Source organism: Ranitomeya variabilis, chromosome 4 (assembly GCF_051348905.1).
Source record: "Ranitomeya variabilis isolate aRanVar5 chromosome 4, aRanVar5.hap1, whole genome shotgun sequence".
Classification (NCBI taxonomy): Eukaryota; Metazoa; Chordata; class Amphibia; order Anura; family Dendrobatidae; genus Ranitomeya; species Ranitomeya variabilis.
This window is the reverse complement of record NC_135235.1, coordinates 130,597,798-130,669,886: the sequence shown is the minus strand read 5'-3', so window position 1 is coordinate 130,669,886 and position 72,089 is coordinate 130,597,798. Positions and strand designations below refer to the sequence as shown.

Here is a 72,089-nt window from a genome sequence, read left to right as displayed (position 1 = left end):
CATGTGATCCCATTTTGGAAACTAGACCTCCCGTGGAACTAATCTAGATGTGCGGTGACCACTTTAAACCCCCAAGTGCTTCACAGAAGTTTATAACGTAGAGCAGTGAAAATAAAAAAATATTTTTCTTTCCTCAAAAATGATGTTTTAGCCCTCAATTTTTTTTCACAAGAGTAACAGGAGAAATTTGACCTCATTAGTTGTTGCCCAGTTTGTCCTGAGCATGCTGGTACCCCATATGTGGGGGGGGGAACCACTGTTTGGGCGCACATCGGGGCTCGGAAGGGAGGCAGCACCACTTGACTTTTTGAATGCAAGACTGGCTGGAATCAATGGTGGCACCATGTTGCGTTTGGAGATCCCTGATGTGCCTAAACAGTGGAAACCCCTCAATTCTAACTCCAACACTAACCCCAACACAACCCTAACCCTAATCCCAACTCAAGCCATAACCCTAATCACAACCCTAACCCCAACACACCACTAACCACAACCCTAACCCCAACACACCCCTAACCCTAACCACAAGCCTAATCTTAACCCTATTTCCAACCCTAGCCCTAATTCCAACCCTAACCCTAAGGCTATGTGCCCACATTGCGGATTCATGTGAGATATTTCAGCATTTTTGAAAAATCCGCAGGTAAAAGGCACTGCGTTTTACCTGCGGATTTACCGCGGATTTCCAGTGTTTTTTGTGCGGATTTCACCTGCGGATTCCTATTGAGGAACAGGTGTAAAACGCTGCGGAATCCGCACAAATAATTGACATGCTGCGGAAAATACAACGCAGCGTTTCCACACGGTATTTTCCGCACCTCGGGCACAGCAAATTTGGTTTTCCATAGGTTTACATGGTACTGTAAACCTGAAGGAAAACTGCTACGAATCCGCAGAGGCCAATCCGCTGCGGTTCCAAATCCAAATAGCCTAATTCTAAGGGTATGTGCACACGCTGCGGAAAATGCTGCGGATCAGCAGCGTTTCCGCAGCTGGTCATCCGCAGCAGTTTCCCATGAGTTTATAGTTCAGTGTAAACCTATGGGAAACAAAAAACGCTGTGTACATGCTGCGGAAAAAACTGCGCGGAAACGCAGCAGTTTACATTCCGCAGCATGTCACTTTTCTGCGGATTCCGCAGCGGTTTTACAGCTGCTCCTATAAAAATCCGCAGAAAAAAAACGCAGAAAAACCGCGGTAAATCCGAGATAAATCCGCAGCGGTTTTGCACTGTGGATTTATCAAATCTGCTGCGGAAAAATCCGCAGAGGACCAGAATACGTGTGCACATAGCCTTACCCTAACCCAAATTCTAACCCTAGCCCTAACCCTAGTTCTAACCCTAACCCTAGTGGAAAAATAAAAGTAAATATATTTTCTTCATTTTATTATTGTCCCTACCTGTGGAGGTGATAAAGGGGGGGGTTCATTTACTATTTTTTTTATTTTGATCACTGTGATAAAACCTATCACAATGATCAAAATGTACATGGAAGGAATCTGCCGGCCGGCAGATTCGGCGGGCGCACTGTGCATGCGCCCGCCATTTTGGAAGATGGCGGCGCCTAGGAACAGACGGACGGACACCAGGAGGCTCGGTAAGTATGAGGGGCGGATCGGAGCACGGGGGTGGGATCGGAGCACGAGGGGAGTGGACAGGAGGACGGGGGAGCGGACAGGTGGACGGAGGGGAGCAGAGCACAGGACAGAGGACTGGGGAGGAGATCGGTGGCAGGGGGGGGGCAGATCAGGGTTTCCAGCCATGGCCGATGATATTGCAGCATCGGCCATGGCTGGATTGTAATATTTCACCACTTTTCATAGGTGAAATATTAGAAATTGCTCTGATTGGCTGTTGCACTTTCAACAAGCAGAGCAATCGTAGCCACGTGGGGGCAAAGCCACCCCCCTGGGCTAAAGTACCACTCCCCCTGTCCCTGCAGATCAGGTGAAATTGGAGTTAACCCTTTCACCCGATCTGCAGGGATGAGGTCCCTCCATGACACCACATAGGCGTCACAGGTCGGATTGGCACCGACTTTCATGTCGCCAACGTGGAGTCACAGGTCGGGAAGGGGTTAACCTGCGATTTCTGAAGATGGTGACTTGGATAAACTTATCCTCAGAAGCAGAGGTGACTCTTGGTCTTCCGTTCCTGGGGCGGTCCTCATGTGAGCCAGTTTCTTTGTAGCGCTTGATGGTTTTTGCAACTGCACTTGGGGACACTTTCAAAGTTTTCCCAATTTTTTGGACTGATTGACCTTCTTTTCTTAAAGTAATGATGACCACTCGTTTTCCTGTACTTGGCTGCTTTTTTCTTGCCATTATACAAATTCTAACAATCTATTCAGTAGGACTATCAGCTGTGTATCCACCAGACTTCTGCTCAACACAACTGATGGTCCCAACCCCATTTATAAGGCAAGAAATCCCACTTATTAAACCTGACAGGGCACACCTGTGAAGTGAAAACCATTTCCAGTGACTACCTCTTGAAGCTCATCAAGACAATGCCAAGAGTGTGCAAAGCAGTCATCAAAGCAAAAGGTGGCTACTTTGAAGAACCTAAAAATATAAGACATATTTTCAGCTGTTTCACACTTTTTTGTTATGTATATAATTCCACGAGTTAATTAATAGTTTTGATGCCTTCAGTGTGAATTTACAATTTTCATAGTCATGAAAATACAGAAAAATCTTGAAATGAGGTGTGTCCAAACTTTTGGTCTGTACTGTAAATCCCATTGAACACCTGTGGAGAGATCTTAAAATTGCTTTTGGGAGAAGGGACCCATCAAATATGATAAACCTGTAGTAGTTTTTTTAAATTTTTTTTAGAAATTCAAAGAGTGGTCCAAAATTGCAGTTGAAAGTTGTAATCTTGTTGATGGCTATAGGAAGCGACTGATTGCAGTTATTTATTCCAGAGTATGAAATCAAACATTAAGTTGAGGGTGCCAACAATTTTGTCTTGCCCATTTCTCGGGTTTTGTGTTGAAATTATGTCCATTTTGTCTTTTTTTCCACTGTGTTTTCTGTGTTGCTCTAATATACACAAAGGAAATAAACATGTGTTTTACAAAACATGTATAATTGTAATAATTTTCTGGGAGAAATACTTCATTTTCCGGAACAATTTCGGCTACGATTGAGGGATAAATAAATGTGAAACACTAAAAGCAATACCACCTGGAAGTCATCTTTAACTCCTTTCTTGCCAGGCTATTTTCCATCTTTACACTTTCATCTTTTCCTCCCCTTCTTACAGGAACCATAACTTTTTTAATTTTCTGTCCACATAGCCGTATGAGGGCTTTCTTTTTTGCAAGACAAGTTGTAGTTTTGAATGACACCATTCATTTTACCAATGTATTGGAAAATGAGAAAAAAAAGTATTAAATGTGCTGTAAAAATGATCTGGTATTCTGAATTTTAGGTCATTATGGCAATACCAAACTTGTATAAATTTTAAGTGGTAAAAATTTTTACAAAAAATAAAATGGCATTTGTCACTATCTTTCAAGACCTGTTATGTTTTCAATTTGATAGAGCTGTGTAAGGGTTTTTTTTTTGCATCACAGGCTGATCTTTTTATTGATATCATTTTCGGTAAATACTATATTTTTATCACCTACTGCAATTTTTGTTGTGTAAAATAGACTAAGAAAACCGCAATTCTGGCATTTTGATTTCTTTTCGCTTATCGATTGGCTTACTTAATTTTACATTTTGATAGATTGCACTTTTACAAAAGCAGCGCTACCAAATATTTCTGTTTTTCTAATTCTTTATATTTAAATAGGAGAAAAAGTGATATGAACTTTAATATTTTTACAAAACTATTTTTTATCTTTATTTTAGTCTTTTTAGAGGAATTTAATTTGTGATCATCCGAACCCTTAATACTATAAACTGTAACACCAAAGTATTGCAGTATATAGTGAAAATCAAGATCTCCTATTAATAACAGCCACAGGCTGGTCTCCACGGAATCACCATTGTAGCAGACACAGGGATGTTCAGCATATCCCTGAATGACATGGCAACCCATAATCCAGTCAGGGGAAGAGTGAGACAGGCACATGGAATGGTGCACCCCTCAGGCACACATGGAGTATATGCTGCTGTCATTTAAGCGGTTAATAGCAGTGGGTGGAGATGGTAAATGTAAAAAAAGAAAAGAAGAATTGGGATACTCAGGGGCTGAGCTGGAGTAAAATAAAAGCAAAAAGTGGTGACAGTTCCTTTTTAAACAAACTTACATCACCATAGTATTAATGCCATAGTCAGCCAAAAAGGGTCTACGGTAGTACGATCTATAAAAATACCATTTCCACAGCCTCTGAGTTAAAGCTACCAGAACATTGGTAAATCTTAATGCCTAAGGAGTTGTCCTGCTCTACTATGGATACGATTCCAGCCTGTATTAGATTAGATTAGCAATAAAAAGTAGAAACAATAACTCCTAACACTTTCTTCTGATGTCATGTTGTAATGAATCTAAGACAGCATTTGACTTTGTGATTTATAAAAACCTGTATTTATAGAAACATTTCCCTGTCAGAGGAAGGCTCTAACAAATCTCACCATGAGAGCATCCAGGCTGCAAATGTATTCTGACACCAGTACCTTACTACCAGATAAGATTAGGCCCTGAGATTAGGAGATCCGTGGATAATGCTTCAAAATCCCTAAGCTTTTCAGCATGGCTGTTCAGCTTTTGCTCAGGGCTGGCTCACTCAGAAACATACAGAATACTAACTGCTCAAAGGATTAATGCATCGCAATAAATAATGGGGACCTACACCACAGGCTCATGTCTCAAGCCATCATAGTAAACATGACCCTCCTTGTTAACAGTGGTAGTCATATACAAATTAGTAATGAAAGGAGAGTTTTAAAAATATGGCCAACAATACAACACAAAGGAGAAAGCCTGGTATTCTCTATTCTCAGTACACTTCTAAATTATACTTCTCCATAAAATTAAACTAAACAAACTCATTAATTGCTCTCTACAACTACAGTATTATTATACATTTTTATAGCGCCATTTATTCCATGGTGCTTTACATGTGAATACGGGGCAAATATAGACAAATACATTAAACGTGAGCAAAAAAAACAAGGCACACAGGTACATAAGGAGGGAGGACCCTGCCTGAGAGGGCTCAGTCTGCAGGGGATGGGTGAGGATACACTAGGAGAGGGTAGAGCTGGTTGTGCGGCAGTTCAGGTTCAGTAGGTTGAGGATCACTGCAGGCTTGTCGGAAGACGCGAGTCTTCAGGTTCTTTTTGAAGGTTTCTATGGTAGGCGAGTCTGATGTTGAGGCTGGGGAATAGCAGGGAGACAGATAGATTAGTCGGGCAGCAGAGTGTAGGATGGATTGGAGTGGTGTCAAGAGTGCTAGAAGGAAGTCCAGAGAGTAGGAGGTTGCAGTAGTCCAGGCGGGAGATGATAAGGGCATGCACTAGTGTTTTTGTGGTGTCGCGGTCAAGGAATGCACGGATTCGGGAAATATTTTTGAGTTTGAGACAGCAGGAGGCAAGGGCTTGGATATGTGGCTTGAAAGAGAGGGCAGAGTCGAGGATCACCCTGAGGCGCCGGGCGCGTGGGACTGGGGAAAGTGAGTAGCCATTGACATTGATGGATAGGTCTGGTGGAGGGGTAGTGTGAGATGGGAGAAAGATGATGAATTCTGGTTTTGTCCATGCGGTTTTAGAAAATGAGCAGAAAAGAAGGCTGAAATAGCAGACACAGTGCAGGATTTTGGTAAGTAAGGAGGCGAGGTCAGGTCTGGATAGGTAGATCCACGTGTCGTCGGCGTAGAGATGGTACTGCATACTGTGGGATCCTATGAGCTTTCCAAGACCGAAGGTGTAGATGGAGAAGAGTAGGGGTCCTAGAACAGAGCCTTGAGGAACACCGACAAGGGGCGAATTGAGGAGGTGGTGTGGGGGAGGGAGACACTGAATGTTCGGTCTGTAAAATATGACGAGATCCAGGATAGGGCCAAATCTGTGATGATGAGAGGATCTGTAGCAGAAGGGAGTGGTCCACAGAGTCGAAAGCAGAAGACAGGTCCAGGAGGAGGACAGAGTAGTGTCGCTTGCTCCTAGTTAGAAGGTAGTTAGTGACTTTAGTTAGGGCAGTTTCAGTTGAGTGATGGGGTCGGAAGCCAGATTGTAACCGATCAAAGAGGGAGCCGGAGAGGTGGGAGGATTAAGGGAGCTTAGTCTCCAAAAACGCGTTGAGATTCTTACCCATATTATTCGTGATGAAGTCTGTATCCTACATGTTTAAAGTTTGTGAAAAAGAAAACTCTTTTTTACGGACTCGGTGAAGCTGGACATTCTTTTCTTTTTTGGACATTATTGTGAAACCTCAGCTCTTTGCACTGACTCAGCTCTGCCGCATTGTAGACTAAGTGGTTAACTTCTTGCAGACCACCCATATACTTTAAATGTCCAGGGGGTCTGCATTCTACTTAGGAATAAAGGTACCTTCACACTTTACAACGAGAACGACAACGATCCATGACGTTGCAGCGTCCTGGATAGCGATCTCGAGTTTGACACACAGCAGCGATCTGGATCCCGCTCTGATATCGTTGGTCGGAGCTAGAAGTCCAGAACTTTATTTGGTCGTCAGGTCAGCGTGTATCGTCATGTTTGACAGCAAAAGCAACGATGTCAGCAATGTTTTACATGGAGCTAACGACCTGTGAGAACGATAAGTGAGTCACCGTTACGTCACAGGATCGCTCCTGCAGCGTTGTGGAGCTGCTGTGTTTGACGTCTCTACAGCGACCTAAACAACGACGCTGCAGCGATCGGCTCGTTGTCTATATCGCTGCAGCGTCGCTGAGTGTGACGGTACCTTTACATTCTCAAAGGACTGCACATGATCGGTAGCTGTGGGAGCATGGAGCCAGCTGTCAAATACAGCGGAGCTCCCTATAGAGAAGGCTGTCATGGCTTGTTACAGTCTCTGCCTTCCCTATCGCTATACACACAGTGCTAAACAAGCACTATGTACACAGCATATAGGTCTTTGTGAAGGAATGATTAAAGGCACTCGGTAAAATCCATCTTTATTGTGGTTGGCCATTTTGAGTATTATTACACTTCTATGGGCCAGAATGATACAGTATATAGGAAGCGCTTCCTCCTCCTGACCCAATGGTTATGTGATCACCAGATCGAGGGGTGAAGCTGGATTTACTGGATTCTAGGAGACCCAGTCTGCCTTCACAGTAAGGGTATGTGCACACATCAGGATTTCTTGCAGAAATTTCCTGAAGAAAACCGGAAATTTTCTGCAAGAAATCCGCTTTTTTTTTTTACTTTTTTTCCCGTTTTTTTTTAGCATTTTGCAAGCGAAATTAGCTTGCAGAATGCTAAAGTTTTCCAAGCGATCTGTAGCATCGCTTGGAAAACTGACTGACAGGTTGGTCACACTTGTCAAACATAGTATTTGACAAGTGTGACCAACTTTTTACTATAGATGCTGCCTATGCAGCATCAATAGTAAAAGATTTTTATTATTTTTAAACTATTTTTAAAAATGGTTATACTCACCTGCAGCCAGCCGATCTCCTCAGCGGCGTCCGTTCCTATAGATGGTGTGTGTGTGCAGGACGTTCGATGACGTCGCGGTCACGCGACCAATCACAAGACCGCGACGTCATCGCAGGTCCTTCACACACACCATCTATAGGAACGGAAGCGGCAGCATGCACCGATACGAGGCGGGAAGACTCCGGGGCCATCAAGGGTGAGTATATCACTATTTTTTATTTTAATTCTTTTTTTTTTACCAATTATATGGTGCCCAGTCCGTGGAGGAGTCTCCTCTCCTCCACCCTGGGTACCAACCGCACATGATCTGCTTACTTCCCGCATGGTGTGCACAGCCCCGTGCGGGAAGTAAGCAGATCAATGCATTCCTAGGTGTGCAGAATCCCCGCAATTCCGCAAATTTAATGAACATGTTGCTTTTTTTTCCGCGATGCGATTTTTTCGCAGAAAAAAATGCAACATTTGCACAAGAAATGCGGAATACACTGTAAATAATAGGAGGCATATGTAAGCAAAAAATACTGAACGTGTGCACATGGCCTCAAAGGGGCTATTTACCAGCCCCAGTTACAGGGAAAATCAGATGTAAATGAAAACTAAAAAGTGGATAGATAGATATAGATAGATAGATAGATAGATCTACCTATCTATCTAAGTTATTTTTACAGAAAGTGGAACAAATTTTAAAATGTATTTTAGTGAACCTCTGTGGTCATAAAAGGTACGGTAAATTTAAAAGAGTGAAAATCTACGTTTTTTTTTTTCTTACATGTATGGCGCTTGCTATAGGCAAAAAAAATACATACATAAAAAGAATATGAAAATAACACAAAAATTAGACTCCATGTAGTAAGAAAAAAAAATGATGCAAAAATTACCGGTACTTGAATATCTGAACAAGATCACATTTCACAAATCTTTTTAACATATGTAGTTAAAAACACAAAATGTACCTGGCTTGTTATATGGCCAAGTTAGGCTACTTTCACACTAGCGTCGTGCACTGCACGTCGCTATGCGTCATTTTGTAGAAAAAACGCATCCTGCAAAAGTGCTTGCAGGATGCGTTTTTTCTCCATAGACTTGCATTAGCGACGCAGTGCGACGCATTGCCACACATCGCAACCGTCGCCACCAAAAACCGTTGCATGTAATGTTTTTTGGTGCGTCGTTCCCGTCTTTTCCGACCGCGCATGCGCGGCCGGAACTCCGCCCCCGCCTCCCCGCACCTCACAATGGGGCAGCGGATGCGTTGAAAAACAGCATCCGCTGCCCACGTTGTGCGGCGCATTCACTGCTAGCGTCGGTACGTTGCAACGACGCAATTCGTCGTGCGACGCTAGTGTGAAAGTAGCCTTAGTGGCAACACTAATTGAGCACAAAGAGCGAGATCTTGCAGTTTCACAAAGGGAGGTGCCTTGGGGTGTTGCAAGTTCCTGCTCTGCAGAGTTCCCACAACCCAGAAGTTTGAAGTGAACTTTTCCTCCTTCTGCATACTTTTCACAATAACATATTCCCAATCTGGGGATTACAACTCTTATTAAACAAAAAAAGTGCAGCCCTAACTCTGGCATTTCAGAGGAGACAGTTTGAATATCAGGTCAGAGACCATACCAATGAACAAGACTAGTCCGATGCGTTCCCCGGCCAGACTCTTCCCACCCTACTCCAGATGAATGACAAGTCTCTCCCTATGTAAACACATGGGAGCATAGTGAAGAGTATCTGGCTAAGGACAGCAAAGTGCGTTTTTTTTATGCCAATTTTCAGCTGCTTTTTACAGTTCCAGCAAAGCCTATGAGAATTCAGAAATCTCATGTACACACATCGTTTTTTTGAGTGATTAGTATTTTGTGCTTTGCTGGGATTTTTGGACATAGAGCATGTCACTTCTTTTAGCGTTTTACACCCATTGACTTGAATGGATGGTGAAAAAACGCTGTAAATACACAACTTGACTTTTCTTGCACCATATTTGCTCAAGAAAAGTCAAGGACAAGCCGAATGTGACATCACACTCGGCTCTGCTACATCTAGATGGTAGGCTGCATGCGTCCATGCAGCCTGTTATCCAGCAGAGTGGACCCAAACCCCATTCACTTGAATGGGGGGTCTGACCTTAGTGTTTGACCCGCTGTCATATGCATGACAGTGCGGCAAACACCGCTTCTGATCGGCGGGGAAATCACCCTCGCAGGTCAGAGAGCCGCAGTTTCCACGCGGTCAGAAGATAGCGGGAGCACTCAGCTGTGATTGGAGGTATAAACTTTACCTCCGATCACTGGTGTCAGCTGATGGGACAACTGATCCCATCATATGACACCTACAGCTGCTAATTACAGTAACAGCCAAAGCGGCGGATGAGTTTTCACGTGCCGCTCCTGCGCTATAAATTAAAAAAAAACGGCGTGGGTTCTCCCCTATTTTTGATAACCAGCCAGACAAAACTCACAGCTGGGGGCTGCAACCCCCAGCTGTCTGCTTCAGCAAGGCTAGTTATCAAGAATAGAGGGGTCCTCATGCTTTTTTTAAAAAAAAACTAAAATTTAAAAAAAACTGCGTGGGGTCCCCTCCATTTTTGACAACCAGCCTTGCTAAAGCTCCCAGCTGGGGGCTGGTATTCTCAGGCTGGTAAGGGGCCATTAATATAGCCCCCCCCCCCCCCAGCCTAAAAATAGGGCAGCTTGCAGCTGCTCAGAAAAGGCGCTTTGCCCGGCTCTCCCCACTTGCCCTGTAGCGGTGGCAAGGGGGGTAAGGAGGGGTTAATGTCACCTTCCTATTGTAAGGTGACATTAAGCCGGCTTAGTAATAGAGAGGTGTCAATAAAGGTACCGTCACACTAAGCAACGTCGCCAGCGATCTGTGACGTTGCAGCGTCCTAGGGAGCGATATCGCTGTATTTGACACGCAGCAGCGATCAGAATCCCGCTGTGAAATTGCTGGTCGCTGCTAGAAGGTCTGCACATTATTTGGTTGCTAGGTCGCCGTGTATCGCCGTGTTTGACAGCAAAAGCAACCATACCAGCGATATTTTACACTGGTAACCAGGGTAAACATCGGGTTACTAAGCGCAGGGCCGCGCTTAGTAACCCGATGTTTACCCTGGTTACCAGCGTAAAAGTTAAAAAAACAAACAGCACATACTCACCAGCGCGTCCCCCAGCCTCTGCTTCCTGACACTGACTGAGCGCCGGCCCTAAACTGAAAGTGAAAGCAGAGCGGTGACGTCACCGCTGTGCTGTTAGGGCCGGCGCTCAGTCAGTGTCAGGAAGCAGAGGCTGGGGGACGCGCTGGTGAGTATGTGCTGTTTGTTTTTTTAACTTTTACGCTGGTAACCAGGGTAAACATCGGGTTACTAAGCGCGGCCCTGCGCTTAGCAACCCGATGCTTACCCTGGTTACCCGGGGACCTCGGCATCGTTGGTCGCTGGAGAGCGGTCTGTGTGACAGCTCTCCAGCGATCAAACAGCGACGCTGCAGCGATCGGCATCGCTGTCGCTATCGCTGCAGCGTCGCTTAATGTGACGGTACCTTAAGACACCTATCCATTACTAATCCTAGAGCAATTAAAGGGTTAACCCCTTAACCCTTAACCCCCCCAAGGGTGGTTTGCACGTTAATGACAGGGCCAATTTTTACAATTCTGACCACTGTCCCTTTATAAGGTTATAACTCTGGAACGCTTCAACGGATCCTGATGATTCTGATAATGCTTGCTCGGGACATATTGTACTTCACGATAGTGGTAAAGTTTCTTTGATATTACCTGCGCTTATTTTTGAAAAAACAAAACGGAAATTTGGCAAAACGCTTGAAAATTTCGCAATTTTCCAACTTTGAATTTTTATGCCCTTAAATCAGATATGTCACTCAAAATACTTAATAAGTAACACTTCCCACCACATGTCTACTTTACATCAACACAATTTTGGAACCAAAATTTTTTCCCGTTAGGGAGTTATAAGGGTTAAAAGCGGACCAGCAATTTCTCATTTTTACAACACCATTTTTTTTAGGGACCACATTTGAAGTCACTTTGAGGGGTCTATATGATAGAAAATAGCCAATTGTGACACCATTCTAAAAACTGCACCCCTCAAGGTGCTCAAAACCACATTCAAGAAGTTTATTAACCCTTTAGGTGTTTCACAGGAATTTTTGGAATGTTTAAAACGAACATTTAACTTTTTTTTCACACAAAATTTACTTCAGCTCCAATTTGTTTTATTTTACCAAGGGTAACAGGAGAAATTGGAACCCAAAAGTTGTTGTACAATTTGTCCTGAGTACGCTGATACCCCATATGTGGAGGCAAACCACTGTTTGGGTGCATGGCAGAGCTCGGAAGGGAAGGAGCGCCATTTGACTTTTCAATGCAAAATTGACTGGAATTGAGATTGGACACCATTTCGCGTTTGGAGAGCCCCTGATGTGCCTAAACATTGAAATCCCCCACAAGTGACACTATTTTGGAAAGTAGACCCCCTAAGGAACTTATCTAGATGTGTGGTGAGCACTTTGACCCACCAAGTGCTTCACAGAAGTTTATAATGTAGAGCCGTAAAAATAAAATATCGTTTTTTTCACAAAAATTATCTTTTCGCCCCCACATTTTTATTTTCCCAAGGGTAAAGAGAAATTGGACTCCAAAAGTTTTTGTCCAATTTGTCCTGAGCACGCTGATACTCCATATGTTGGAGTAAACCCATTTGGGCGCACGGGACAGCTCGGAAGGGAAGGAGCACTGTTTTACTTTTTGAACTCAGAATTGGCTGGAATTGAGATCGGACGCCATGTCGCGTTTGGAGAGCCCCTGATGTGCCTAGAATTGGGGGGTTTCCACTGTTTAACTGAAGCCCTAACCCAAACACATCCCTAATCCCAACCCTAACCGTTCCCCTAACCCTAATTCCAACCACACCCCTAACCCCAACACATTCCTAACCCTAATCCCAACCCTAACCACACCTCTAACCCCAACCCTAATCCCAACCGTAAATGTAATCCAAACCCTAATGGCGGTATGATAAAGCATTATTTCTTTGCCTCTTTTTTTACGGTGTTCACTGAAGGGGTTAACTAGTGGGACAGTTTTATAGGTCGGGTCGTTACGGACACAGCAATACTAAATTTGTGTACTTTTATTGTTTTTTTATTTACATAAAGAAATGTATTTATTGGAACAATTTATTTATTTTTTTTAAACTTTTTTACTTCATCCCAGGGTGGGACATGGTTGTATAGTGTCAAATCGCTGATCTGACACTTTGCAAAGCACTGTGTCAGATCAGCGATCTGACAGGCAGTGCTGCAGGCTTGCTGGCGCCTGCTCTCAGCAGGAACTTGCAAGCTGCCTCCCTGCAGGATCCGGAAGGAGCCCTGCGGCTATATTGGATCTGGGGCTTGCAGGGAGGAGACGCTCGGAACAACGCGATCACATCGCGCTGTTCCGAGGGTCTCAGGGAAGCACGCAGGGAGCTGACACCCAGCGGCGATCAGCCATGCTCCCCCTGTCAGCGCGGCTGATCGCCCATGATGTACTATCCCGTCCCTGAGAATTAAGTCCCAGGTCACCTCGAGGGGATAGGACGTCAGATGGCAGAAAGGGGTTATATAAACACACACACATGCAGAAAAAAAGTATTTTAATAAAATAAAACACCACACAGTTTTGTCATCTTTTTATTGTTCTGCCATTCCAAGCAAAGCCATCGATCTTCTGAAATAAAAATAAAATAATAAACCAACACAAAAAGTCCCTGATCCGTCGCAGTCCAATATAACGAGTTTCCCATGCAGTATCTGGGGGAGATAAAGCTTACAACCGGGAGTGCTGCTAATATGTCCCGCTCCCGGCTGTAAGCTACTAGGGAATGAATGAGACGGAGCGGGTGCAGGCTCAGTAACGGGCAGTGACGTCACTGAGCTTGCGCTCGCTCATAGCCTGACCTGAGGTAACCTCTGCACCGAGGGGAAAATGCCAGTGAAGAGGTTACCGCATGTAATGTATCTATTCTATCAATCTATTCATTCTATCTTCAGGAAGTTTTTTTTTTTTTCCTGTGTGCACTAAACTTTATTAACATGCATAAAGAGAAAAAAAACGCGCAACAAAAAATGCACTTAAACCTGCGTTTTTGGCGCAGCTTCTTTCCTGCCAAGATGATCAGGCTTTGCTGCAAAAAAAAAAAAAACGGAGCAAAAACGCCCTGTGTGAACTTACTCTTAATCTCCTACTTGAAGTAAATGTGATAATATGAGTGAGACCAATGCTCAATGCACTTTGGACTCAAGATTATGGCAGTTTTGGTTCTTAGCTAAATCCTTGCAAATTAGTCTGTAAATATAAGTTATTTTAGCAAATGAAATGCAGGGACAATTTTAGACTAATGCCACAGGAGCCATAAACACTGTGTGAATCAATGTTCTAAGTCCTGGTGTAGTAAGGGTGAGGTGGCTGACTTCTCAATTATCCTGGGTTTTTTTGCTGTGTTTTTAATAAAAGGCAAAATAAATAAGCAGAAATGGTGATATATGTGCAGCCAGCAGGAAACTGCATAAACATAAGGGTATTATACCAAAAAAGATCATACTAATTTAGAGAACATGGAGGCTAAACAAAAACATTAGCAGAAGCTAAAGAGTAGGGACATTTCCTGACTGTAATTTGCACATACAGTGATTGTGAATTTAGACTGATGATTGTTGCTTATGTCACTGAGAAAACCATTATTTAAATATAATGCTTTAATTAGTGTTTTTACTACAAATAACTTTTATATGCATATAAAGTAAATTTCCACATACATCAATGTATTCCATGTCTTATAGGAATATGTAAAGAAATCGAAGATTAAAGCAGCAGAATATAAAATCCATAAAATTGCAAAATAAAATGTACCATTTCATTGAAAGAAGACAGAATGAGATGACATGCAGTTGTTGCAGGGGAAGGGTCGCACTAAGGTGAGTACAGAGAACCAGGTTATGTGGTCACCGGGGCATCCATGGAATCTACAAATGGTATAATGTCTGCTTTCCAGCGGAATGCATCAGCCAGAGAGAGTATTATGGAAAAATCCCTACCTGTCACTAGTTTTTGGCAAATCGGTACCGCTCTAAGCATTCTTAGCTGTGCGGATAGTGATGAAAGCAGCAGCCCAAATGTATGGCCCAAGAAGTCTCTTAAAAAGTAGTTAAACTTTTATTTACTTTTCCATATAACTTTGTCCAGCATATAACTATGCAAGTCATTTTATTAAGCAATTTGCCTCCATTGCTGTGAAAAAAAAAATATGCCTGCAAGTGTATTCCAAACCACTGCTTTTCCCCAGCCTATTTGCTGCCTTGATATCACAATGTACTCCTTTGGAGTACAGATGCTGGCAGTGACGGGTCAGCTCAGCACCTGTGTCTCACTAACTCTGGGGACAAGCTGCTGCAGGCAATCAGTCTGATTAGGGGAAAATATGTGTAAGTGGGTTGAGAGCTGGCTCAGGGATAGGAAACAAAGGGTGGTTATTAATGGAGCACACTCGGACTGGGTTGCGGTTAGCAGTGGGGTACCACAGGGGTCAGTATTGGGCCCTCTTCTTTTTAACATATTTATTAATGACCTTTTAGGGGGCATTCAGAGTAGAATTTCAATATTTGCAGATGACACTAAACTCTGCAGGGTAATCAATACAGGGGAGGACAATTTTATATTACAGGATGATTTATGTAAACTAGAAGCTTGGGCTGATAAATGGCAAATGAGCTTTAATGGGGATAAATGTAAGGTCATGCACTTGGGTAGAAGTAATAAGATGTATAACTATGTGCTTAATTCTAAAACTCTGGGCAAAACCGTCAATGAAAAAGACCTGGGTATATGGGTGGATGACAAACTCATATTCAGTGGCCAGTGTCAGGCAGCTGCTACAAAGGCAAATAAAATAATGGGATGCATTAAAAGAGGCATAGATGCTCATGAGGAGAACATAATTTTACCTCTATACAAGTCACTAGTTCGACCACACTTAGAATACTGTGCACAGTTCTGGTCTCCGGTGTATAGGAAAGACATAGCTGAACTGGAGCGGGTGCAGAGAAGAGCGACCAAGGTTATTAGAGGACTGGGGGGTCTGCAATACCAAGATAGGTTATTACACTTGGGGCTATTTAGTTTGGAAAAATGAAGACTAAGGGGTGATCTTATTTTAATGTATAAATATATGAGGGGACAGTACAAAGACCTTTCTGATGATCTTTTTAATCATAGACCTGAGACAGGGACAAGGGGGCATCCTCTACGTCTGGAGGAAAGAAGGTTTAAGCATAATAACAGACGCGGATTCTTTACTGTAAGAGCAGTGAGACTATGGAACTCCCTGCCGTATGATGTTGTAATGAGTGACTCATTAATTAAATTTAAGAGGGGACTGGATACCTTTCTGGAAAAGTATAATGTTACAGGGTATATACACTAGATTCCTTGATAAGGCGTTGATCCAGGGAACTAGTCTGATTGCCGTATGTGGAGTCGGGAAGGAATTTTTTTCCCCATGGTGGAGTTACTCTTTGCCACATGGGTTTTTTTGCCTTCCTCTGGATCAACATGTTAGGGCATGTTAGGTTAGGCTATGGGTTGATCTAGATGGACTTACAGTCTTCCTTCAACCTTAATAACTATGTAACTATGTAACTATGATCAGCACAATCCTCAGAGGAGGAGACAGGTGCTGACCCTATCACTGCCATCATCTGTACTTCAAAATAGCTGCAGTGATATCAGAACGTAGTAACCTTAGGCGAACAGACTGGAAAATAGCAGGGATTTTGAAGCTCCTAACATGCTATTTTTTTTTCTACATGAATGAAGCAAATCCCTTAATATAGTGTACAGCAAAAGGTGTAAGGGCACCAATTTTAAGCCTTTTTTTTGTGTCAATAAACTTGGTCAAGAGACATAAACGCCTACGGAATGGACAAGCAGAAGAGCAAGCTAGGCGCAAAAAGGCCGAAGTCCGTTATGTCTCTTCTCTCCCCTCGCTGAAACTTCCCCTACACCTGCACAACCGCACTTTGTTTCCTTTGAATAGACATAATCATAAAAGACTTTTAACCACTAAGGATTGGGCGAGTGCTGCCATTTCATTTCCCTTAATATAGTGATTTGCAAAGTTTAAAAATTCTCCCATGCTGGACAAAATTATTAAAAAAAGTTTAAGTTCTCCTAAAAGAACACTGAAAAAGTACAACACACATCATAATAAATAAATTGGATGGCGGTCATATTCAATTACGACAGTCATGACATCCCCTCTTAAAAGATACTCCAAAGCAACTATTCTATCAAAAATAGACAGCAGTTTGTAATCTGCATGGAATGCATTTCATAGTCATTATGCTGTAATTTTTTTATTGCTCCAATTAGCAGTTAGTTTTTAAATAGTAATCGCTTATTATGTTCCGTAAAACTTCTGAACATCAGATGTACTATTTAAGTAAATTTTTTCATACATTAATTCTTTAACTGATTCATGAAATATGTACGAATTGGGGTTATTTATAACTTTTCATAGATTCGCCTACATAATTAAAAAAAGTTAACGTTTCTGTGGAATGAAGAGAATATAAATCTCATTTCATATCAAGTAGTTGTTACAGATATTCAATTAGATCAACATACAAGTAGGAATGTGATTAGGAATCAAACTCAAGGGCTGGAAAATGCCAAAAATCCCACCATGGAACCAACTTTTCCTTCCACTAGGTTTTGAGAGCAATCCAACTGTTAGTCATGAATGACAGGTGTTCTGTCCTTTATATGCTCTGGTCCACTGGAGGTTTTAACCACTGAGTTTTTCAGAAACAGTCACCACTGCTTTGTTCTCCATTCTTCATATCCAGTGTCCTGTGCTTCCATTTACCGCTGACTGAGGTGGGATACAACATATATTAGACCAACTAAAAGCAAGCCACGGACACCCATCATTAGAATGAGAAAAAGAAAGAGAATAGACATGACAGGCTCTACCACCTGGTTTCCCAGGTTCCAGCGTGGAAAACCCATGTTCACCAGCTGCTGGTTAATGTCGGTGAAGGGAGAGCGACCCTCCTGCCTCGCACCATCTTGAGGAACCTGCTGTGGTCCGGCTCCAGCATTTCCAGTGTTGAAAAATCCCTGCACATGCAAAACAAAAAAGAAGATAAAAATATTCATTGTAGAAAACAAAAATTATCTGTAAATGATTATCTGGGGCACTTTTCACAGAATTTGGGAAACTTTGCCAGTCATGAGAGCAGCACGAACAGGTCCACCTAGTTTTCAAACAGTATTGAAGTAGGGGATGTATCACTGCATAAACTGATAAAGAGGCAGATATTCCAAAAAAAAGAGAAAACTGCACCAAAATGCATCGGTTTTGCTATAGTTTTAGACTTGGGTGAGATTTCACCTTTTGCACTACAAGAAATGTATACTTTAGCGTCAATTCAGGGCATGAATCGACATGTTGTGGATTGAAAATCCGAATTCCAGGTCAATTTACACTTCAAATTTTTTTCATAGAGATGTGGGTGAGATACAGCAACACCATTTTGGATGAGATTACCATAATACATTTTAGATTTTTCCAAATTCTAGACAGAAAATGTGTGGCATATCCAACACGCGTGTACACACTTTAAGGCTGATTAGCTTATGTCACTTCTCGGACACCTCATCATAGTATGTCCAAAAGCAACTACAGGAATTTCTGAAAATAACTAGTGGGACGATTAGATGGAAGCAACTATATCAATATATACTATGCACATTATGACTACAATACCTGAACATCATGTAGAAAACCCTGAGCACTACTTATTTTTGTATGTCATAATATATCTTATTGCTTCTGAATACTAAATAGAGCTAGTTTGGTTACATAATTATATTTAAGGACCTGTTATTTAACCCCCTTCATGACCGGAGGTTTTTTGTTTTTTTTTTGCGTTTTTCGCTCCCCTCCTTCCCAGATCCATAACATTTTTATTTTTCCGTCAATATGGCCATGTGAGGGTTTATTTTTTGTGGGCCGAGTTGTACTTTTGAACTGCACCACTGATTTTACCATGTCGTGTACTAGAAAAACGGGGAAAAAAATTCCAAGTGCAGTAAAATTGCAAACCCACACTTGTTTTTTTGTTTGGCTTTTTTGAAAGGTTCACTAAATGCTAAAACTGACCTGCCATCATGATTCTCCATGTCATTACGAGTTCATAGACACGAAATATGCCTAGGTTCTTTTTTATCTAAGTGGTGAAAAAACAGTAATTAGACTTACTGGTAATTGTATTTCCAGGAATCCATCCTGACAGCACACTGGAGGACGTCCTTCTTATCCATGATGGGACAGGAAACACGAGAGGTTAAAAGGACCCTCCCCCTACCACCCTTCAGTGTTTTTCCAAAGTAACACATCTGGATGGATGCAAAAACAAGTTTCATTACAACAAAATAATCAATCATACAAATGTTACATCACATAAGTATAAAGATCAAACAATAGGGAGGGAACTAACAGTGCTGTCAGGATGGATTCCTGGAAATACAATTACCAGTAAGTCTAATTACTGTTTTCCAGGTCACCACCTGACAGCACACTGGAGAAATACCAAAGGAGAATGGTATTTAGGGTGGGACCACTGCTTGAAGTACCTTTCTACCAAAGGCCAACTGAGGCGAAACTACATCTAACTTATAGTGTTTAGAAAAGGTACTAAGATTAGACCATGATGCAGCTCTACAGATCTGGTCTGCCGTAGCCCCCCCTTTCTCCGCCCATGATGTGGCCATGGCCCTAGATGAGTGGGCTTTAAGATTAACTGGGGAATTCAAACCTTTAGCTTTGTAGGCTAAATCAATTGTAGATTTTATCCACCGTGCGATAGTCGCTTTAGACGCTTTTTTCCCCTTATTTGAACCCCTGAACTGAACGAACAAGTTATTGTCCTGTCTCCAGGGTCTAGATAGATCAAGGTACCTGAGTACTGACTCTCTTACATCAAGGTTATGAAAAAAATCTTTCTTTTTGGTTTTTAGGGAATTGGCAAAATGACGGTAAAACAATCTCCTGATTCATATTAGTATTGGAGACGACCTTAGGGAGAAAGGCCGGATCTAGCCTTAGTACTATTTTATCATCAAAGATCTGTAAATACGGGTTCTGTACCGAAAGAGCCTGTAGTTCCCCCAATCTTTTTGCCGATGTGATCGCAACTAAAAACGCGGTTTTAAGAGAGAGTTTGTTAATATCTATGTCTCCAGTTATATCCCAGGACTGATCACACAGAAAATTCAGGACCAGATTAAGATCCCACGGCGGGACTGATTTCCTAATGAATGGCCTTAGCCTCTGGACTGCTCTAGAGAATCTACTAATCCAGGGGTGGGTAGATAGAGAAAAATCTAAGAATGTACTTAGGGCCGCTATCTGGACTCTTAATGTACTTGGTCTAAGACCTTTTTGAAATCCTGACTGCAAGAAATCAAGAATTTTCGGGATATCTGGATGGTCAGTATCAACTGTCATCTCCCCACAGAATCCACAAAATGTTTTCCATATTTTTGTGTAGATTGCAGATGTCACCGGCTTTCTGCTGGCTTGAAGGGTAGAAATTACGTCATCTGAAAGACCTTTTGCTCTCAAGATCTTCCGTTCAGGATCCATGCTGCCAACTGAAGTGCTCCTGGGTTCTGGTATAGAACTGGACCTTGTAGAAGAAGATCCTCTCTTACTGGTAACAGGAGAGGCTCTTCCACTGACAATTTTTTTAACAATGGAAACCAACTTCGTTTCGGCCAGTGAGGAGCTATGAGGATGACTTTGGCCTCGTCCTCGCAAATTTTCCTGAGTGTCCTTGGAATCAATGCTAGAGGCGGAAACGCATAGAGAAGACCGTTGCTCCAGGGTTGTGACAGGGCATCGATCGCAGCTGGACTTTCCCAGGGGTTTAGGGAGTAAAAGGTTTCGACTTTTGCGTTTTGCTTTGTAGCAAATAGATCCACAGTCGGCTTTCCCCAACGATGACAAAGATCCCTGAATACTTCGCTGTTCAGTTCCCACTCTGTCGGGGATACACTTTTCCTGCTCAGGAAATCTGCCAACTGGTTCTTGGATCCCTCCAGATGTACAGCCGAGATTGACCGCACCGACTTCTCTGCCCACTTGAAGATCTGTTCCGCCAGATCTTGTAATGCCAGATGTCTTGGGCCCCCCTGATGTCGAAGGAAGGCTACAGTCGTCGTATTGTCCGAGAAGATTTTTACATGCTTGTTCTTCAGCAAATGTTGTGCTGCCGTTAGGACCTTCCAAACCGCATGCAACTCTCTGTGGTTTGATGACTTCTTGCTGTCCTTTCTTCCCCAACGACCTTGGAAATATCTTCCTAGGACATGACCTCCCCAACCTTCCTGACTTGCGTCTGTCGTGACTGACACACTTGGGGTTTGAAGCCATGACACTCCTACCCGGAGATTTTTGGAGAGAGTCCACCACACCAGAGACCTCTTGATCTGAAAAGAAAGATTCAGTCTTTGATTTAGAGAATTTTGCCTCCTGTTCCAGCTCCTCAGAACTCCCTGCTGAAGCTGTCGGGAATGAAACTGGCTCCATCTCACGCAAGGGATGCAGGCCGTCATCAATCCCAGTATTCTCATCCCGTCTCTGATCGTATTTCGGCCTCGGGAGAAATGATGGACCTTTTTTATTATACCCTTTAGCCTGTCTTCCGGAAGGTAGGACATTCTTGTTTCTGAGTCGAGCATGACTCCTAGGAATTTTATTCTGGATTTCGGTATTAGATCCGATTTCTTCCAATTTATAATCCAACCGAGACTCTCTAGTGTGGAGATGAGGAACTGACAGTTGACCCTGAGCTGGTTTACTGACTCTGCCGCTATCAAAAAGTCGTCTAGATAAGGGATTCATCACATCCCGATTTCTCAGATATGCAACTACCTCTACCATAAGTTTTGTAAAAACCCTGGGAGCCGACGCCAGGCCGAAGGGGAGACAGCGAAATTGAAAGTGATAGATCTTCCCTTCCATGTTTACCGCACACCGCAGGAATTTTTGGTGGTTTAGGCAAATGGGAACATGGTAATATGCACTCTTTAGATCTAGAGTGCACATCACCATACCCCTTCCCAACAGAGGAATGGTAGACCGAATTGACTCCATTTTGAATCTTTTGTATACCACCCAGTTGTTTAGGTGCTTCAGATTTATTATCGTTCTCGACTCTCCCGATGGTTTTGTTATTGAGAAGAGATTCGAGTAATGACCTCTGTACTCTTCTTGGGAGGGGACCGGAACAATTGCCGCCATTTTTAGGAGGTCCTGTATATCCGACCACATGGGGGATGATGATTTTAGATGTGTGCTGGACACCAGAAATCTTTCGGGCGGAAGGGAGGAAAATTCGATTTTGTACCCCTGGGACACCACCTGTAACACCCAAGGACTCGTTGTTATTCCCCTCCAACCTTCTAGGAATCCGGCTAGACGACCCCCTACTCTGATGGCGTCATTTCCTATGGTAGCTAGACCTCGGACCTGAGTAACTCGAGTCTTTGGTTTTGGGTCTACTGTCTCCCCCTTTCTGGTAGCTCCATCTACCTTGCTTCCCTTTACCCCTGTAATCCTGTTTCTGATTATAGCGGGGTCTCCGAAAGGGCTGGAATTTTTTAGGCTTTTCTTCGGGGAACCCCTTTTTTACGTCTGAGGCTTTCTCTAATATATCGTCGAGGACCGGTCCGAAGACCCTGCCCCCAGAGAAGGGTATGGAACACAATTTATTTTTGGAGTGCATATCACCCGACCAATTTTTGAGCCAGATAGCTCTTCGGGCTGCATTAGAGAGAGATTGACCTCTAGCCGCGAACCTAACCGTCTCCGCGGATGCGTCTGCCAAAAAGGCGGTTGCCAATTTTAACAGAGGCAGAGATTTCATGATAGTATCTCTAGGAGTTTTGGCTATTAATTGATCCTGAAGATCATTTAGCCACAGGTCCATGGAGCGAGCCACTGATGTTGCTGCGATATTAGCTCCGATAACCGCCGAAGAACTCTCCCAGGTCCTTTTTAAAAGTCCATCTGCCTTTCTGTCCATGGGCTCTTTTAGATTGGAAGAGTCCTCAAAAGGGATTGAGGTTCTTCTGGACACTTTAGCAAATGGAATGTCTATTTTAGGTATATCGACCCATTCTTTAACTTCATCCGGGTCAAACGGCAAGCGGAGTCGGAAATCTTTAGGGATAGTCAATCTCTTCTCCGCCTCCTCCCATTCATCCAAAATCATGGATCTGATATGGGAATTTACTGGAAACACTTTTGCAGTCTGTGAGCGCAAGCCACCAAACATTTCGTCCTGAACTGAACAAGATGGTTGTGGATCCTCAATCTGCATAGTATGCCGCACAGCCTCCAACAGTTCTCCTGTGTCTGCCGCAGAGAATAAGTATTTTCTCCCTCTCTGTGGGGGGTCTCTGCTCTCCTCTTCCTCCTCTATATCCGATACAGCAGATAACGAATCTCCTGAAGAGTAATCGACCCTCTGCCTTTTGCTCGGTCTCTCTGAAGGTGAGGCTTGAGGTAGTGCCAGACCTGATACAGAAGCCTGGACCTCCTCTCTTATCATGGCTCTCATATTTGACATAAGAGAAGCCTGCTCCTCTCCTATGATTCTGCAGGTGCAAGCTTCACATAGGGGTTTCTGCCAGGTATCTTTCAGTTTGGCTGCGCAAATAGGACATTTTTTGCTTTTGCCAGGCTTCTTTAACGGTTTTTCTGGTAATGAGGCCGCCTATAGAAAAATAACAAAACTCCAGGATAATGCCCCATTTTTTTTTTTATATGTCCATAATACCGGTCCCCTGGTCTACTCACTAGCGCCGTGGACTCCTGCCCTTCTCTAGCTGCGTCCTCCATGATGCACCGGAGATCGCTTACTGCACATACCTTATATTTCTGCTCGTCTGTTCATCTGTACAGCGCTCCTGCGCTCACTACCGCTTCCTGTTTCGGAGACGCCGCCCGCCCCCCTCAGCCGCAAACCGGAAGTGACGCGGCCGGAAAGAGAGGATGGTGCAGCGACGATTTGCTTCCTCATGCCGGCCGCATGGAGACGCCGACGTCCGCAGAGGCAACCGGCAAGATCGCATGCACCAGGGGGCGTGACGGAAGGATCGAGAGCCCCCGGCAGGGGGAAGCGATCCTCATCCAGGAGCAGCGCTACACTGGTAGGCAGAGGGACCCTCGGGCGGGTGTCGGCCAGCGGGTGCCTCATGGAGGGAAGGGTGAGGCAAAGCCCCCCGATCCACAATCCCCCCGCACAGAACGGTAGCTCCTCTCGCCGTTCCTATCCATAATGGGACAGGAAAAACACTGAAGGGTGGTAGGGGGAGGGTCCTTTTAACCTCTCGTGTTTCCTGTCCCATCATGGATAAGAAGGACGTCCTCCAGTGTGCTGTCAGGTGGTGACCTGGAAAATAAATCAAAACTTTGCTGAAAAAGAAAAATTGCGCAATTTTCCGATACCCATAGCGTCTCCATTTTTTATGATCTGGGGTTGGTGAGGGCTTATTTTTTTGCATGCCGAGCTGACATTTGTAATTATACAATTTTGGTGCAGATACGATATATTGATCGCCCGTTATTGCATTTTAGCGCAATGTCGCGGTGACAAAAAAAAAACGTAATTCAGGTGTTTTGACTTTCTCGCTACGCCGTTTAGCGATCAGGTTAATCCTTTTTTTTTTTTAATTGATAGATCGGGCGATTCTGAACGTGGCGATATCAAATATGTGTATGTTTGATTTTATTGTGTTAGTTTGAATGGGGCGCAAGCGGGGTGATTTGAACTTTCATTTTTTTTTTTTTTTTTTGTATTTCTAAACACTTTTTTTTTTTTTTTTACACTTTTGGCATGCTTCAATAGTCTCCATAGAAGACTAGAAGCTGCCATAGCCCAATCGGTTCTGCTACATAGAGGCGATGGTCAGATCGCCTTTATGTAGTAGAATTGCTGAATTGCTATGAGCGCTGACCACTGGGTGGTGTTCACAGCAATCTGGCACTGACAACCATAGAGGGCTCCAGGAGACCTCGGGTTTTCATGCCGACACACCGGTGACCCGCGATCACGTGACGCATGTCACCGGTGCGCGCATTTCCGGTGCGATTGCCGGAGGCGCCATTTAAATGCCGGTCAGAATTTGACAGCGGCATTTAACTAGTTAATAGCTGCAGGTGGATCGTGTTTCTACTAGAGGCTATTGCGGGCATATGTCAGCTGTTCAAAACAGCTGACATGTTCCAGGAAAGATGTGGGCTCACCGCCGCAGCCCACATCAAAAGGAGGGATACGGACATCTGCGTAATATTACGCCCTATGTGAGTAAGGGCTTAAAGTATATGTGTCAGTTAACCCCTACACGACATGTACCGTACTAGTAATGAGCATGTCGTGTCTCCCCCTTTGATGTGGGCTCCGGGGGTGAGCCCACATCTTTCCCGGCACATGTCAGCTGTTTTGAACAACTGACATGTGCCCAAAACAGCTGCGGGTGGAATCGCAATCTACCCGCGGATATTAACCCGTTAAATGCAATTGTCAAACTCTGACAGCGGCAGCTAACGCGCGCTTCCAGCAATGGCAACGGAAATCCGCCCATCGGTGACTCTTGTCACCGAAGGGTTGGCATGACAACCAGAGGTCTATTGAAGACTTCTATGGTTGTCAATGCTGGATTTCTATGAGCGCCGCTCGATGGTCAGCAATTCTGCTACATAAAGGTGATCTGATCATCGTCTGCATGTAGCAGAGACGATCAGGTTATGGCAGCTTCTAGTCTCGCATGGAGATTATTGAAGAATGTCCAAAGTAAAAAAAAAAAAGTTTTAAAAAATATTAAATAATGAAAAAAAAAAAATAAAAGTTCAAATCTCCCCCCTTTTGCCTCATTCAAAATATAACAATAAAAAAACTCAAACACACATTTCGTATTGCCATGTTCAGGATCGCCTGATCTATCAATATAAAAAAATAATTAACCCGATCGCTAAAAGGCATAACGAGAAAACAATTCAAAGCGCCTGAATTACGTTTTATTGGTTGTCGCAATTTTGCATTAAAATGCAATAACAGGCGATCAAAAGATCGTATCTGCACCAAAATCGTATTATTTTTAAAAACATCAGCTCGGCATGCAAAAAATAAGCCCTCACCCATCCCAAGATCACGAAAAAATGAAGCTACTGGTCTCGGAAAATGACAATTTTTTTTATTTTATTATTTTACCACTTAAATAAAAAAGAACCTACACATTTAGAGTCTATGAACATGTAATGACCTGGAGAATCATATTGGCAGGTCAGTTTTAGCATTTGGTGAACATGGTAAAAAAAAAATCCAAAAAACAGTTGTAGAATTGCACTTTTTTTTTTTGCAATTTCACCGCACTTGGAATTTTTTCCCCATTTATGAGTACACGACATGGTAAAACCAATCATTTTGCTCAAAAGTACAACTCGTCCCGCAAAACACAAGCCCTCACATGGCCATACTGACAGAAAATTTTAAAAAGTTATGGCTCTGGGAAGAAGGGGAGCGAAAATCAGAAATGCAAAAATGAAAAAGGGCTGCGGCGCGAAGGGGTTAATCAAATTGTGAATTGAATATTTAGGTTTGTAGTGCTTAGGCTATGTGCACACGTTCAGGAATTCTTGCAGAAAATTCCTGAGAAAAACCTGAAATTTTCTGCAAGAAATCTGCATGCGTTTTTTTGCGCGTTTTTGATGCGTTTTTTCCCAGACATTTCCCAATGCATTTCATAGTGGGAAATCCGCAAAAAAACGCAAAATTAATGAACATGCTGCGTTTTTCGCGGAAAAAAACGCATCATGTGCACAAAACATGCGGAATTCATTCTAAATGATGGGATGCATATTGTATGCTGTTTTTTTTGCGGTTTTATAGCGTTTTTATCGCGAAAAATCAGGAACGTGTGCACACAGCCTTATGCTTCTTGTTGTGTTTTGACTGGTTTTGGAGCACATACCTGGGATATTTTCAGGCAGATAATCCTTAGGCTACTTAACCATCCTCTCTCTTTCTCTAGTTTATCCTGAGCAGCGTGCCAGAAGTATGCATACTAAGGGTATGTGCACACGTATCTGTGAGGGCTGTGGATTTTTCCGCAGCGGATTTGATAAATCCGCAGGGCAAAACAGCTGCGGTTTTTCCTGTGGATTTATCGCGGTTTCTATTGTGGTTTCTGCTGCGGGTTTACACCTGCAGTTTTCTATTGGAGCAGGTGTAAACCCGCAGCGGAATCCGCACAAAGAATTGACATGCTGCGGAAGATAAACCGCTGCGTTTCCGCGCGGTTTTTTTCCGCAGCATGTACACTGCGGATTGCATTTCCCATAGGTTTACATGGTACTGTAAATGCATGGGAAACCGCTGCGGATCCGCAGCAAAATCCACAGCGTGTGCACATACCCTAAAACTTCCATGCCCCATGAAAAGCCAGCCTTAAACAGAAACCCTCCTTTTGTCTATACTTCTATGTGTTGTATAGGAAAAAAGAGATAAAAATAACAGACAGCAACAAAGTGAGATATAGAGGAGAGATCGAGGCAACAGCATTATAATAAGAGAGAAGAGATGGTGCTGACAGCATGGTGAGAAGTAAAGAGGAGAAACCCAAGCGACAGTAGAATAGTGAGAGAGGAGGAATTGAGCCGACATTGAGAGACAGATGAGATACAAGAGTATAAATCGTTAATATCATTTGATCCAGTTAGATATAGTCTCATCTGTATTTGTATATCGTTTTGTGTATTATTAGATACGGAACATGGCACTGACAATGTAAGTTTTTGCAACCTATTGCTACAAGTAGCTGACATCTGTATGGAGAATTAAAAGGAAAATGTCATCGGATTCATGCTGCCAGAACCACGGCAGCATGAATCAGAGGATGACTACACGATAACAGCCCGGTATGTTTTACTTTGAAATGCTTCGGTGTTTCAGAGAAAACAGAGTTTGAAAAGCCAGCCGGTGACCGTAGGGAGAGAAGTGTGGGCCACTTCTGTGGCTGGCGTCTTCCTGTCCCGCTCCAGATTATTGACAGATCTCTCTCACATGTGTACATAGGTAGAGACTAGTGATGAGCGAATGTGCTCAGATAAGGTGCTATCCAAGCATGCTCGGGTGCTGAGTGTCTTCAGCGTACTCGAAAAATATGTTCGAGTCCCTGCGGCTGCACGTCTCGCAGCTGTTCGACAGCAACACATGCAGGGAATACCCGTTTGTTAGGCAATCACTGCATCTGTTGCGGCTGCCTAGCGCAGTGCGTCTCTTCAAACTAGGATTCCTCTGAATCATGTAGCCAGCCTCTGAATCAGCTGCCCGTGGTTAGTCTATTGCCCTGTTCCTTAGAAAAAAAAAAAAAAATTAAATACAGACTGCACACGAATGACAAGTGATAAAAAAAAATGGTCATATATTTCTAGACGAAACGCTGAATGATTTTTCATGTGGTCATGTGAACCAACCCTAAAGTAAATTTTGGTGCCAAATTAGAAAACCAAACATGCCTGCCATATGAGACTTAGGAGTAAAAAATGAACTTCTATGACTTGCAACTCATACACAGTGTTCCAAATTATTATGCAAATTGTCAAAGATTTAATTTTTTGCTTTTCAAATAAACTCATGGATGTTTCATGGCTCTTTAGATCACTGAAATCAATATCAAACATCTCTGAAAATTAGTTTTTCAGGTGAGACCAATTAAAGGAAAACTACTTCGGGTATGTGCACACGGTCAGGAATGGTCCAGTATTTGCTCAGGATTTGATGCAGGTGAAATCTGCATCTGAGGTCACTGGCAGGTCACCTGCGTTTTTGATGCGGTTTTTTTTTGCGTATATCCGCAGCCTCCAACCTGCAGCGGCCAGATGTTACAGCATAGTTGATGGGATTTCAAGAAATCCCATGCACACTATGCATGCACCGATGCGTGGCTCACCCACAGAGACGGACATGCCGCACATCTTTCCAGACGTTCTCGCCCTTAATACGCATGTAACATGTGACTAGGAAGATAGTGAATGGGTAATTTGCGCAGAGAAGACTGAGGGTCTCCGCTACATAAATTGACATGCTGCGGTCTGGAAAGACGCGCCGCATGTCTGTCTCCGCAGGGAAGCCGGAGGCGTCTGTGCACGTGTTAGGGGGTTGCCATGAACATGTTATGTATGATGTTTATTTATTCTCTTAAATGGTGCATTGTTTCCAGATATTCGGGAGAGCGTAGTTCTCTAGTTTGCCCACTAGATGGGGATAGAGACGTAGCCTGTAGATGGTTAATGTGGGAGGAGCTAGTGACAGTTAGGGTTCAGAACAGCTGAGAATTTGAATCAGTTGGGTGGGAGCGCTCTGTCAGAGCAGTCAGCTCTGCAGAAGTCCAAGGTCCAGTCAGGCAGCATCAGGGCCAGGAAGGCCATGAGAGAGAAGAAGGGCAGTGACAGTCACTGACAGTGCAGTATAAGTGGGACTGTGGCTGACAGGGAGAAAGACCTAAGCAGTACGGACAGGTCACTCGCAATGTGGCGGCTTGCTAAGTGGATGGATGTACTCGGGAAAGGGCGAAATGGTTCAGAGGTATCCCTGCTAAAGTAAGACTAGGCACAGAGGACGCTGGAGGATCGATAGGCACGGTCCGTTCCGGAAGCGAGCTTAGTAAAGATGAAGGAAAGGCAGAGAAAGAGTAGACGCCGTGTAAAACGAAGCCAGATATAAATGCTGACAAGGTCAGAGAAGAGACAGGGACAGCAAGGAAATTGTTTAATGTAAAGCCTGCTGTAAATGCTGAAGAGAACCGTTATGTGCCCGTCTTTAGTAAAGTTGATTGTTCAAGCGTTCAATGAGACTGTGACACTGTTTATTCTGCTTCGGCTGAGGAGAACGTGCAGTGCATTACAGGAAGCCCCAGAAGTAAAGGAGCAGCAGGTATGCTGACTGAAAGTTGTGGAGTGTACGTGAGGGGAGGTCAGGGTGTGCAAGAGACTTTTACCTCAGCCACAGCTACCACCCTGTCTGACCCTTACACACGCATAGTGGGCAAAGGATTTCCTGAAATCCCATCCACTATGCTGTAACATCTGGACGCTGCGGGTTTGATGCAGCAGATGTACGCAGCGTCCAACCCGCAGCGTTTACTGACCATGGGAACATACCCTTAAGGACATTCCATATTATTAAGCATCCACAGGTTTCAAGCAATATGGGAAAGAAAAAGGATCTCTTGGCTGCTGAAAAATCTCAAACAGTGCAATGCCTTAGACAGCACAGACAGGTTAAGGATGAGGAAGGTTTCTGCAAGACAAATTCATTAGATTAAAATACCATTACAAAGCAGAAAACAGGAATTTGAAGCTTTTGGTGTGTTTGGAATCCCGTAAACCTCAGGATCCTAGAGAGGCTTGCAGTTGTGCATAAACCTACTATTTGGCCACCCCTACACAGTGCTCACTATCTGAAACTGTTGCAGAGGGCCCAGACATACATAAAGACTATTTGTGAAACAGTCTTACTTACTGATCAGTGCCCTGCAACCCTGGACGGTCCAGATGGATGGAGTAGTGAATGGTTGGTGGATGGCGACCATGTCACAAGAAGGCTGCAACATCACCAAGGAGTTGGCGGAGTTATGTTTTGGGCCAGAATCATGGGGAGAAAGCCGATAGACTCCTTTAAGGTCCCTGAATTTGTTAAAATTACCTCGGCAAAGTATACCAAGTTTCTGACTATACTACTTTCTTCCATGGTAACAAAAAAAATGGAAGAACTGTAACATCCATAGCAAAGCTATATTCATGCATGACAAAGCACCATTTCATGTTGCAAAGAATACCTTTGAGTCATTAGCTGCTATTGGGATATAAGGAGAAAAAACACATGGCTTTTCCACCAACCTACCCTGACCTCAACCCTACTGAGAACCTCTGGAGTATCTGCAGTGCCCCAGAGTCCTGGTCGTTGCAGTGATGATGCTCCGCCGCTAAGGGGGGTGTTGGTACGTCTGATGGCACTGAAGGAGTTCACCTGACCAGGTATCACAGACACCAATACACTTCACAGTCTGGCCTCCAGGGGGAGCTAAGGGTGCTATGTATTAGGCCACTCCTCACAATCTGGTAAAACTGGGGGTTAGATAGGAAGTTAGAGAGAAGCTGACTGGGTTGGAACCAGGCAACATCCTGTGGCAGAGGGTGTTGCAGGGGAAGATTCAGGGGGGTCCCTGTCAGGGGTGGGATCCTGACAGAGGCCTAGCGAACAGAAAGAACGTTACGGGACCGCGCCTGCACTTCATTGCGGCGGTACCCCAAGAAAGGGCAAGAAGCGAGGTTTATTGTGAAGAGTGAGAAACGAGATCAACACAACAAGGAGATAACACCAGTAGGAGTCGTGCTGTAAGACCGAGGCAACATCCTACTGAGGCGCGTAGCCAGTGGCCGGAACACCGAGGAAGTATTGAGCTCCAAGCCTTACTTCAAACCAACGGCAGGACAGTCAGTTATAGGCGGGCTGTCTCACCTAAATCACCTAAGCAGACATAGGGGGCAACAGTGGGAGAGGGGCGACTCTAGGGTCCCGGAAGAACTCCAGGCCTACCCGTCATACGGGTGCGTCCTAGCCATATCATCTGGGGGACGGAGAAGAACATCAGAATCAGTTGTGAGGGAACATCAGAAACAGATACAACAGTTGGGAGGACTATCCCGTGGTGCTCAGCAGGGAAGGACTACAACACACAAGTGCTAGAAGGAAGGCACAGATTTCCACCTGCAAAGGGAACTCTGGAGGTGCCATCGGACCGGCTGGTCTCAGACAGCCCTGTTAACCGTACTCCGGATTGAGGATCCTGAAGCCTTCAGTAAAGAGGTAAAGAGACTGCAACCTGGTGTCCTCGTTATTCATCGCACCCTGCACCACACATCATCACTCTCAACTTCTACTGGACGCCCCTCAGCAGGGTCACGGACCGGGTCTAGCCACCGTGACAATCCCAGAACCGAGACAGAGAGGCCCGGTACCGGGTACCCCTCGGCCCTGCGACAGTGGGGGCGCTCCATATCCTCAAGAAAAAGATCTATGAGGGTGGGAGGTAGTGCACATTAAAACAGCAGCTCTGGGAGGCTATTCTGACATACTGCAAAAAAAAACCATGCAGAAACAATCCAAAAACTAACAAATTCAATGGATACAAGAATTGTGAAGGTGATATCAAAGAGGTCCCACCAGTGGCTTGCAAAAGTATTCAGCACCCCACCCCAGCATTTTTCGGGTCTTTTGCTACCTCCGAACCTGGAATTTCATGGTTTTCTTTTTGAGGGTTTGCATCAGTTCATGTAAAGAACACGCCTACAAGTGTGAACATTTAAAGAAGGAGAGGATAAAACCACCACAGAGTATAATCCATAAAATCAAAATTGTATTCAAATATATTACATAAAATAGATGTAGTAGAACATAAAAAGGCTGCTGAGCACTAGATTGCAGGGGCACAAGTTACCATATAAAGTGCACATCAATATAACCGGACAGTGGGTATAGGGTGATTAGTTTCATTAATAGGGCCACTAAGTCATTTAGTCATAGTGACTGGAGTCGCATGTGATCTATACACATATGCATAAACATCAATAAGGCAATATTGCTCAAATCCAGGTCATGGAAATCTCAGAAAAAGCAGACTAAAATGATAAAACAAGTTATACTGACCATTTTTTCAGAAAACTAAATATCAATCTGATCAGCTCCTCCTGATTTATACGATGATGCCTGTAGATTAGACTGCATTTTCACGGTGACAGATCCCGTAACTTGGACTGTTAAGATGTTTTTGATTGAAATAGCTTTTGATTTCAGTAAATGTCACCTCTTAATGCTGCAAATTCAACAAATTACTATTTTAATTCTTTTCAACCTATGAAATGTTTGAAAACTCGTTTGTGCATAATAATTTGGAAGAGTGCATTTTGAGGTTTTTTATTTTTCGTTTTTCAGAAAAAAAAATACCTATCACTGGGAGGTGTGTCCAATACAATTTGATTTATACTCGAATGGTTAATGATTTGAACATTATACTGACTTATCTGCATCGACCATGTATATTAGGCTACGTTTAATCAAGAGTCTAAACAAATATTCTGTTTTTCATCCAGAAAAAAAAAAAGATGATTTTTTTTATCTCAACAGTCCATGTAAAAAAATCCTCATCTGAACAACCCTACATTGGTCAGAGTGGTCCGTGTGAGGTCAGTTATTTGCATGGACAGCACTTGGACCAAAGTATGGTTGTGCGAATGTAGCCTTAGCCAAAATGGTGATCTAACAAGCTCTTACCTGGCGAGTACTGCTGCGCTGGCTGTTTGCTCTGATTCGAGGGTCATCATCTTGAACAATATCACCATTTGCTAAAATTCGCACCATTTTCTTTAAAAGTAACAGAATCTAATGGAAAAACAGGTAGGTATAACACATCAGAAGGCAGATATGATAGGTCATCTATATTCTATACAGATGGATTCTGATAATAACAAGTAAATTAATCATATCTGGCACCTTCCCAGCAAGAATATCCCCTATGTTCTGTAAGCTCCCACCAACTGCTAGGATCAGATCACATGGCTAAAAAAGGCATATGGAAATGTTCTCCTCATGGGACAATTCTTATTAAAAGGTCATTAACATTAACCCCTTTCTGCCAGCTGACGGAATAGTACGTCAGCTGGCAGATCCCCTGCTTTGAGGGGGGCTCACCGCCGGAGCCCACCTCAAAGCCGCGACATGTCAGCTGTTTTGTACAGCTGACATGTGCGCGCAATGAGCGCGAGCGGAATCGCGATCCGCCCGCGCCCATTAACTAGTTAAGTGCCGCCGTCAAGCGCTGACAGCGGCATTTAACTAGCGCTCCCGGCCGCGCGGCTGGGAGTGCTCGCACCGCCGACCGTCACATGATCATGGGTCATCGGTGCATTGCCATAACAACCAGAGGTCTCCTTGAGACCTCTATGGTTGTTGATGGCCGATTGCTTTGAGCGCCACCCTGTGGTCGGGGTTCAAAGTACACCTTCATTCCTGCTACATAGAGGTGATCTGTACTTCACCTCTATGTAGCACAGGCGATCGAGTTGTGCATGCCTCTAGCCTCCTATAGAGGCTATTGAAGCATGCCAAAAAAAAAAAAAGTGTTTAACCCCTTTACCCCCCAAGGGTTGTTTGCACGTTAATGACCGGGCCAATTTTTACAATTCTGACCACTGTCCCTTTATGAGGTTATAACTCTGCAACACTTCAACGGATCCAGGTGATTCTGACAGTTTTCTCGTGACATATTGTACTTCATGATAGTGGTAAAATTTCTTTGATATTACCTGCGCTTATTTTTTTTAAAAAAAATGGAAATTTGGCGAAAATGTTGAAAATTTCGCAATTTTCCAACTTTGAATTTTTATACAATTAAATCACAGAGATATGTCACACAATATACTTAAAGGGAACCTACCACCCCGTTTTTTAAAAATTAGATAAAAATAGTGTGAAATAGGGGCAGAGCTGGGCTTTACATTAGGGCCTTTTCGGTGCCTTTACACCCCCGTTAGGCTGCCCAAATACCTTTGTGAAGTGGCCGTTTTCTGCTGTCACTCAAGTGGGTCAGGTCGGATGGGCGTGGTCACAGCGCTGTTTGTCCCCCAGGATCCTGCTCATCATTACGTTGGTGGCGTAGTGGTGTGCACATGTCCAGCAGGCGAATCCACTGCCCAGGAGATGAATAACGGCGCGGTCTTCGCTATTCAGCCGTTTACCGGTGGGCGCGGCCATCTTTCCTGTGGCCGCGCCTGCGCAGATGGAGCGCTCTGCTGCCCGGGGCTTCAGGAAAATGGCCGCCGCGATCTCCATCTGCGCACGCGCGGAATCCCGCGGCCATTTTCCTGAAGTCCCGGGCAGCAGAGCGCTCCATCTGCGCAGGCGCGGCCCACCGGTAAACGGCTGAATAGCGAAGACCGCGCCGTTATTCATCTCCTGGGCAGTGGATTCGCCTGCTGGACATGCGCACACCACTACGCCACCAACGTAATGATGAGCAGGATCCTGGGGGACAAACAGCGCTGTGACCACGCCCATCCGACCTGACCCACTTGAGTGACAGCAGAAAATGGCCACTTCACAAAGGTATTTGGGCAGCCTAACGGGGGTGTAAAGGCACCGAAAAGGCCCTAATGTAAAGCCCAGCTCTACCCCTATTTCACACTATTTTTATCTAATTTTTAAAAAACGGGGTGGTAGGTTCCCTTTAATAAGTAACATTTCCCACATGTCTACTTTACATCAGCACAATTTTGGAACCAACATTTTTTTTTGTTAGGGAGTTATAAGGGCTAAAAGTTGACCAGCAATTTCTCATTTTTACAACACCATTTTTTTTTAGGGACCACATCTCAGTTGAAGTTATTTTGAGGGGTCTATATGATGGAAAATACCCAAGTGTGACACCATTCTAAAAACTGCACCCCTCAAGGTGCTCAAAACCACATTCAAGAAGTTTATTAACCCTTCAGGTGTTTCACAGGAATTTTTGGAATGTTTAAATAAAAATTAACATTTAACTTTTTTACACAAAAAATTTACTTCAGCTCCAATTTGTTTTATTTTACCAAGGGTAACAGGAGAAAATGGACCGCAAAAGTTGTTGTACATTTTGTCCTGAGTACGCTGATACCCCATATGTGGGGGTAAACCACTGTTTGGGCGCAAGGGAGAGCTCGGAAGCGAAGGAGCGCCATTTGACTTTTCAATGCAAAATTGACTGGAATTGAGATGGGACGCCATGTTGTGTTTGGAGAGCCCCTGATGTGCCTAAACATTGAAACCCCCCACAAGTGACACCATTTTGGAAAGTAGACCCCCTAAGGAACTTATCTAGATGTGTGGTGAGCACTTTGACCCACCAAGTTCTTCACAGAAGTTTACAACGCAGAGCCGTAAAAATAAAAAATCATATTTTTTCACAAAAATGATTTTTTCGCCCCCAATTTTTTATTTTCCCAAGGGTAAGAGAAGAAATTGGACCCCAAAAGTTGTTGTCCAATTTGTCCTGAGTACGCTGATACCTCATATGTGGGGGTACACCACTGTTTGGGTGCATGACCGAGCTCGGAAGGGAAGGAGCGCCATTTGACTTTTCAAAGTAAAATTGACTGGAATTGAGATGGGACGCCATGTTGCGTTTGGAGAGCCACTGATGTGCCTAAACATTGAAACCCCCCACAAGTGACACCATTTTGGAAAGTAGACCACCTAAAGAACTCATCTAGATGTGTTGTGAGAGCTTTGAACACCCAAGTGTTTCACTACAGTTCATAACGCAGAGCCGTGAAAATAAAAATTCTTTTTTTTTTCCCCACAAAAATTATTTTTTAGCCCCCAGTTTTGTATTTTCCCAAGATTAACAGGAGAAATTGGACCCCAAAAGTTGTTGTCCAATGTGTCATGAGTATGCTGATACCCCATATGTTGGGGTAAACCCCTGTTTGTGCGCACGGAAGAGCTCGGAAGGGAAGGAGCACTGTTTTACTTTTTCAACGCAGAATTGGCTGGAATTGAGATCGGACGCAATGTCGCATTTGGAGAGCCCCTGATGTGCCTAAACAGTGGAAACGACCCAATTATAACTGAAACCCTAATCCAAACACACCCCTAACCCTAATCTCAACGGTAACCCTAACCACACCCCTAACCCTAGTCCCAACCCTATTCCCAACGTAAATGTAATCCAAACCCTAACTTTAGCCCCAACCCTAACTTTAGCCCCAACCCTAACTTTAGCCCCAACCCTAGCCCTAACAGGAAAATGGAAATAAATACATTTTTTTAATTTTTCGTAACTAAGGGGGTGATGAAGGGGGGTTTGATTTACTTTTATAGCGCGTTTTCTAGCGGATTTTTGATTGGCAGCCGTCACACACTAAAAGACGCTTTTTATTGCAAAAAATGTTTTTTGCGTTACCACATTTTGAGTGCTATAATTTTTCCATATTTGAGACCACAGAGTCATGTGAGGTCTTGTTTTTTGCGGGACAAGTTGACGCTGTTATTGGTAACATTTTCGGGCACGTGACATTTTTTGATCGCTTTTTATTCCGATTTTTGTGAGGCAGAATGACCAAAAACCAGCTATTCATGAATTTCTTTTTTGGGGGGCGTTTATACAGTTCCGCGTTTGGTAAAATGGATAAAGCAGTTTCATTCTTTGGGTCAGTACGATTACAGCGATACCTCATTTATATCATTTTTTTATGTTTTGGCGTTTTTATACGATAAAAACAATTGTTTAGAAAAAAATAATTATTTTTGCATCGCTTTATTCTGAGGACTATAACTTTTTTATTTTTTCTCCTGATGATGCTGTATGGCGGCTCGTTTTTTGCAGGACAAGATGACGTTTTCAGCAGTACCATGGTTATTTATCTCCGTCTGTTTGATCGCGTGTTATTCCACTTTTTGTTTGGCGGTATGATAAAAAAACATTGTTTTTTGCCTCGGTTTTTTTTTTGTTTTTTTTTACGGTGTTCACTGAAGGGGTTAACTAGTGGGACAGTTTTATAGGTCGGGTCGTTACGGACGCGGCGATACTAAATATGTGTACTTTTATTGTTTTTTTTTATTTAGCTAAAGGAAAATATTTATTGGAACAATATATATATTATTTTTTTATTATAATTTATTTAGGATTTTTTTTTTTTTTTTTTTACACATGTAATTTTTTTTTTTTTACTTTGCCCCGGGGGGGGGGCATCACAGTAAAGTGACAACAGTGACAGATCGCCGATCTGAAGTGCACAGAAGGGAGGCTTCCCAGCGCCTGCTCTGAGCAGGCGCAGTGAAGCCACCTCCCTGCAGGACCCGGATGCAGCCAAGCAGCCATTTTGGATCCGGGGCTTGCAGGGAGGAAACGCTCGGTACAAGGTGAGCACATCGCCTTGTACCGATCGTCTCAGGGAAGCCCGCAGGGAGCCCCCTCCCTGCGCGATGCTTCCCTATACCGCCGGAACACTGCAATCATGTTTGATCGCAGTGTGCCGGGGGTTAATGTGCCGGGGGCGGTCCGTGACCACTCCTGTCACATAGTGCCAGATGTCAGCTGCGATAGTCAGCTGACACCCGGCCGCGATCGGCCACGCTCCCCCCGTGAGCGCGGCCGATCGCGCTGGACGTACTATTCCGTCCTCGGGAAGTAGGGCCCACCCCACATGGATGGAATAGTACATCCGATGACAGAAAGGGGTTAAAAATATTAAAAAAAAAAAAAATATATAAAAGTTCAAATCACCCCCCTTTCGCCCCAATCAAAATAAAACAATACAAAAAAAAAATCAAACATACACATATTTGGTATTGCCGCATTCAGAATCGCCCAATCTATCAATAAAAACAAAGGATTAACCTGACCGCTAAATGGCGTAGCGAGAAAAAAAATCAAAACGGCAAAATTAAGTTTTTTTGGTCGCCGCGACATTGCATTAAAATGCAATAACGGGCGATCAAAAGAATGTATCTACACCAAAATGGTATCATTAAAAACGCCAGCTTGGCACGCAAAAAAATAAGCCCTCACCTGACCCCAGATCACGAAAATTGGAGACGCTACGGGTATCGGAAAATCGCACAATTTTTTTTTTTTTTTTTTTTTTAAGCAAACTTTGGCATTTTTTTTCACCACTTAGATAAAAAATAACCTAGACATGTTAGGTGTCTATGAACTCGTAATGACCTGGAGAATCATAACGGCAGGTCAGTTTTAGCATTTGGTGAACCTATCAAAAAAGCCAAACAAAAAACAAGTGTGAGATTGCACTTTTTTTGCAATTTCATCACACTTGGAATTTTTTTCCAGTTTTCTGTTACACGGCATGGTAAAACCAATGGTATCGTTCAAAAGTACATCTCGTCCCGCAAAAAATAAGCCCTCATATGGCCATATTGACGGAAAAATAAAAAAAGTTATGGCTCTGGGAAGGAGGGGAGCGAAAAACAAAAACAGCTCCGGGGGTGAAGGGGTTAAGGCCAAGTTCAGACATAGAAAACACTGTCCACATAAGGACTGATGTGTACACACAGACAGCGGGTCTCCCGACTCAAACTGAGTAGCCTTAACAGAATTGGGCCATGATACACTGACGTCTGAATGAGACCCAAAGCCTTGTTCACCAATTGTTGGCCCCAAGAATTAATTGTATAGTTTAGCACTATTATTGACCATAAATACCAGCAAAAATTTTTGGTTGGTAATTTCTTTATATATTATAAATGTTTAAGCAATTAAACTACCTGTACAAAGTTTTAAAAAGCAAACAAATACCTGTTATTTTCCGTGTTACCCCAATGCGAATGCCCTGGTTGTCAGTACCAATTAACAGAAATAAACACTTGAAATAGATCATTCTGTTTGTAATGACTCTATATACACTGCTCAAAAAAAATAAAAGGGAACACTTAGGGTATGTGTCCACATTCAGGAAACGCTGCTTTTGACGCTGTGTAGAGCCGCATCGTCAAACACGCAGCGTCCAGATGTTACAGCATAGTGGAGGGGATTTCATGAAATCCTGTCTCCACTATGCGGTACAACACACAGGCGGCAGACTAGCGTAAACGGACATGCGGCACGTCTTTTCAGAACGCAGCATGTCTGTTTACAGTGCAGCGGCGCTCTGTCACCACGCCATAAATTTTCCATAATCATTAGATGCGGTAAAACTGCATCTAATGATTAGTGAAATGAGTAGAAACTGCGGTAATGCAGCTTACTACGCATATCATATGCCGGCTTACCTGTCCCGCCGCCGGAAGCTTCGCGTCCACTGCAGTTCTCGCGGTAAGTTAAGTTCTCGCGATAACTTAGCTTACCGCGAGAACTGCTGTGCACGTGACCGGGGGTTATCTCCGGTAACACTAGGCTGGTTCTCACGGTCAGCTGATCGCTGGAGAGTTATCTCCAGTTATGTGCAAGGAGGAACAGGAGGAGCACTGCCAGAGCCCTGCAAAATGACCTCCAGCAGGCCACAAATGTGCATGTGTCTGCACAAACGGTTAGAAACCGACTCCATGAGGATGGTCTGAGTACCCGACGTCCACAGATGGGGGTAGTGCTCACAGGCTAACACTGTGCAGGCTTGGCATTTGCCACTGAACACCAGGTTTGGCAAATTCATCACTGGCGCCCTGTGCTCTTCACAGATGAAAGCAGGTTCACACTGAGCACGTGACAGAGTCTGGAGACGCCATGGAGAGCGATCTGCTGCCTGCAACATCCTTCAGCATGACCGGATTGGCAGTGGGTCATTAATGATGTGGGGTGACATTTCTTTGGAGGGCCGCACAGCCCTCCATGTGCTCGCCATAGGTAGCCTGACTGCCATTAGGTACCGAGATGAGATCCTCAGACCCCTTGTGAGACCATATGCTGGTGCGGTTGGACATGGGTTCCTCCTAATACAGGACAATGCCAGACCTCATGTGGCTGGAGTGTGTTAGCAGTTCCTGCAAGATTCCCCAGACCTGAATCCGATTGAACACATCTAGGACATCATGTCTCGCACCATCCACCAATGTCACGTTGCACCACAGACTGTCCAGGAGTTTGCGGACGTTTTAGTCCAGGTTTGGGAGGTCCGTCAGGAGACCATCCGCCGCCTCATCAGGAGCATGCCCAGGCATTGTAGGGAGGTCATACAGGCACATGGAGGCCACACACACTACTGAGCATCATTTCCTTGTCTTGAGGCATTTCTACTGAAGTTGGATCAGCCTGTAACTTCATTTTCCACTTTGATTTTGAGCATCATTCCAACTCCAGACCTCAGTGGGATATTAGTTGTGATTTACGTTGATCATTTGTAGGTTTTGTTGTTCTCAATGTTACACCCGGTTCGGTTTCTGTACCTTTGCAGGGTCCCCGTCGGGACACCCGCTCTGTGCTGGCTCCACGCTGTCAGGATGCAGCCTCTGCCTCTCCCTCCTCTCCTGCTTCCTGGCGCGCTGCCAGCAGGTTCTCAGGCAGAGTGCTTAGGTCACGCGTGCGCTCACTCCCGGTCTCTTAAAGAGACAGCGCGCATTTTTTTAAAAGATGCTTCTGGCCAATGGCGTGTTGTTCATTGCTATTTCTAGCTCCTCCACCATAGGGAGGGCGCCGGAGCAACAAGTATCCACTGTTGCTTCTTCCGGTTCTTGTCAGCATGTGCTTCTGTTTCTGAAGTTCTCTGCCAGTGTTCTGCTTATGCTCTCTGTCTCCACAGATGGGCTACCGGTTACAGGCTATTTGGGACGACGTTCGCTCTGTCTACGCCAGATCTGTCTTGTCCCGCCAATCTGCCATCCTCATCTCCGGACAAAGCCAGTACCGCTGGAACCTGCTTCTACCCGTCCACCTGGTATCACCTGGTTAGCTCCACATCTCCTGCTAACCCTGTTTGACCCGCTGGGACAGCTGCTACGAGTTCGGGGTCTAACTGGAGGTAGCACCCGTGTCCCCCAGGCATTCCATTCTGACCCTGTTCAAGGGGACTTACCACAGGTGTCTGGGGCTCACGTAGTCACGTCCCCTTCGGAGATCCCCCGGAGCGTGGTCCCAAGGTTCCACGTTAAATCCTAATAAAAACGAATGTGAACTTCAACTTCTGTGCCTCCGTTTCCATTCGTTACACTCAACATATTCCACTATGTAATGAATAAAGATTTACAACTGAAATATTTCATTCAGTGATATCTAAGATGTGGGATTTAAGTGGCCCCTTTATTTTTTTGAGTTTAACATTCGAGTTTCACTTTTTGTTTTGAATAACTGAAATAAATTAACTTTTTGATGATATTCTAATTTTGTGAGAAGCACCTGTATTTATACATGTAAATGAGATCTCTAAGGCAGAGGTGTCAAACTGCATTCCTCGAGGGCCGCCAACAGGTCACGTTTTCAGGATTTGCTTAGCATTCCACAAGGTGCTGGAATCATTCTGTGCAGGTGATTAAATTATCACCTGTGCAATACAAGGAAATCCTGAAAACATGACCTGTTGGCGGCCCTCGAGGACTGCAGTTTGACACCTCTGCTCTAAGGCGTCTTTTTTTGTAAGCTAAACAAGCCCAACTTTTCCAACCATTCATCTTATGAGAGGCCTTCCATCCCTTGTAATAAACTAGTTGCACGTCGTTGAATTGACTTTAATTTCTGAATATCCTTTTTAAGGTGTGGAGCCCAAAACTGGAAACCATATACTAGATGTGGCCTCACAAGTGATTTATAAAGTGGTAATAATACATTGGGATTGTGGGACTTTATCTTTTTATACATCCTAAAATCTTGTTTGCTTTTGCAGCTGCTGCCTGACATTGATTAATGCTGCTCAGCTTACTTGTAACGAGAATACCCAAATCCTTTTCCTGTTCTGTAGTCCAGAGTACACTCCCATTTAATGTATATGCAGCCATAGGATTACTCAATCCCAGGTGAATTACTCTACATTTATCTACATTAAACCTCATTCGCCAAGTGTTTGCCCATTCAGACATCTTATTCAGATCATTTTGCAAACATTTTATGATTTCAACAAAGTCCATCACTATATGTTAAAACCACTTCTCCATGTAATCAAAATAAAAGTAGCATCAGCATACTGTGTGAGACTCAGGTATTTTGAGCTCGACAGGCTCTTACCCATAGCAGAAACTGAGCTTATAATGCACAAAACACGTAAGCTTCACCCAGCACGCAGACAAATGGTGCTAGACTTTGATGATCTATGGACAATTTGAAATCTATAAAGTCTTGAGTACTCCCTCACTCTCATATCCAGACGCTCTCTGTTCTGGCCGCGGGGGTCATGTGGACATGAAATATCTCCTGTTGTCTGATCCTTGGTGTAAACGGGATGTGTGGTTGGTGGTGTCTGGAGGCTCATCTCCTTAACTTCACAGATTACTCTATCTGACCATAATATTCAAGGATGATTGTTCTTCATGCATTGTATTGTCCTGTAGTTGTGGAGATTAGAGCTGACGTCAGGACCGGTCACACACGGGTGGCTGCCGAGGCTCATAATGTCCAGGTTTCAATTGCCGACTTCCACCGCACATGTATGACAGAGGTACCATTGCAGTTATGTAGTGTGCTCTGGGGTTGAATCAGCTCCATGTACCAAGCGGTGCGGTCTGTGTTATTGTTGTCACCCGAGTATAGACACATGTAGGTAGAAGACCCCACTACTGCTGTGCAGTTGGTTGTGCTTGAGGAAAGTATAATGATCCTATAATATATTTGACAAAAACCGCAGCACTGACGGAGGTAAAGATATAGAGTATTTATCGTAAATAATATTCAACATTTAGTAAGATATCGCTGGGTATTAAGGCATAGGTGAGTAGCCAGGTTGGTCAAAACATTGGACATTATCTGTCTGTTTCGTGGTGTCGGATCTACATGAAATTTGGTATATTATTTACAACAAAGACTCACTATACTTATACATGTTTTTCGTCAACCAAGTCACCCGCGTATAACTGCTCAGAGCTAGATCGGATCGCAAAACTTAAACCTCTTAGAAGCTTCTGTCAATGGTGAGGCATCATTTAAGAAGTTAAAAACGGGGAGAGAAGTCCCCTCCAATGCCAATAACATTGTTGCGGCGACTGGGGAACCTACTGAAGGGCCCCTTGTCTGCCATCTTTGAAGTCCAGACTGTAATTTTACAATACCGGTAACATTACAGTATGTATAAGTGAAGTCATCACAGGTTTAAATCCCCCCAGCAGGAGGGTCCTGTCTATAAAAGGCAGCAGCTGTCAAGGCATCTGGGGAGTAGTAGTTTAACCACAGCACAGGATGCAGACTGGTCATCATGCACATTACTGCTCTGTACATGGACTACAGCTCCTATAGGAGGCAGCAGCTCCAGGATATGTTGGGAGTAGTAGTCTGACCACAGCACAGGATGCAGACTGGTTATCATGCACATTACTGCTCTGTACATGGACTACAGCTCCTATAGGAGGCAGCAGCTCCAGGATATGTTGGGAGTAGTAGTCTGACCACAGCACAGGATACATCCTGTTCATCATGCACATTACTGCTCTGTACATGGACTACAGCTACTATAGGAGGCAGCAGCTCCAGGACATGTTGGGAGTAGTAGTCTGACAACAGCACAGGATGCAGACTGGTCATCATGCACATTACTGCTCTGTACATGGACTACAGCTCCTATAGGAGGCAGCAGCTCCAGGATATGTTGGGAGTAGTAGTCTGACCACAGCACAGGATGCAGACTGGTTATCATGCACATTACTGCTCTGTACATGGACTACAGCTCCTATAGGAGGCAGCAGATCCAAGACATGTTGGGAGTAGTAGTCTGACCACAGCACAGGATGCAGACTGGTCATCATGCACATTACTGCTCTGTACATGGACTACAGCTCCTATAGGAGGCAGCAGCTCCAGGACATGTTGGGGGTAGTAGTCTGACCACAGCACAGGATGCAGACTGGTCATCGTGCACATTACTGCTCTGTACATGGACTACAGCTCCTATAGGAGGCAGCAGCTCCAGGACATGTTGGGAGTAGTAGTCTGACCACAGCACAGGATGCAGACTGGTCATCATGCACATTACTGCTCTGTACATGGACTACAGCTCCTATAGGAGGCAGCAGCTCCAGGATATGTTGGGAGTAGTAGTCTGACCACAGCACAGGATACATCCTGTTCATCATGCACATTACTGCTCTGTACATGGACTACAGCTACTATAGGAGGCAGCAGCTCCAGGACATGTTGGGAGTAGTAGTCTGACAACAGCACAGGATGCAGACTGGTCATCATGCACATTACTGCTCTGTACATGGACTACAGCTCCTATAGGAGGCAGCAGCTCCAGGATATGTTGGGAGTAGTAGTCTGACCACAGCACAGGATGCAGACTGGTTATCATGCACATTACTGCTCTGTACATGGACTACAGCTCCTATAGGAGGCAGCAGATCCAAGACATGTTGGGAGTAGTAGTCTGACCACAGCACAGGATGCAGACTGGTCATCATGCACATTACTGCTCTGTACATGGACTACAGCTCCTATAGGAGGCAGCAGCTCCAGGACATGTTGGGGGTAGTAGTCTGACCACAGCACAGGATGCAGACTGGTCATCGTGCACATTACTGCTCTGTACATGGACTACAGCTCCTATAGGAGGCAGCAGCTCCAGGACATGTTGGGAGTAGTAGTCTGACCACAGCACAGGATGCAGACTGGTCATCATGCACATTACTGCTCTGTACATGGACTACAGCTCCTATAGGAGGCAGCAGCTCCAGGACATGTTGGGGGTAGTAGTCTGACCACAGCACAGGATGCAGACTGGTTATCATGCACATTACTGCTCTGTACATGGACTACAGCTCCTATAGGAGGCAGCAGCTCCAGGACATGTTGGGGGTAGTAGTCTGACCACAGCACAGGATGCAGACTGGTCATCATGCACATTACTGCTCTATACATGGACTACAGCTCCTATAGGAGGCAGCAGCTCCAGGACATGTTGGGAGTAGTAGTCTGACCACAGCACAGGATGCAGACTGGTCATCATGCACATTACTGCTCTGTACATGGACTACAGCTCCTATAGGAGGCAGCAGATCCAGGACATGTTGGGAGTAGTAGTCTGACCACAGCACAGGATGCAGACTGGTCATCATGCACATTACTGCTCTGTACATGGACTACAGCTCCTATAGGAGGCAGCAGCTCCAGGACATGTTGGGAGTAGTAGTCTGACCACAGCACAGGATGCAGACTGGTCATCATGCACATTACTGCTCTGTACATGGACTACAGCTCCTATAGGAGGCAGCAGATCCAGGACATGTTGGGAGTAGTAGTCTGACCACAGCACAGGATGCAGACTGGTCATCATGCACATTACTGCTCTGTACATGGACTACAGCTCCTATAGGAGGCAGCAGATCCAGGACATGTTGGGGGTAGTAGTCTGACCACAGCACAGGATGCAGACTGGTCATCATGCACATTACTGCTCTGTACATGGACTACAGCTCCTATAGGAGGCAGCAGCTCCAGGACATGTTGGGAGTAGTAGTCTGACCACAGCACAGGATGCAGACTGGTCATCATGCACATTACTGCTCTGTACATGGACTACAGCTCCTATAGGAGGCAGCAGCTCCAGGACATGTTGGGAGTAGTAGTCTGACCACAGCACAGGATGCAGACTGGTCATCATGCACATTACTGCTCTGTACATGGACTACAGCTCCTATAGGAGGCAGCAGCTCCAGGATATGTTGGGAGTAGTAGTCTGACCACAGCACAGGATGCAGACTGGTTATCATGCACATTACTGCTCTGTACATGGACTACAGCTCCTATAGGAGGCAGCAGATCCAAGACATGTTGGGAGTAGTAGTCTGACCACAGCACAGGATGCAGACTGGTCATCATGCACATTACTGCTCTGTACATGGACTACAGCTCCTATAGGAGGCAGCAGCTCCAGGACATGTTGGGGGTAGTAGTCTGACCACAGCACAGGATGCAGACTGGTCATCGTGCACATTACTGCTCTGTACATGGACTACAGCTCCTATAGGAGGCAGCAGCTCCAGGACATGTTGGGAGTAGTAGTCTGACCACAGCACAGGATGCAGACTGGTCATCATGCACATTACTGCTCTGTACATGGACTACAGCTCCTATAGGAGGCAGCAGCTCCAGGACATGTTGGGGGTAGTAGTCTGACCACAGCACAGGATGCAGACTGGTTATCATGCACATTACTGCTCTGTACATGGACTACAGCTCCTATAGGAGGCAGCAGCTCCAGGACATGTTGGGGGTAGTAGTCTGACCACAGCACAGGATGCAGACTGGTCATCATGCACATTACTGCTCTATACATGGACTACAGCTCCTATAGGAGGCAGCAGCTCCAGGACATGTTGGGAGTAGTAGTCTGACCACAGCACAGGATGCAGACTGGTCATCATGCACATTACTGCTCTGTACATGGACTACAGCTCCTATAGGAGGCAGCAGATCCAGGACATGTTGGGAGTAGTAGTCTGACCACAGCACAGGATGCAGACTGGTCATCATGCACATTACTGCTCTGTACATGGACTACAGCTCCTATAGGAGGCAGCAGCTCCAGGACATGTTGGGAGTAGTAGTCTGACCACAGCACAGGATGCAGACTGGTCATCATGCACATTACTGCTCTGTACATGGACTACAGCTCCTATAGGAGGCAGCAGATCCAGGACATGTTGGGAGTAGTAGTCTGACCACAGCACAGGATGCAGACTGGTCATCATGCACATTACTGCTCTGTACATGGACTACAGCTCCTATAGGAGGCAGCAGATCCAGGACATGTTGGGGGTAGTAGTCTGACCACAGCACAGGATGCAGACTGGTCATCGTGCACATTACTGCTCTGTACATGGACTACAGCTCCTATAGGAGGCAGCAGCTCCAGGACATGTTGGGAGTAGTAGTCTGACCACAGCACAGGATGCAGACTGGTCATCGTGCACATTACTGCTCTGTACATGGACTACAGCTCCTATAGGAGGCAGCAGATCCAGGACATGTTGGGAGTAGTAGTCTGACCACAGCACAGGATGCAGACTGGTCATCATGCACATTACTGCTCTGTACATGGACTACAGCTCCTATAGGAGGCAGCAGCTCCAGGACATGTTGGGGGTAGTAGTCTGACCACAGCACAGGATGCAGACTGGTCATCATGCACATTACTGCTCTGTACATGGACTACAGCTCCTATAGGAGGCAGCAGATCCAGGACATGTTGGGGGTAGTAGTCTGACCACAGCACAGGATGCAGACTGGTCATCATGCACATTACTGCTCTGTACATGGACTACAGCTCCTATAGGAGGCAGCAGCTCCAGGGCATGTTGGGAGTAGTAGTCTGACCACAGCACAGGATGCAGACTGGTCATCATGCACATTACTGCTCTGTACATGGACTACAGCTCCTATAGGAGGCAGCAGCTCCAGGACATGTTGGGAGTAGTAGTCTGACCACAGCACAGGATGCAGATGTACATGTTGTTTACCTCGCCTGTAACCCGGGTACTTGTGCCCACAGCCACCTGCTTCCCGCTCCACACATACATGCCATGGTGGCAGCTGGGCAGTGAGGAGGCCTCGGCCCTGTCACACTATGACCGTCCGTGCTTACCAGGCAGGACAATGCTCGTCTCTTGCCGCTTCCTGCTGCTCTCCAGCCTGTACACACTTCACAGGAAGCAGGGCTGGCCTTCTGCTCCACACAGCTGTGCTCAGTGCTGCCCTCTGCCGGGACCCTCCTGAACTGAGCGAGACCAAGGTTGAGCATTCGTGTACTTGTGGTTCGTCTCACCTGCACAGTTTAACGGTTGTTCTATATTTCCTTTTCTAAATGTGTGAAGTCTTGAGTGAGAAGTTCCCAGTCAGATCAGGGTGTAATTTCTGTAGGAACTAAACTAGTCCAGGAAATTGTAGGACTGGATTCGTAATATTGGGCCGAGTTCACATGTCGTGATTTGTGAATCTAAAACCTGATAAATATTTTCTGCACCTTTGTTTTTTGCTACAGAAAAGTAACAAAACATGAAACAAAACAATACGAGGCCAGGGATTCAACCTGCGGTTTAGGATGTGGTCACACAGTGCGGATTCCTTGCAGATAAGGGGCAGATCTTCCCTTTTCCATAGTTCCAAAGCGTGTAGATCTGAAAGTCCGCACCGCAGGTCAGTGTCCATGCGCGGATTTGCAGCAACATGTACATGTTATTTATTGTACATGTTATTTATTGTACATGTTATTTATTGAACGCTTCTTCAGATTTTGCAAAAAAAACCCTGCAGCATGTGGATTAGATTACGTGACAAGTCCTCAGGCCCGATCCTTTCTCGCTTCTGTTTTTTGTAGTTTCTCTTGTTTTGTGCCATTTGCACCTTTTTTGATGTTTTGTCTGTTTTTTTTAGATGTTTTCACCTGATAATTTGTAAATGTTTCAAAAAGTCTCAATGTGTTGTAAATGTGCTCCAGCCCTCTCCTGTAGTGATTCTATGTGCGACAGCAATTATTGCCACATTTTGCAAAACATACAACATCTTTGCGCTAAAAAGTAGCAAATACAATTAAGGACCAAAAAAAAGACTGGTTTTGAATTTGAGCAAAATTCATGAACCAAATGCGCTACACTGAGGAAATTGGCGCAAAACTGTAACAAATACCAAAAGACAAAAAGAAAAAAAATGGACTTACAGAACACGCAGGTGATGAATCGTCCTCCTCTATTTTACTGTAAAATGCTGCAAATTTTATGTTCATGAAGTTCCCAATAATTGTGCAGTGTGTGAGTCGGACCTAATGGCATTTAAAGGGAACCTGTCATCTGATTCATGGGTAGCCAGAACCGGACTCTCGCAGACAGGTACGACTTAGGCCAAGTTCAGATGAGTGTATTCAAAATCGGTTGAATTTCAGACACAATATCAGACAATTTTCATCCATTATTGTATATCTGTGGGATATCCGTGTCCGTATTTTTCTGGGTGTCTGTGTTTTCATACAATGTGACTATGGGGTTAGTAATGAGGCGTCTTATTGACCAAAAAAAGAAAAATGTCCAGCTCCACCGAATCCGTGAAGATTAAATTTCTATATTCACAAACCAGTATCATAGAGGATACAAACTTCAGCACAAACCATATGGGTGTGAATCTCAACGCGTTTCTGGAGACTAAGCTCCCTTAATCATGACCATTACTATTATTGATGCCTCTCCATTACTAACCTCAGGGCTTGATGTCAGCTGACAATACAAATTCATTATCTCAGTAAATTAGAAGACTTTATAACACCAGCTTGAAAAATGATTTTAAAATGCGAAATGTTGGCCTACTGAAATGTATGTTCAGTAAAAGTACTCAATACTTGGTTGGGGCTCCTTTTGCATCAATTACTGCATCAATGCGGCGTGGTATGGAGGTGATCAGCCTGTGGCATTGCTGAGGTGTTATGGAAGCCCAGGTTGCTTTGACAGCAGCCTCCAGCTCGTCTGCATTGTTGGATCTGGTGTCTCTCATCTTCTTCTTGACAATACCCCATAGATTCTCTATGGGATTAAGGTCAGGCGAGTTTTCTGGCCAATCAAGCACAGTGATACTGTTGTTTTTAAACCAGGTATCGGTACTTTTGGCAGTGTGGACAGGGGCCAAGTCCTGCTGGAGAATTAAATTTCCATCTCCGAAAAGCTTGTCGGCAGAGGGAAGCATGAAGTGCTCTAAAATTTCCTGGTAGATGGCTGTGCTGACTTTGGTCTTGATAAAACACAGTGGACCTACACCAGCAAATGACATGGCTCCCCAAACCATCACTGATTGTGGAAACTTCACCCTAGACCTCAACGAGCTTAGATTGTGTTCTCTCCACTCTACCTCCAGACTCTGGGACCTTCATTTCGAAATGAAATGCAAACTTTACTTTCATCTGAAAACAACACCTTGGACCACTGAGCAACAGTCCAGTTCTTTTTCTCCTTGGCCCAGGTAAGACGCTTCTGGCGTTGTCTATTTGTCATGAGTGGCTTGACACAAGGAATGTGACACTTGCAGTCCATGTCCTAGATATGTCTGTGTGTGGTGGCTCTTGTAGCAATGACTCCAGCAGCAGTCCACTCCTTGTGAATCTCTCCCAAATTTTTGAATGGCCTTTTCTTAAAGGGAAGGTGCCATCAGAAAAAAAAAATTTCCAGCGATTGAAAAAATGTAAAGAATTAATGTTTACATTTTCTTAAAAAATATTATCATTTGTTTTTAATTTAGTAAAATATGAAAAATAATTTTAAAAGGTTTGGCATTTCCACTTTTAAACACTAGGGGGAGAAGCTAATGAAATTTGACAAAAACCTAGTGTACAACTAGCTCACATTACTGCACTGCAGTAATTATGGGCTGAGTCTGCTGACATGGGTGTGATGTCACTCCTCTCCTCCCCTTCTGGTGTTTGCTAAGGGATGAGAGGATTCAGGAACACAGTGAGCAGCCATTTTGTTGGTGACTGCAAAGTTATACTGACAAGTAGACAGTCACCGAGGATGGCAGGCAGCAAGGATTCTGGGAGATATATGGTGGAGGGAGCAGGGTGACAGCAGCACAGAGTATTTCAGGAGAGCAGTGTGCTGGTCTATGGGGGGCACCCTGTTCGGTGTACGGAGCAGCCAGGGATTGTACATAGAGCGCTGTCTTTTATACACATGGATGGACCGTCTCCTCAGAAATCCAGGAAACATTTCTGCTGATTGATGCCTGTTCTGATCCAGACTTTGCATGCTAAGACCCTATTCCCCTCCTCAGATCCTGTCCTGGCGATGTGTGAAAGCGAGGTATCAGGCGCAGTTGGGGTGATGCTGGGAAGGAAATGTAGCCATATAGTAACGATAAACATGAGACCCGTCTCTTCAGCTGCCTTACCAGCCCTCCCCTGAAGGCACCTAACTGGAGGTCATCCTGCCCCCTCTATTACCCCAGACCCGCGTGCAGCTGCTCAACCGGAACCACCCAAGATTGGGTCCCCTTTCTGCAGATAATACTTCCATAGTGTTCTCACATAATACCGCCATATAGATCACACATAATATCGCCATATAGATCACTCATAATACCACCATATAGAGCACACAATACCGCCGTATAGAGCACACATAATGCTGTCCTATAGTTCTCACATAATACCATCATATAGATCGCAAATAACGACGCCAGAGTGTTCTCACATAATACCGCCATATAGAGCACACATAATACAGAGCACACAATACCGCAATATACTTCACACATAATACCGTCATATAGATCTCACATAATACCACCAGTGTTCTCACATATCGCCATATAGATCACACATAATACCGCCATATACATCACATAGTACCGCCATATACTTCTCACATAACGACGCCATATAGATCTCACATAATACCGCCATATAGAGCACACATAATACTGCCATGTAGAGCACACATAATACCGCCATATAGAGCATACCGCCATATAGATCTCACATAATACCGCCATATAGAGCACACATAATACTGCCATATAGAGCACACATAATACCGCCATATAGAGCATACCGCCATATAGATCTCACATAATACCGCCATATAGATCATACCGCCATATAGAGCACACATAATACCGCCATATAGAGCACACATAATACCGCCATATACATCACATAGTACCGCCATATACTTCTCACATAACGACGCCATATAGATCACACATAACGGGGGAGAGGACTGCATAGGAGAGGATTAGATACACAGCTCAACAGTCAGTATCACACAGGACAGTATTAGATACACAGCTCAGTCAGTATCATACAGGATAGGATTAGATACAAGGCTCAGCACAGTATCACATAGGATAGGATAGATACATGGCTCAGCAGACAGTATCACACAGGATAGGATTAGATACACGGCTCAGCAGTCAGTATCACAGGATAGGATTAGATACACAGCTCAGTCAGTATCATACAGGATAGGATTAGATACAAGGCTCAGCACAGTATCACATAGGATAGGATTACATACATGGCTCAGCAGACAGTATCACACAGGAGAGGATTAGATACACAGCTCAGTCAGTATCACACAGGATAGGATTAGATACATGGCTCAGCACACAGTATCCCACAGTAGAGGATTAGATACACGGCTCAGCACAGTATCACACAGGGTAGGATTAGATACAAGGCTCAGCACAGTATCACACAGGATAGGATTAGATGCATGGCTCAGCAGACAGTATCACACAGGAGAGGATTAGATACATGGCTCAGTCAGTATCACACAGGATAGGACTAGATACACGGCTCAGCACACAGTATCACACAGGAGAGGATTAGATACACAGCTCAGCACAGTATCACACAGGATAGGATTAGATACATGGCTCAGCAGTCAGTATCACACAGGATAGGATTAGATACATGGCTCAGCAGACTGTATCACACAGGAGAGGATTAGATACACAGCTCAGCAGTCAGTATCACACAGGAGAGGATTAGATACAGCTCAGCAGTCAGTATCACACAGGAGAGGATTAGGTATACTGCTCAGCAGACAGTATCACACAGGATAGGATTAGATACACAGCTCAGCAGACAGTATCACACAGGATAGGATTAGATGCATGGCTCAGCAGACAGTATCACACAGGATAGGATTAGATGCATGGCTCAGCAGACTGTATCACACAGGAGAGGATTAGATACACAGCTCAGCAGTCAGTATCACACAGGAGAGGATTAGATACAGCTCAGCAGACAGTATCACACAGGAGAGGATTAGGTATACTGCTCAGCAGACAGTATCACACAGGATAGGATTAGATACACAGCTCAGCAGACAGTATCACACAGGATAGGATTAGATGCATGGCTCAGCAGACAGTATCACACAGGATAGGATTAGATACATGGCTCAGCACACAGTATCACACAGGAGAGGATTAGATATACAGCTCAGCACACAGTATCACACAGGAGAGGATTAGATACACAGCTCAGCACAGTATCACACAGGATAGGATTAGATACACAGCTCAGTCAGTATCACACAGGAGAGGATTAGCTACACAGCTCAGCAGACAGTAACACACATGGGAGGAGATACACTGCTCAGAGTCAGCACCACAAGGGATAGGATTAGATTCCCTCTCCCCCTCCCCATTGATACTTACGGCTCTCTGCTGAGTCCTTTCTCTCTCCCGTCCTAGGTCTCCTCCTCCTCCTCCTCCTATAACTGCAGGGCTCCTGCGATTATCCTGGGAAGCTGGAGCTCACAGATGCAGTGTGAGCTCCAGGAAGATGGCGCTGGTCTCCTGCCTCTGCTGTGCTGTGGACGGCTCGGGGGGCGTGGCCAGACCAGAGCAGAGAGCAGCTTATAATGCTAGGTATAGTGTCGGGAGCCGACCGCAGATCTCTATGCTCAGGGCTGCCGTAATTGCAGAGTGTAAGTGTCGTGCAGCTTCACTTACACTCCTGCAAAGCAAAATGGCGGCGCCCAGTGGCTGAAAAAAAAAATTAATAATAAAAAAAGTTAAAGTTAAAAAAAGGAAATTTGTATGAAAAATAATTGTTTATATAAACAATTATTTTTAATACAAAAAATAAAATGCGGCACCTTTCCTTTAACAATCCTTTCAAGGCTGCGGTTATCCCGGTTGCTTGTGCACCTTTTTCTACCATACTTTTTCCTCCCACTCAACTTTCAAATAATATGCTTGGATACAGCACTCTGTGAACAGCCAGCTTCTTCAGCAATGACCTTTTGTAGCTTACCCTCCTTGTGGAGTGTGTCAATGACTGCCTTCTGGATATGTCAAGTCAGCAGTCTTCCCCATGATTGTAGAGCCTACTGAAATAGACTAAGGAACCTTTTTAAACAATTAGGAAGCCTTTGCAGGTGTTTTTGTTAATTACCGTATATACTCGAGTATAAGCCGACCCGAGGATAAGCCGACCCCCCTAATTTTGCCACAAAAAACTGGGAAAACTTATTGACTCGAGTATAAGCCTAGGGTGGAAAATGCAGCAGCTACCGGTGAATTTCAAAAATAAAAATAGATGCTCCATACCATTCATTATGGCCCCATAGCTGTGCCATATAGTGCTCTGCACCATTCATTATTGCCCCATAGCTGTACCATAGAAAGCTGTGCCATATAGTGCTCTGCACCGTTCATTATTGCCCCATAGCTGTGCTATATAGTGCTCTGCACCGTTCATAATTGCCCCATAGCTGTGCCATAGAAAGCTGTGCACGTTCATAATTGCCCCATAGCGCTCTGCACCGTTCATAACTGCTCCATAGCTGTGCCATATAGTGCTCTGCACCGTTCATAATTGCCCCATAGCTGTGCCATATAGTGCTCTGCACCGTTCCTTATTGCCCCATAGCTGTGCCATATAGTGCTCTGCACCGTTCATTATTGCCCCATAGCTGTGCCATATAGTGCTCTGCACCGTTCATTATTGCCCCATAGGATGTGCCATAGAAAGCTGTGCTGCTGCTGCTGCAATAAAAATAATAAAACACATACTCACCTCTCTTGCTTGCAGCTCCTCGGCGTCCCGTCCCGGCGTCTCTCCGCACTGACTGATCAGGCAGAGGGCGGCGCGCACACTATATGCGTCATCGTGTCCTCTGACCTGCACAGTCACTGCAAGAGGACGCGAAGACAGAGACAGCGCCCGGCGTGTGGATGTGGACAGGTGAATATGTAATACTTACCTGCTCCCGGCGTCCCGCTCCTTCCCCCGGACAGCTGGTCTTCGGTGCCGCAGCCTCTTCCTCTGTCAGCGGTCACCGGCACCGCTGATTAGAGAAATGAATAGGCGGCTCCGCCCCTATGGGAGTGGAGTCCATATTCATTTCTCTAATGAGCGGTCCCACGTGACCGCTGAACAGGGGAAGAGCTGTGGCACCCGGATACCGTGGGACAGGCAGGAGCGCCGGAAGCTGGTAAGTATGCCTCAGCGCCCCCTCACCCGCCGACCCTGCCGCCGACCGTGACTCGAGTATAAGCCGAGAGGGGCACTTTCAGCCCAAAAATTTGGGCTGAAAATCTCGGCTTATACTCGAGTATATACGGTACTCTAATTTACTGAGATAATGACTTTTGGGTTTTTATTGGCTGTAAGCCAAAATCATCAACATTAACAGAAATAAACACTTGAAATAGATCACTCTGTTTGTAATGACTCTATACAATATACGAGTTTCACTTTTAGAGAATTGCTCTATGTAAAAGCTCATGTTAATATCACATTGCAATCGGATAGCAATGGTACTGCATTCGGATCGGATGCTAGGTGTGAAAAATTGGATTGTACTTGCATGACACTCGCACTACACTCATGTGACTCTTGGCAGGGAGACTCAGACCGGTTTTTCATACATTAAGTGTGATTTCGGCCCTACGCTGTCTATTGCTGGCTGCAAATGAGTTAACTGTGACTCCATCAGTGAGCTCATTCTGACAATCCAGTGGGAGAGTTTCTAACTTTTTTTTAGCTCCACTCAACTGATTTATGACCACTGATCACAACAAATATGAATGTGCCAGGAAACAAACAGCTTGTAAAAGCCAACTAGTGCAATATTTTAATAAAATAAAATTGCAACAACATTTTTTTCATTTTTAATACATGCATTTATGAAAATAAAACAATTCCTTTAATAACCATAAATGTTCAAGTTAGAGGTGAGCGATCGGTCAGGCTAATAGTGATGCGAGTTGTGGAGATGTGGTTGTGAAACATAGATGTTGTTGTAAGACTTTGTTCACACCATGTCAGGAGCCTATAATTGGCATGTACAGTGTGTAAGGGCCCCTTCACACTGTGCAATCAAAGTCTGAACGAGCGTTCGATTTGTGACGTTTATCCGTCCTCGTTCCGAGGTTGCAAAGTGTGACATGGCGTTACGATTTGCGACGCAGCCCAGCATCGTACGATGTGAAAGAAAGAGCAGAACTTTCTTTCGTCGTAAATGTCTCGCTGTGGCGGTCGAAATCGTAGTATGTGACGGCGGTCATACGAGCTCGTAATGCGACTACGTGGGTTGGGCTTCCGCATACCTGTCTCCTGATTGGGCGTGACGTTTTAGCACGCCCATGCTGGTAATACGTCACGCTCGGAGTCGTAGGACTATGGCGGTGTGAAGGGTAGCGTACGATTGCGACGCGTGACGTTCACATCGCAACTACGTCAGAAAAAGCGTTAACATCGTAGAGTGTGACCGCTGGCTACGAGCTCGTACTGCGATGTCGAATATGACGCAAATGCGTCGTAATCGTAGCAGAATCGACCAGTGTGAAGGTACCCTAATAGAAGGCATATACATAGGACTCTATTCACCTTTTTCTGGTCAGAATACTTCTGTATGCTTTTTTTTCTTTGCAATAAGGATTTTGCTATTCCATACAAAGGCCCAGTGCAGTAAAGAAGATATGCTGCCTCTACACCGGGGGATAGTTTGCAACCTTCTGCCCGAGTTATAATTTGGGGCATTCTCCTGAAGTTTACATAGAACGTAGAATATTATCATGATGTTAACAGAGCCGTGTACTAGTAGCTTAACATGAATGGCTGAAATGCCTGAACCAGTAGTACAAGTACCACACACCTGGAAGCAAGAGAGAAGAGGGGTCATGAAAGGATACAGTATATCTACTTGTGCCCTCTTATCACTTGTTCACCTCTTTTTTATTGCCCCCCCCCCCCCCCCCCAGAAGAATATAACAAGCAACAGTTTTTTTGCTCTATCAAAAAGACAGTTTCCAGATATGTACTTTTCCCCCGGACACAAACACTTCCCAGCCATCACTCAGTCCCTCCCTGCTCCGGCCGCCGCCTCCTGTGCCTTCATTAAAGGGAACCTGTCACCCTCAAAATGGAAGGTGAGCTGCGGCCACCGGCATCTGGGGCTTATCTACAGCATTCTGTAATGCTGTAGATAAGCCCCCGATGTATCCTGAAAGATGAGAAGAAAGAGGTTAGATTATACTCACCTGGGGGGGTAGTCCGATCCGATGGGCGTCGCGGTCCGGTCCGGGGCCTCCCATCTTCATCAGATGATGTCCTCTTCTTGTCTTCACGCCGCAGCTCCGGCGCAGGCATACTTTGTCTGCCCTGTTGAGGGCAAAGCAAAGTACTGCAGTGCGCCGGTGCCGGGAAAGGTCAGAGAGACCCGGCGCCTGCACACTGCAGAACTTTGCTCCTCCGTCAACAGGGCAGACAAAGTACGCCTGCGCCGGAGCTGCGGCGTGAAGACAAGAAGAGGACGTCATCTGATGAAGATGGGAGGCGCCTGACTGGACCGCGACGCCCATCGGACAGGACTGTAGCGGGACCTCCCCTGGGTGAGTATAATATAATCTCTTTTTCTCATCTTTTAGGATACATCGGGGGCTTATCTACAGCATTACAGAATGCTGTAGATAAGCCCCTGATGCTGGTGGGCTTACCTCACCATCGATTTTGGGGGTGACAGGTTACCTTTAACGTCCCCGGCGCCTGCACTGTAAGTTCCTTTTTCGGACATGCGTAGTTTGCGCTGCCCTTCGACTCACATCACATGATGGTAACTTACAGTGCAGGTGCCGGGGACGTTAATGAAGGCACAGGAGGCCGCGCACGGAGGCCCTGAGCAGGGGTGGATTAAGGGTAGCCAGGGCCCCGGGCTGTTCAGACACTGTGGCCCCCCTCCCCGGTCATGTGACGGGGGTCATGTGACGGGGGTCATGTTATACCCGAACCAGATTATTCCAGAAAAATGGCCGGGCCCTACTCTACTGTAACCTAATAAATATTTGTTAAAATCTGCAATACAATTTAGGTATATTTTGACCAATAATATCACATACAAGGAACAAATACCACCGCGCCATGACCAGACCACAAATTACAACCACAGTGATCGAATAATATCACATACAAGGAACAAATACCACTGCACCATGTCAAGACCACATATTACCACCACTTGGTGACCAAATAGCACATTCAAGGGACAAATACCGCAACACCATTTCCAGACCACATATTACCACCACATGGTGACTGAATACTACAATACTGATCAGTAGTGTTGAGCGATACCGACGGATACTTGAAAGTATCGGTATCAGAAAGTATCGGCCGATACCGGCAAAGTATCGGATCTAATCCGATACCGATACCCGATACCAATACAAGTCAATGGGACTCAAGTATTGGAAGGTATCCCTGATGGTTCCCAGGGTCTGAAGGAGAGGAAACTCTCCTTCAGGCCCTGGGATCCATATTAATGTGTAAAATAAAGAATTAAAATAAAAAATATTGATATACTCACCTCTCCGGAGGCCCCTGGACATCACCGCTGGTAACCGGCAGCCTTCTTTGTTTAAAATGAGCGCGTTCAGCACCTTCCATGACATCACGGCTTCTGATTGGGCGCGTGCCGCTCATGTGACCGCCACGCGACCAATCACAAGCCGTGACGTAATTCTCAGGTCCTAAATTCCTAATTCTAGGAATTTAGGACCTGAGAATTACGTCACGGCTTGTGATTAGTCGCGTGGCGGTCACATGGGCGGCCGCGACCAATCACAAGCCGTGACTTCATCTAAGGCCCTGAACGCGCTCATTCTTAAGAAGGAAGACTGACTGTCGAGTGAAATCGGCCGACCACTGTGAAAAGTCGGGTTTCGGCCGAAACACGAAACCCAATGAAGGAACTCTCTCTCTCTCTCCTCCGTCCCAGCACAGAAAATTTCGTATTGCACATTCCAAATCCCTACTGCGCACAAGCGATAACATGACGATAGGCGTTCACTCCCCTGAGACCTATGTCATCACTCTGCCCACACTCATTCATTGGCTGAAAAAATGGCGCTAAATGCGTCATACGAAACGCGACTTTGCCGCCAAGATCGCGTACCGCATGGCCGACCCCGCACAGGGATCGGGTCGGGTTTCATGAGACGCCGACTTTGCCAAAAGTCGGCGACTTATGAAAATGCACGACCCGTTTCGCTCAACCCTAGTCATAAGTATTCAGACCCTTTGCTCAGACACTCATATTTAAGTCACATGCTGTCCATTTCCTTGTGATCCTCCTTGAGATGGTTCTACTCCTTCATTGGAGTCCAGTTGTGTTTAATTAAACTGATAGGACACACACCTGTCTATATAAGAACTCACAGCTCACAGTGCATGTCAGAACAAATGAGAATCCTGAGGTCAAAGGAACTGGCCAAGGAGCTCAGAGACAGAATTGTGGCAAGGCACAGATCTGGCCAAGATTACAACAGAATTTCTGCAGTACTCAAGGTACCTAAGAGCACAGTGGCCTCCATAATCCTTAAATGGAAGAAGTTTGGAACCACCAGAAGTCTTCCTAGACCTGGGCATCCAGCCAAACTGAGCAATCATGGGAGAAGAGCCTTGGTGAGAGAGGTAAAGAAGAACCCCAAGATCACTGTGGCTGAGCTCCAGAGATGTAATAGGGAGATGGGAAAAAGTTACAAAAAGTCAACTATCACTGCCGCACTCCACCATCGGGCCTTTATGGCAGAGTGGCCAACGAAAGCCTCTCCTCAGTGCAAGATATATGAAAGCCTGCATAGAGTTTGCTAAAAAACTCACAAAGGACTCTCAGACTATGAGAAATAAGATTATCTGGTCTGATGAGACAAAGATAGAACTTTTTGGTGATCATTCTAAGCGGTATGTGTGGAGAAAACCAGGCACTGCTCATTATCTGCCCAATACAATCCCAACAGTGAAACATGTTGGTGGCTGCATCATGCTATGGGTGTTTTTCAGCTGCAGGGACAGGGCGGCTGGTTGCCATTGAAGGGAACATGAATGCGGCTAAGTACAGACATATCCTGGATGAAATCCTCTTCCAAAGTGCTCTGGACCTCAGACTTGGCCATAGGTTCACCTTCCAACAAGACAATGACCCTAAGAACACAGCTAAAATAACAAAGGAGTGTCCTCAGAACAACTCTGTGACCATTCTTGACTGGCCCAGCCAGAGCCCTGACCTAAACCCAATTGAGCATCTCTTGAGAGATCTGAAAATGGCTGTCTACCAATGTTCACCATCCAACCTGACGGAACTGGAGAGGATCTGCAAGGAAGAATGGCAGAGGATCCCCAAATTCAGGTGTGAAAAACTTGTTGCATCATTCCCAAAAAGACTTCTGTCTGTACTAGCTCAAAAGGTGCTTCTACTCAATACTGAGCAAAGGGTCTGAATAATTATGACCATGTGATATTTCAGGTTTTCTTTTTTAATAAATTTGCAAAAATTTCTACATTTCTGTTTTTTTTCAGTCAAGATGGGGTGTAGAGTGTACATTAAGGAGAAAAAAATTGAACTTTTTGAATTTGCCAAATGGCTGCAATGAAACAAAGAGTGAAAAATGTAAAGGGGTCAGAATACTTTCCGTACCCATTGTAACCCATCTGATACCGCTGTCAGTAGTGACAGCGGCATAGAAGAGCATGGCGCAGAGAATGAGTTCCCTGCACGCTTTTTTCAGGACAATACGATGTGATGGCATTGTCCTAATGGTCTCCATGGAGACTCCCGGCCGCAAAATTGCCACGGGGTCCGTCAGGGTTCTGCAGGGAAGGGGGAAGGTAGCTTGTGAGCGCCTGCTGAGAGCAGGCGCTGATATGCCTCCTTCCCTGCCTGCCAGATGTAACACCATAGAGTGATGTGACAATGTAAAAAAAAGTAAAAAAAAAAATATTAAAGAGTGTCACCCTAGACGAATTGCAGAGAAGAGCAGAATTATTAGAGAATAGTGTGGCGCCCCCTGAGGGTCCAGTCACCACAGAGGTGCTGCACCTCATCCAGAGGTGTGGTATCCCACTCTTGGGTAAGGAGGGGGACACTACCCAGGACTCTAACACTCACATCCAACTCACACCATTTCAGTCGGGGCACCTGGGCGTACCCTTAGGGAGGATGGCCTCATCCCAGGCTGGATAGAACTGGGTGGTGGGAGTGGAGGGGAGGTGGGAAAAAGGGGAGGAGCTTAGAAGGCGGGAGGACAGTGTTGAGGAGCAGTTGGTCCTTGGAGGCCGAAGGAAGAGGAGTGAAGGAGGAAGCTGAGGAGAGAAGTATGAGGCAGAGACAGAAGGAAGCTCCCGGGAGGACAGAAAGGGGTCCTAGGGGCATGGGAAGTGCAGAAGCCACCTGTGGGACCTGCATCCATGCTGACCGTAGTCGGGTGGAGGGACAAGGTCGCAGTCAGAGGACCAGCCCCAATTTAGTTGAAATCTTCAAGGTTCAGCTATGAAACCGGAGGCTGTGACATCTGTAAGAGTCACAGTCACATCTCCCCATAATTCGCCAAAAAGGCAGCCGGATAGAATCCAGGGGACTCAGAGGACTTCACCCGACCAGTTTCGTGGCTGCTGGCTTGGAACACTGTGGGTGACACGCAGGGCAGGAGATGTGGAAGCCAGTGTAGTGAGATGACCAGAGACCAGAGAAAGACATAAGAGAGGAGTCCTGGATAGGTGCACTCCAATTTACCTGGGAGTTTGCTGGGCCACTTACCTGGAGAACACAGCACCCGGCTGGCGTTTGCGGACTAGAGAACTGTGAATAAAAAGTGGAACTGCACCTTGCTGTGTCCTTTGAGTTATTGCTGTGCCCCAGATGATCTGACTGCAGCATTGGCTATTATAACCGAGCACCACATGTGGGGTCGCGAACAATCCTCCTAAAAACTTTAATCCCCTTTCATCACATTTTATTCCTATTGGACGCCCAGGGCCACGGACCGGGTCACCGCTGCCGTGACTTCCCCTTTAAGAACTGTGCTGATTTGGTACTGAGAACCCCATGGCCCTATGGGGCGCTCCAATAGAATCTATTTAAGTTAGCCCTAGAAACAGCTATTAGTTTAAAATAGCAGCATCAAGGACTGTTATTTCATCAACCCTGCTGGGGAATATAGTGGAGTCTTTCGCATCTACTCAGCCTGATAAGGACTCCAGGATCTTCTGTACTTACTGTACAAAGTTTCTTGTCTCGGCTGTGAAATCCTGTATTACTACATGCAGTATGAGAACTCCCTATGTGACGACCACCTGACAGCTGTAAGTTGGCCGTTGGACGGGTTCTTGAATGGAGATATGTATCATTGCGGTTTGTAGCTTCGGTGATGTGAGCTCGCAAGGCATGCTCCAACACATGTAGTGCTGAGAAAGTTATTAGGTCATTCCTGGGTCGGGTTTTATGAGCAGTCAAAAGAGATGGGTGAGAATGAAACTCACATATCCCCACCCCAGAGACGAGGTTTGGCAAATAAAATGGAGACCGAGTATCTTATTCAATTTCTGGGTCTTGAGATGTGTGGCTCTCCTGTGTGTTGGTCTGTGCTAAGGCCTAAGTCGGACACTATCCAGAGCGGACGGACCTGCTATATTGTATGGACTTTTTACTTTGTGTTTTCACTTTGTGCCGGAAATGGCTGTTCTTTGTTTTCATCCGTGAGAGGTTTGTGCAGTCTTAATACACCTGACTGGACATTTCAGCAATATCGCTTCCTGTGCCTACCTCAACTGCAGCTGAGTGAATACAAACCTCTACACAGCCCACAACAAGGCACTGGATCATATACTAACCCACCGACTCTTTTGGTTTCCAAAAATGGTCCCTCAACTATAAGATGGAGCCTCAGAAAAGAATTTTGTCATGACTCAGTTCATGGGTATCCCAAGACCAGGGGCTTTTTCCCTGTCCTAATGCTAGGGGCGCCCTGGCTTGCCCTGTTCCCTGGATTACTTCTGATGGTTAAGACACTGAGGCCAAGTATCTTGCCTTAGCTCCTGTATCCACAATCAGTCTGTATCCTTCCTCCACCCAGGGAAGAGGGGAGTAGCAATGTACCGTAATACAGCAACCGCACCTGTGCTCCAATTCTTGTATGCAAAAGGATCGGAGCACAGACACTGACACTCGGCACACGCTCTCAACAGAGCAGGAGCTTAGTGTCATTAGCACATCGAATACAATACGCTAGTGTGATTCCGGCCTTAGTGGATGCCCAGATAATGATAAGCATTTGAATTAACATAAATCTATAGAAGACATCACTGTCAAGTAGCATATAAGCAGCAGTATTGTCTAAGCCAGACCCTACGATAATTATTGGATTTGCTAATTCTTGAGCTTTCAGGAGAACGATGCTGTATTCTTGTAAAATGATTTTATTATGCATTTTTTGAGATTTTTAAATTTGTTTATCTGATGTAAATGGGAGGATAAAATGTATATATGTTGTGATCTAGTGACCCCTGTTACAGCTAGAGGGCACTGCATGTTCTCAAAATACGCATATTGAAGCCAAAAGAATGCATGGCAGTTGCAGGCATAACTATGATGGTGAGACAACGTCAAGCATTATTGAAAATGGCCGGTATGTGTCGCAGAGGAGATCCTTTGCACTGTAAGCTAATAATGTTGCTCTGGGACCTGTAGTCCTATGAGCCTTGTGTTTGTATAGCTTTAAAGGGAGGCTTACAGGGTTAGTTGGAGAGCTGGGTGGGTCTGACTAACCACACACACCTCACACCTATGGGAGTGATTACAAGTATATAATGTGACTGAGGTGTGGTCACATGGAGAGAGTGTATGGACCTTATTGGTCCGTGTGCAAAGACCTGGAAGGCCTATGTGTTGGAGGTGCTAACTTCTTGAAGAGCACATGGTGAGGCTTTGGACCTGGTGGCCTGTGTGTTGGACGGTTCCAAGTGGGGACGGACGTCCTGAATAGCACACAGAGAGGCCGTGTTTGCAGAGTCAGTGATGGCACTGCGTTTGGGGGAGCTACCGTCCATCTGAGGATCTGGACTATTGGGAGTGCACTGGTCACAGGGACGGTGATCCCAATTCGGCAGCTTCCCCAGGAGAGAGGACTGACAGGAGGTCAGTGTGTGGAGCAGGAGCTCCAGGAAGGTAACTCCAGCAAGTGTGTTATAATGGCAGAGAAGTATCTGCTATTTTAACAGACTGTCGGTGGTTGTTATTCGGACTATATGTCGGTCCTGTGATGTTCCAATGCCCTACCGTGGTTTCTGGAGGTATAATAAACCAGGCACGGACTTTTGTTAAAGAAAATACATTCTTGCTGTGTGCTTTATTGCTGCCAAGTGAGTTTTCCCCAACCCAGTAGTGATCGCTGCATTACAATGTATATTGTAAATATTTGCTTTTTATTTTTGATTTTGTGATAAACAATTTTAATTCTGTCAACAAATACAAATCTTAGCATAAAAAGTTTTAAGCTGCTCTTCACTTTTTAGCAAATGTAGTTTGCTGACAATTTCTGCAATTGTTTTGGGAAGTTATTATTACCTCTGCTGCTGCTATGCTGTGAACATGAAGCCAGTATAGGGGGTGTTAGGGAATGTATCCTTATAAAGTTTTATACAAAGCTTTTATTCTCCACAGCTGCCCCCTTAGTGAATAGTTTGACACTTCCAAATAAATGAGTGAACTTAATTCAAGATGAATGGGATCCCACCTATATAGATGACATTTTCATTGCAGCTAACAAGGAGAGAAATCCAATTACATCACAAAGAGGTTACCTAATAACCCATTCAGCACAAGGGTCTATAACTAGGAGGGGTGAGGTCTGTAGTGGACTGTGTATTCAAACAGTTGTCTTCTTGCATGTGTGTGGGCACACCAAAGAGGAAGTAATGTTCAGCTTTGACTTCGTTTGCAAATGACAAGAGGAAAGGCTATCTCTAGTTCCAAGGTTGAAACATCCAATATTGCTGTTTGGATTGAGAAGGCAGTAGTTAAGTATCCCATTCCTTAATAGGGCTTTATGGCATTAAATCGTAATGTATAATTTCTCCAACTTGTGCATACAGTATCCATCTGTAATTTGAGAAGCACTTGGTACTTGTGCCTATACTTAGCATAAGCATATGCTAAGTATATTAAAGCAGTGTTTTTCAACCAGTGTGCCGCGGCACACTAGTGTGCCGCGACACATGGTCGGGTGTGCCGCGGGGAACGGGAGTCAGCTGTTCTCTGTGCCGACTGTCAAGCTGACAGCCGGCACAGAGAAGCTGCAGCGCGCCGGCTCCCGGAGATCAATTGTACTCGCAGACATCTACCATCAAGTCATGTGATCACGCTGCTGACGTCACTATCCGGCGCGCAGGAGAAAGAAGAGACTTGGTGGTAAGTGCTCCTGTGCTGTGGAGCTGAAGACACCGAAGATTCAGCGTGGGGTGGGTTTATGGGGAGTATGTGGGGGGATTTATTAAGTGTGGGGGGATTTATTCAGTGTGTGGGGGGATTTATTCAGTGTGTGGGGGGATTTATTCAGTGTGTGTGGGGGATTTATTCAGTGTGTACGTGGGGGGGGGCCTGGAATTTATTTAGCATGTGTGGGGCAGGGTGCATTTATTCTGTGGAAGGGGATGGATTTATTCTATCGGAAGGGCAGTGGATATATTCTGTGGGGGTGAGTGGGGAGATGGGGGTGGACACAGTAGCGAGGGGAAAAATGTGTGCTGACAGTACTGGGAGCAACGGTGATGGGATGTGTGAGGACAGTATGGGGAGTCGGGGGAATGTGTGAGGGGGGGAATGTGTGAGGAGGAAATATGGAGAGAGCAAAGGGGTATGTTAGCAGGGGGGGGGGATGTACAGGAGGAGGCTATTAGAAATGTGTGCAGACAGTATGGGGGGATGAAAGTGTGAGTGGACACATAATAGATACTGAGTAGTGTGAGGGTAACAGCCAGGAGGAGACAGTATGCCAAGTAGGAGGAGTGTAATGAAGGGGCACAGTAGAGAGACTGGGCTCTCTATGAGGGACACCGTATGAGAAGGCAGTGTGAAGTATGGAAAAGAGAGAGAGGGTAGTGTGGATGGCATGTACCATAAGAGGGACAGTGAGGGTCATATTATGTGCTGGGAATAAAGTGAGGGGCAATTATTTACTCAGAGGCTCAGCCTAGGGCAGATATTGTTATTCCGGAGCATTATAATAACACTGCTATCTTTAAGGGTGTTGTGTCGGGATGTGCTGCAGAAGACAGGAGAAGATGGAAGTCTGCAGAAACGAGCTCTGCCGGTGGATGAGAAGAGTCATCATGGCATCTGGACAAGGTGAAGATGAAAAGAAAGAGGCGACTCCACAAACAACGTCATCTATCAGGTACATGGATGTAAATGTGTTTTTTTTGTGATACTAATTCTCATTTTTATTTGTTAGGAACATTAAAGGGGATGTCCAAGGTTGTGATGAGTCTGCAGTCATACTATGTGACTGCAGACTTCTGAATTCTCACAGTGCACACTGCTATCATAATTCTCTGATGTTGGTGATTTACATACATGCGGTCACGTGCTGACTAGACATGTGTGGCCTCATTCAATGAAAATGAATTGACTGAGGCCGGACACGTCTAGTTAGAATGTGACCAGAAGTATCCAAATCACATACTTGTGCTGTCATGACCGTCCACTCTGGCCACCGGCAAGGGAGAATCCTGAAAGTGTGCAGTGCTTGCGCTGTGAGAATTCAGAAGCCTGCAGTCACATAGAATGACTGCAGACTTTAATCTCAAACCTGGACGCACCATTTTGTGCCATTTTGGTTGGTGGTGTGCCTCGGGATTTTTTAAGTATAAAAAGTGTGCCGCGGCTCAAAAAAGGTTGAAAATCACTGTATTAAAGCATATTTTCATTTACCATATTTTTCAGATTATAACACACACTTTTTTCCCCCAAAATTGAAATGTAATTAAGCTATGGCAGTTAACATGGACAGTGGAGGACAAGATAAGTAAGGCCAAGCAAAATTTCAGTGAGAGCTGCTTGTAGGATTGCTAGAGAGGCAAATCAGAACCCTGCCTGACTGCAAAGACCTTCCAAAAGATGTTGCAAACTCTGGAGTTGTGGTACAATTTTCTATTGCTCAGAGACACCTTCACAAATATGGCCTTCATGAAAGAGTGATCAGAAGAAAACCTCTCCCGCATCCTCACCATCAAATTGAGCATCATAAATATGCAAAAGAACATCTAAACAAGCCTGATGCATTTTGGAAATGTTTTGTGAACCGATCAGGTTAAAATAGAACTCTTTGACCACAATGATCAAAGGTATGTGTGGAGAAAAAAAGGGCACAGAAATTCAGAAAAAAAAACATCTTGCCAACCTTTAAGCATAGGGGTTGATCAATTATTCTTTGGGATTTTTTAGCAGCTAATGGCACAGGGAACATTTCATGGGTAGAGGGAAGAATGGATTAATTGAAATGTTAACAAATTCTTGATGCAAATAGAACACTATCTGTAAAAAAGCTGAAGTTGGATAGAGGATAGCTTCTACAAATGGATAATGATCCCACGCAGACGTCAAAATAGACAACCTCAAAAAGTGCAAGCTGAATGTTGTATGCTGAACAATGGCCCACACAATCCCCTGATCTGAACATCATTGAAAATCTGTGGCTAGACCTTAAAATAGCAGTGCAAGCAAGACAACCCAGGAATCTCACAGAACTGGAAGAATTTTCCAAGGAACAATGGATGAAAATCCCTCAAACAAGAATTGAAAGACTCTTGGCTTCCTACAAAAAGCATTTACAAAACTGTGATACTTTCAGAAAGAGGTGCTACTAGATACTAACTAGTGATGAGCGAATATACTCGTTACTCGAGATTTCTCGAGCACGCTCGGGTGTCCTCCGAGTATTTTTAGTGCTCGGAGATTTAGTTTTCATCGCCGCAGCTGAATGATTTACATCTGTTATCCAGCATAAGTACATGTGTGGGGTTGCTTGGTTGCTAGGGAATCCCCACATGCAATCAAGCTGGCTAAAAGATGTAAATCATTCAGCTGCGGTGATGAAAACTAAATCTCCAAGCACTAAAAAATACATCTTTAACTTTAGACCTTTTAGAGATCATTTAATCTTCAACTCGTTTTTAATGTTCACAATAACAGTCATTTTGCCCACTGGTACCAAAACTTTTACAGGTCTCTGTATGTACAGTTGTGTGAAAAGTATTTGCCCCTTCCCGATTTCCTATTCTTTTGCATGTTTGCCTCACTTAAATGTGTCAGATCACCGAACAAATTAAAATATTAGACAAAGATAACATAAGTAAACACAAGATGCAATTTTTATATGAACGTCTTTATTACTAAGGGAAAAAGAAATCCAAACCTACAAGTCCCTGTGAGAAAAAGTCATTGGCCCTAAACCTAATAACTGATTGGGCCTCCCATAGCAGCAACAACTGCAATCAAGCACTTGCAATAACTGACAATGAGTCTTTTACAATGCTCTAGAGGAATTTTGGCCTAGTCATCTTTGCAGAATTGTTATAACTCAGCCACATTGGAGGGTTTATGAGCATGAACCGCCTCTTTAAAGTCATGCCACAGCATCTCATTTGGATTAAGTTCAGGACTTGACTAGGCCACTCCAAAGTCTTAATTTTGTTTTTCTTAAGCCATTCAGAGGTGAACTTGCTGGTGTGTTATGTGTTATGGACCTGGTGGTTAGGTGCACCAGGAATGACCTGATAGTTAAACACGGAATCGGGACGAGCTCTGGGGAAATGGGAACTCTGCTGACCGCAAACCCTACTCCTATCAACACAACTAGAAATAGCCGTGGAGCGTGCCTGACTCTGCCTAGATGCCTCTTCACAGCCTAAGAGCTAACTACCCCTAAAGAAAGGAAACAAAGCCTCACTTGCCTCAGAGAAATTTCCCCAAAGGTAAAAGCAGCCCCCCACAAGTATTGACTGTGAGTTAAGAGGAAATCACAAACACAGGATGAAATAGGCTTTAGCAAAGTGAGGCCAGTCTAACTAAACAGATTGAGGATAGAAAAGGGATCTTTGCGGTCAACACAAAAAACTACAAAACCACGCAGAGTGTGCAAAAAATACCCCCGCACCGACTCACGGTGCGGTGGTGCCACTCTGCACCCCCAGAGCTTCCAGCTAGCCAGGCAGTTTCATGATAGCAAGCTGGACTAGAACTTAGCAAGAAAAACCATATGTAACAAATGAACAAGCAGGAACTTAGCTTCGCTGGAGTAGACAGGTCCTCAGAAAGATCCAGGAGAGATCTGAACCAGTACTAGAACATTGACAGCTGGCATGGAGTAATGATCTGAGTGGAGTTAAATAGAGAATCCAGCCTAGCCCTAAACGAGGGCAGGTGGGGAAGGAATCTCAGAACCAGCAGCTCCACTCACAGCCACCAGAGGGAGTCCACGGACAGAACTCACCGAAGTACCATTCATGATCACAGGAGGGAGTTCGAGAACGGAATTCACAACAGTACCCCCCTTGAGGAGGGGTCACCGAACCCTCACCAGAGCCCCCAGGCCGATCAGGACGAGCCAAATGAAAGGCACGAACTAAATCGGCAGCATGGACATCAGAGGCAACAACCCAGGAATTATCCTCCTGACCATAGCCCTTCCATTTGACCAAGTACTGAAGTTTTTGTCTCGAAATACGAGAATCCAAAATCTTCTCCACCACATACTCCAACTCCCCCTCGACCAACACCGGAGCAGGAGGATCAACGGAGGGAACCATAGGCGCCACATATCTCTGCAGCAACGACCTATGGAACACATTATGGATGGCAAAAGAAGCAGGAAGGGCCAAACGAAATGATACAGGATTAAGAATTTCAGAAATCTTATAAGGACCAATGAAACGAGGCTTAAACTTAGGAGAAGAAACCTTCATAGGAACATAACGAGATGATAACCAAACCAAATCCCCAACACGAAGTCGGGGACCAACACGGCGACGGCGGTTAGCGAAACGTTGAGCCTTCTCTTGGGACAAGGTCAAATTGTCCACCACATGAGTCCAAATTTGCTGCAACCTGTCCACCACAGAATCCACACCAGGACAGTCCGAAAGCTCAACCTGCCCTGAAGAAAAACGAGGATGAAAACCAGAAGTACAAAAAAAAGGCGAAACCAAAGTAGCCGAACTGGCCCGATTATTAAGGGCGAACTCAGCCAATGGCAAGAAGGTCACCCAATCATCCTGATCCGCAGAAACAAAGCATCTCAGATAGGTTTCCAAAGTCTGATTGGTTCATTCGGTTTGGCCATTTGTCTGAGGATGGAAAGCCGAAGAAAAAGACAAATCAATGCCCATCTTAGCACAAAAGGAACGCCAAAACCTTGAAACAAACTGGGAACCTCTGTCAGGCACGATGTTCTCCGGAATGCCATGCAAACGAACCACATGTTGGAAAAATAATGGAACCAAATCAGAGGAAGAAGGCAATTTAGGCAAGGGTACCAAATGGACCATTTTAGAGAAGCGATCACAAACCACCCAGATGACCGACATCCTTTGAGAAACAGGAAGATCTGAAATAAAATCCATGGAAACATGCGTCCAGGGCCTTTTCGGGACCGGCAAGGGCAAAAGTAACCCACTGGCACGAGAACAGCAGGGCTTAGCCCGAGCACAAGTCCCACAAGACTGCACAAAAGAACGCACATCCCGCGACAAAGAAGGCCACCAAAAGGACCTAGCCACCAAATCTCTGGTACCAAAAATCCCAGGATGACCAGCCAACACCGAACAATGAACTTCAGAGATAACTCTATTAGTCCATCTATCAGGGACAAACAGTTTCTCCGCTGGACAACGGTCAGGTCTATCAGCCTGGAACTCCTGCAGCACCCGCTGCAAATCAGGGGAGATGGCAGACAGAACTACCCCCTCTCTGAGAATACCAGCTGGCTCTGGAACCCCAGGAGAATCAGGCACAAAACTCCTTGAAAGGGCATCAGCCTTCACATTCTTAGAACCCGGAAGGTACGAAACCACAAAATTGAAACGGGAGAAAAACAGCGACCAACGAGCCTGTCTAGGATTCAACCGCTTGGCAGACTCGAGATAAGTCAGATTCTTGTGATCTGTCAAGACCACCACGCGATGCTTGGCTCCTTCAAGCCAATGTCGCCACTCCTCGAATGCCCACTTCATAGCCAACAACTCCCGATTGCCAACATCATAATTACGCTCAGCAGGCGAAAACTTTCTTGAAAAGAAAGCGCATGGCTTCATTACAGAGCAATCAGAACTTCTCTGAGACAAAACAGCCCCTGCTCCAATTTCAGAAGCATCAACCTCGACCTGAAAAGAGAGCAAAACATCTGGCTGACACAACACAGGAGCAGAAGAGAAATGACGTTTCAACTCCTGAAAAGCCTCAACGGCCGCAGAGGACCAATTCACCACATCAGCACCCTTCTTGGTCAAATCAGTCAACGGTTTAACAACACTAGAAAAATTAGCGATGAAGCGACGGTAAAAATTGGCAAAGCCCAGAAATTTCTGAAGGCTCTTCACAGATGTAGGCCGAGTCCAATCATAAATAGCTTGGACTTTAACAGGATCCATCTCGATAGTAGAAGGGGAAAAAATGAAACCCAAAAAGGAAACCTTCTGAACTCCAAAAAGACACTTAGATCCCTTCACAAACAAGGAATTAGCACGAAGGACCTGGAACACCATTCTGACCTGCTTCACATGGGAGTCCCAATCATCCGAAAAGACCAAAATATCATCCAAATATACGATCATGAATCTATCCAGATACTTTCGGAAGATGTCATGCATAAAGGACTGAAACACAGAGGGAGCATTAGAAAGGCCAAATGGCATCACCAGGTACTCAAAATGGCCCTCGGGCGTATTAAAT

At 44.9% G+C, this 72,089-nt stretch overlaps 1 protein-coding gene across 5 annotated transcripts; it reads right to left on the bottom strand.

The window, feature by feature from the left end:
- Positions 1-13,246: 13,246 nt before the first annotated feature.
- Positions 13,247-48,134, bottom strand: FAM241B (family with sequence similarity 241 member B). Of its 5 annotated transcripts, XM_077259270.1 has the most exons (5): positions 47,963-48,033; positions 41,258-41,336; positions 33,033-33,140; positions 17,605-17,748; positions 13,247-17,500 (listed from the first exon to the last, which is right to left on the bottom strand). In XM_077259270.1, the coding sequence occupies exons 3-5, from the start codon at positions 33,117-33,119 to the stop codon at positions 17,465-17,467; spliced, it is 267 nt and encodes an 88-aa protein (XP_077115385.1). In that variant the 5' UTR covers positions 33,120-33,140; positions 41,258-41,336; positions 47,963-48,033; the 3' UTR covers positions 13,247-17,464. The 5 variants fall into 5 exon arrangements, with proteins under 5 accessions (XP_077115385.1, XP_077115381.1, XP_077115384.1 ...); XM_077259266.1 differs by lacking the exon at positions 41,258-41,336 and having other exon boundaries at positions 47,963-48,119; XM_077259269.1 differs by having other exon boundaries at positions 13,247-17,748; positions 47,963-48,032.
- Positions 48,135-72,089: the final 23,955 nt, after the last annotated feature.

Coding starts and splice junctions, on each gene's coding strand:
- FAM241B (XM_077259265.1), bottom strand. CDS start 48,118: ATGCTCAACCTTGGTCTCGCTCAGTTCAGGAGGGTCCCGGCAGAGGGC. Junction 33,141..47,962: donor GACGAGCATTGTCCTGCCTG/GTAAGCACGGAC, acceptor TTTTTCCATTAG/ATTCTGTTACTTTTAAAGAA. Junction 17,749..33,032: donor AGCGCAGCAGTACTCGCCAG/GTAAGAGCTTGT, acceptor TTGCATGTGCAG/GGATTTTTCAACACTGGAAA.